We start from the raw sequence: 72,089 nt of genomic DNA on the forward strand, positions 1-72,089 counted from the left end.
GGCTGGACTGTGTGGAACTCCAGGTCGGCGATGGCAAAGTTGAGAGCCTCTGGGTAAGGATCAAGGGACGAACGAATAAAGGGGATGTCATTGTGGGAGTCTATTACAGACCGCCTGGCCAGGACGATAGCGCCGATAAATTATTCTTTACGGAACTAAGAGAGGCCTCGAGATTAACTCCCCTTGTCCTTATGGGGGACTTCAACTTGCCAGACGTTAACTGAGAGTGCCACACGGCTGACACGAGCAAGTCCAGGAGGTTCATGAAGCACCTAGATGATAATTTCTTGGTGCAGGTGCTAACGGAGCCAACTAGGAAAGGCGCCCTCCTAGACCTGTTGCTAGAAAACAGAGAGGGTCTGGTGGGAGATGTGGTGATTGGTGGCCGCCTCGGTCATAGTGACCATGAAGTGGTTGAGTTCAAAATTTACGGTGACAGAAGGAAAAGTGCCACCAAAACCTCATCCCTAGATATGGGGAAGGCGGACTTCAGGCTGCTCGGGGAACTAGTCAGCAAGGTCCCCTGGAAAGCTGCTCTCGAAGGCCTTGATGTCCACCAGTGCTGGTCATTCTTTAAGCGATGACTCCTAGAAGCACAAGAACAGGCAATTCCTAAATATCGCAAGTCAGGCAGGCGCGGCAGGAGGCCGGCGTGGCTGACCAGGAACATTCTTAGGGAGATTAGGCGGAAACAGAGAGTGTTTCGCTACTGGAAGGAGGGCCAGGTGACATGGAAAGAATACAGGGATGCTGTTTGTGTTTGTAGGAAGAAAATTCATGTGGCTAAAGCACACCTAGAGTTGAAGCTAGCTGTGTCTGTGAGAGAAAATAAAAAGGGTTTTTTTAGATATGTGAATGGAAAAGGAGAACTAAAGAATACATAGGGCCGCTCCTTGATAGGGAGGGTCTCCTCACAGACAATGACATAGGCAAAGCAGAGACGCTTAACGCCTTCTTTGCCTCTGTCTTCAATGCCAATGATGGGCTTCGGGACCCAGGGTGCCCTGAGCTGGAGGACCAGGACGGTGGGGATGACAAACTCCCAACCGACCCTGAACGTGTGCGGGATTTGCTACTCCACCTGGATCCCTACAAGTCCATGGGTCCGGATGGGATTCATCCCCGGGTGCTGAAGGAGCTGGCGGACGTCATCGCGGAACCTCTCTCAATTATTTTTCAACGATCCTGGGAGTCTGGAGAGGTCCCGGTAGACTGGAAGCTGGCAAATGTTGTGCCAATTTTCAAGAAGGGTCAGAAAGAAGACCCTAGCAATTACAGGCCTGTCAGTCTCACGTCAGTGCCTGGTAAAATCATGGAGAAGATGGTTCTCGAACGTATTGAGGCGCACCTGGGGGACAAAGCAGTCATTCGTCCCAGCCAGCATGGGTTTGTGAAGGGTAGGTCCTGCCTAACTAACCTGATTTCCTTTTATGATAAGATCACTTGTATGGTGGACCAAGGGAAACCAGCTGATGTGATTTTTTTGGACTTCAGCAAGGCTTTTGACACGGTTTCCCATAGGATCCTACTGGACAAAATGTCCACCATACAGCTAAATAAAAACATCATACGATGGGTGAGCAATTGGCTAACGGGCAGGGCCCAAAGGGTTATGGTAAATGGGGCTGCGTCAGGCTGGTGGGCGGTCACCAGTGGGGTCCCTCAAGGCTCCATTTTAGGGCCGGTACTTTTCAATATTTTTATAAATGATCTGGATGTAGGAATAGAAGGTATTTTGAGCAAGTTTGCTGATGACACCAAACTTGGAGGAGTTGTGGACTCGAATGAGGGTGGAAAGGCCTTGCAGAGGGATCTGGATAGTTGGAGAGCTGGGCGATCACCAACCGCATGAAGTTCAATAAGAGCAAGTGCCGGGTCCTGCACTTGGGACGGGGAAACCCTGGCTGCACGTACAGACTGGGCGATGAGACGCTGGAGAGCAGCCTAGAAGAGAGGGATCTGGGGGTCGTGGTAGACAGCAAGTTGAATATGAGCCAGCAGTGTGCCCTGGCAGCCAGGAGGGCCAACCGTGTCCTGGGGTGCATCAAGCACGGCATCGCTAGTAGATCGAGGGAGGTGATTGTCCCGCTCTACTCTGTGCTGGTGCGGCCTCACCTCGAGTACTGTGTGCAGTTCTGGGCACCACAGTATAAAAAGGACATGAAACTGTTGGAGAGTGTCCAGAGGAGGGCTACGAAGATGGTGAAAGGCCTGGAGGGGAAGACGTACGAGGAACGGCTGAGGGCACTGGGCCTGTTCAGCCTGGAGAAGAGGAGGCTGAGGGGAGACCTCATCGCAGTCTACAACTTCCTCGTAAGGGGGTGTCGAGAGGCAGGAGACCTTTTCTCCATTAACACCAGCGACAGGACCCGCGGGAACGGGGTTAAGCTGAGGCAGGGGAAGTTTAGGCTTGACATCAGGAGGGGGTTCTTCACAGAGAGAGTGGTTGCACACTGGAACAGGCTCCCCAGGGAAGTGGTCACTGCACCGAGCCTGACTGAATTTAAGAAGAGATTGGACTGTGCACTTAGTCACATGGTCTGAACTTTTGGGTAGACCTGTGCAGTGTCAAGAGTTGGACTTGATGATCCTTAAGGGTCCCTTCCAACTCAGGATATTCTATGATTCTATGATTCTATGATAGTCTCATAATGCAGAAAGTGTACATAGGAACATGAAGCCATGCACACATTTGCTCTCCAATTGCATATACATGGCCTTGTGCCATGCATATGTTTGGGATAGATTTAATTTTCTTTGTTGAGGCTCACATAATTTTGTGTCTTGGATTTTTCATGAAAATACCGGTGATACACTAATGTTTTTACTTTTTGAAGAGCAGTGCTTCCAAAGAGCCAAGGACTTTTCTACATCTCTCTACTCCTATCACTCTACAAAAGTAAAGTGATAAAGTGTCCATATACACTGTGGTTGGTCTTGCCTGTATTACCCTCCTTATCCATGGACATATGGGATTCCTGGACTTTCATCCTTTTTTTTGTTTTCCTGCCATGACACAGTCAAATATTCTTCTTTTCTCATTGCAAAATAGAATGTGTCTTGGATCTGATTCAGGATTAGTGTCCCATAAGCTGGAGGGATACCTGGTAAGAGGTTTTCCACATGTGATGGCTGTCTATAGATGTGGGTGGCCCTTTCTGCAGCTTCAGGTGGTGTCCCTGGTTCACAGGATGCTCACACAACCAGAACTTCTTCATTCACCAGTGAACATAACTACATGTATTTTCCATTCCCTTACTTTTTCCCCTTTCCACAATTCTGCTCCTATGAGGCAGATTCCATCAAGGAAGTAGTATGCTCTAGGCACTGGAGTCAGACATGCTTAGAAAGACCTCTCATAAACCTACCCTTTCAAGAAAACAATTCTAATTTGCAGATCTCTCCCGTGACCTTTTATTTCATGAGGTCATAGAATCAGAGAATACTCTGAGTTGGAAGGGACCTACAAGGATCATCAAATCCAACTCCTTCTCTCTTGATCCTATCTACATTATCTGTAAACTGTCCTTCCTGGATCTGGATAAGCTCCTACAGAAAAGAAATGCCAGCGGCTCCAGGAATCTACAGAATAAGAGCATATCACCTTAAGCATAATATATGTGTCTTGCATTTGTTAAACAAAGCTCTCAAAGTTACGTTTCTTACAAAAATCTAGAAAAGACACTTATCTCACAAGCAGACCTTGACACACAATGTCCTTCTTGCCTTTCACCGCAACATGCAATAACAATTTAGTGGGATTCCAGTGAGGATAGTTTCCACAATGTCTCAGACTGGGAACTGAGGAGAGGAGTGCCTTCAAGAGAGAGACTCTCTAGAGAGACTGCAGGAACAAATTTTGGAGCATTAGGGGCTTTGTTTATAGAAGTCCCTTTATCTTAACCAGAAAATACTATTCTTCTGTTATGTATTTTCAGTCAGGCTGAATGAATCTTAATCAGAAAATCTTCCCAGGTGTCTCTCAGACAGTTTATATCACCACTGATTCTCCTTCTGGAGTTTGCATTGTTCTGGGTCTTAGTCTGGAACAGCTTACCATGGTTTTGGCTGGGGTAGAGTTAATTGTAGAGGTTCATATGATTCCACATTTTGGATTTTTTGATGAAAATGGTGTTGATAAGATACTGATGTTTTAGTTGTTGCAGAGAAGTGCTCACACGGAGCCAAGGACTGTTCTGCTCCTCATGCTGCTCTGCCTGCAAGGAGGCTGGGGGTGCACCAGGAGATGGGAGGGGGCACAGCCAGGACAGCTGGCCTAGGCTGGCCGAAGGGGTGTTCCATACCCTGTGACATCATGCTGAAAAATAAAAGCTGGGGTACAGAAGGAGGAAGGAAGGGACATTTGTGACAGCATTTGTCTTCCCTAGAAAGCATTACACATATTGAGCCCTGCTTTCCTGGAAGTGGCTGAACACCTGTCTGCCAATGGGAAGTAGTGAATGAAATCCTTGTTTTGCTTTGCTTGCACATGTGCAGCTTTTGCTTTACCTAGTAAACTATCTTTTTCTCAGTGAATGATTTGATGTACTGTTATCTTTCTGATTCTCTCCCCCATCCCATCTGGGGAGAGCCAGTGAGCAGCTGTGTGGTACTTGGCTGCCTGCTGGGCTTAAACCACACCTTCTGCTGCTTGATAGCAGTATGTTGATATACAGTAAAATGCTACGTTGAACTTGTAAAGTAAATAAATCAAATTAATCATAATTATTTCATACATATCTTTTATTCATAATAATCAAAATAACTGTAAGCTGTACTGGGGTCTGTTCAAACCTGTAGATTTCAATACATATTCAAGTTTTACAAATTCAACATAAATGTGCATCTTTCCTCTATTGTTCAAGATGGAAAACCAAACTAAACCATAACAACAACAACAACACAGATGCAGCTATTAGAGTTTAAAACTACTCAGGAAAACTTTTCCAGATAAAGGAGTCCATGTCTTTCATAGATGGATGCAACTGGCCATCTGGTAAACAGAATAAATGTTCTGTGAAGTTCATTTTTGATCAGTGTGTAGGGAAAATGTATATAGAACTGTTTAACATTCTGCAATAAAGAGAAATTAAGGATATAGTGATTTACTGCACTGTACTTCAAAAAAGTAGGAAGCACTAATGTACTTTTGAGGGTATAACATGCATAATTGCTTTCAGTATAGAAAAACAGAATAGGGATGTTAACAATGAAAATGGCTCTACGTGCACAGATGTCAGTGAGGTCTACAATTGTTATTATAGCTTAAAAAGCTAGAAAATAACACTTATTTCCAGTTTAATTATTTTAAACAGTTATATTCTTTGCTTGTGGTTATTTTCATACTAATACTTTCACATTACTTTTAAGCAACAGGAAAATGTTGTTTGCATGTTTTTGTTTAGAGTACTAAAAGACAAATAGCAAGTTGTAACTTACCTAAATAACCTTTTTATGTTTCCTTTTTCACATGGTCCAAATTTCATAACAATTGCCAAAGTAGTTGTTTGGCAAACAGAACCTTTCAAAAATAAATTGTGTAACTGTTTTGTTTTTTTTTTTTTTTAACTGCCACTTAAAAATTTATCTACAGGATTTCAAGATAAACAGTGTATTTCAAATCATTTATACTTTTATAATTACCTCTAGTGGATAGAAAGCATAATCAATACTTAGGTAAAAAATAACAATATATATTTTCTTTCAATACTTGTTGCAGGTTGTGGAAGAGCAACACTGCATTTGGCTTCAGAAGTTGTTGCTGTTAAGTCATTTTTAATGACCACTAGCAACAGTTGTACTACAGTTTTCTTCAGGAAGTTTTACAGAGACACATTAATGTTTCTGTCCCAAAGGATGCAATATCTCAATATTTTTCTTATTTGAAATCATTTCTGTAAATTTTAGCTTCCATTCGCCTCTCTATATACAAAGGTACTCTTGCTCCTTCTCATGATTTAAAGCCAAAAACCAAAACATTTGTTTTCTTTTCCACCAAGCATTTTACATGTAGATTTCTATGCTTGAAATCAGATTCATTAACTGTTGAGTTTTTACCTTTACTTCAGCTGAGAACAGTATCTGACTTTACATTGTCTCATACCAAATTATCATATAGATGTTGGAGAATAAATTTGTGATTTCATCAAGATTTAATTTAAAATATATTTTGACTTCCTTTTGCATACAAAACATCAAAATGATCTGCTACAAAGAGGTCATGCTTATTCTGTCTCATTTGTCTGTGACTTCAGAAGCTAGGTCATTTTTGTACTATGCCTGTATAAGAATACTTAGCAGTGTCATTAAAAGTAGCATATATTCATTTTGTGACTTCCTAAATTACATATGGAAAAGAGTAATCACAATAGCACACCTGAATGCAATTACTGTATGCCCTGATCATGCCTAGTTATGTATAAATGATGAGATAGATATGTGGATAATTGCCTATTGAAAATATTAGTAAGGAAAAAGAAGCAAGTTTTTGTATGCAAGGAGACTATCTGGGTTTTGTCAAATTACCTAGAGGTAAAATTAATTAAATAAATAAAATAGTAGTTATAATAACAACAACCAGAATTGCTAAGAATATCAATAAATTACTGTGCTGTAAAGGTACGTAATAGACTAATGACAAATGTATGTAATATATTTCTCAAATATTTTCTGTATGAAAAAGAGACTGCAGAGTCAAACTCAAAACTTAGTTATTTCAGCTGAAATTAATGTGGTGGTTATAATGGGTGGTTATATAATGACTATTTGCAGTCTTTAGGCAACAACTATATTAGTAGATGTAGATCATATAGAGCTATGATTAGGCAAACCCTAGATAAATACTTTTCTTTTTTTTTTTCCACTTAATTATTCAAACAGATACCGTACTACTCTACTGGCAAGTTATAAAAATCTAGAAAGAATAACAACTGTTTAAAGAAAAAAATACAGGTATAATATAATACAGGCTTAAATTTTTAATGCTACAATTCTTAAACTCAACTCTTGCTACCTGTCTCATGCATTGTCATTCTTCACAATATATTTTATAGTAAGTATTAGAAAATATAAGTAATGATGCAAATATTGAAGTGATAATCTCAGATTTTAGTGAAATAACACTTTGTACTTTTTCCATCCCAGTCACGTTCTGTACAGGAGATGTACAGTCACACATTGTGATTTACAAGAAAAAATACTAGACAAACCCATTTCTTGCCCCAAAGAGGCAGCAATATCTGGCTGTGAGTAGGTCCATTATACTGAACTAGTATTCTGTGGCTGTCCTATTATTGCTTTTGAGATATGCAGAACAATCATTGTAGAAAGAAGAAAAGGTAGCCCCTACAGATTATTCAGTTTTATGTCAGAGGAATTAAAAGAAGCACAAGTGAAGAGCTGAAAAATACTAACTGAAGGACGTTTTCAAGTGCAGAAATCAGCATGAAAGAAGGCTAGAAGCTGAGGATGTGACAACAAAATACAAGCTTTACTAAAATGAAATTAAGGATTGAAGAAAGTTGGCCATAAACAGAAGGTGAAAGAAAAGATTCAAGAAGAGCACAAAATAATGGGGGGTGAACTTGAGCAATACCAAGTTTCTGAAGCTGATTTTCCAAATGACGTCATTAGATGTTTTATTACAAAGCCTGACAAGAGAACGATAGAGCTTTAGTTGTACTGACTGCAACCTTGACAATTTTATGCATGGTTCATAACATCTGCTTCAATAAAGAGCAGCTGGCTAATAACTAGCCAAAATATCAGCTGAATTAGAAAGCTGTGAATCACTGAACTCTACCAATTACATGCTCAAAAGATTCCATGAAAATCAAAGCTCCATGTACACAAGTAAAGAGTAGTAAGCTTTTGTAGTGTGTCTTACAGAAATTAAATATTACTAATACATTCTGCAATGTATGACATTTTTGTCTTTTAGAAAAAGCTTGCAATGGTGGGCAATGTATATGATTACTTCTTCAGGAAACTCTTGGAATATATTTATTGCCTCTGTTTGTTAGACTGGTAATACAATTTGTAATTTGTTGTAAAGGTGCCCAGTGCTTCAGATGGATGTCTATTAGTAATTCATGAAATGAACTAAATTCACACTTAGATGTGATTTTTGTTGCAATCATTTAGGGATTAAGCTTTTGAAGTAGGTTTTAGAAACCACTTTTGAAATATTAAGCAACAACATTTCCAATTGATTTTGTTTCCAGTATACAGATCCCCAAAAGATCTAACAAGAGATTTCTGAACTTGCATAATCCGATCACTGCTAAACATCGTAGTTCATAGGACCTTTTGGATTTCAGCAGAGACGGAGTTGGATTTTTACAGCTTTAATTGGTGACTAAATGTTTGACATAAGTATACACATGAGATACAGAAACTCCACTTAGACATTACCAATGAAGACAAGGCAGTGTTTTAAAATATAAATACCTAGCCCCAGGACTGTGGTTCAGAACATACAGTTTAGATACCTAACACTTCTTATATGACATATGGAAAGGATAACTGATGAAGAGTGATTAACGACTATGAAGAGTGACTCAAAAATATTACATACTGAGCACACATCTAAAGTAATCTATCTTCAGAAGGTTTCAATGCTTCCAAGCCACAATAGCTGTAGGAGGAGCTGCTGAAACAACATTTCGCAATTATCCCGAATACTTAACTAGGAAGTTCAACACTGAACTCCAGCTTTAGCCTTAACATGCTTAAGGACACATTCCTTGCTTCTGAGATGAGTGCTCTACTCATTTGACTGCAAATTGTTTGGAGAACATAAAGTTCCGTTAAAGAACATGATTCTTACTGATCCAAATAAAACAAATAGAATGAGTCTGATTTTAGTTAAGCCATTAGAGAACTAAACTCTGGGAAGGGCATACAGAGTTCCACACAAACACTGTATTAGAAATGAAGCACCTTGATCTAAGGAGGGAACTATAAGAGGGAAATAAACTCAAATTATATTTGAGCCAAGAGGCTCTTAAGCAACAGATGGGTACTGGCACCTCAATTTATCTATTTATGTTTTGAGCTAAACAGAATAAATCGGTGATAATCTGTTTTTAAAATGCTCAGAGCCTAAATCAACTAGGCCTCTTCAAGGACTTATAAAAATGTTAATTTCTCTCTGAATTTCTCTCTGAGTCATGATCATGCTTATACAGCTACTGATACACAGAGTAAAAAATACAGGAAATTATAATTTCATTTGCAATCACAAGCACACATTATTTTGCAACACCTCATGTGTAAAGACTAAGGTCTTCTCTCTCACCCAGGAATTAGAGTGGAGCTGCCATGAGTAGCCAACATGGGAACTTCTAATATACAGAGCAAAGCCTACCCAAAAGCACCATTCAGAATAAATGAGACCTGGATCCAGTCTGTCCAGCCGTACTCAATCCTGGAAGAACAAAGCAGCACAAGTAATTGTTATTGTGCAGATATGTCCAAAAGATCTGGACTACCTCTGCTCCACAATTATTATTTGCACTCAGGAAGGAAACTGTGAAGCCCAGAAGAACTCTTAAAAATTTTACTTCTTTGTAACATGTTTGGAACAGGAGGCAACAAGGGCAGAGAAACCTAGGTAACAACTGCTAAGTGGTTTTAAATATGGAAAAGGTCAATGAGATTGGCCTAGGGTTGCTTTGGATTATTAAGGCAAATTAAGTTTTATAATGACAATGTAAGTTTAAAAACAATAAAACAGTATTCTCAGTAGGTACACATCCACAAACATCCAACAGCTTTCAGAAATGTACTTGTATTTTAGAAGATCTTCGACTAGAAATCACTATCTTCCCACTATACCCATAAATGTTAGATTTTATGTCACTGAGTGGTATGGTTTGTTCTCTCAGCTATTCCACAGTAAATATAACATAACAATCAGGCCATACTTGCATGGCTTCTCTCATAACATTCTGAGAGATACTACTACTAAAATGTGATTTGTTTCTGGCAAAATGAAAATTTATTTTACACAGTACCTCTTAAGAATGAGAATAAACACATTAACATTAGCATGACAGGTAAGGATGGGTAATACTCTGTGAATACAGAATAATCTGTATATAGCATTTGTACATATACATGTAGAACAGTGTTGTGTTTTTTTTTTTTTTTTCTTAATAATTTTATGCATGAATTTTTTGTCTAGCAAATTTAATTCTCTCTCTCCTCTCCCCTCCTTCCCCATCTTCCCCACCCTCTCTTCCATTCTCCCCTCCCTCCCCCACCTCCCCACCTCAGAATAGCATTGCACTGTTACTGAGAGTATTTCAGATTTTATTAAAATTAAAATCCAACCATTTGAAAAATATAATATTTAACAGATTAAAAAATATCTTAAGGTGGATAGAGAAGTTTCATTTAGGGCCACTTACTACCACTAGCAATTTAACAGAACTAATTCCTGAAAGGTGAGAATGACCTTTCTTGATTGAACAACATCCCACGGTTATTCTTCTGCAACTAGGATGAAGAATGTTTTATGTGAGACAGCTGTTGAACATCATAGAATAGTAAATTACTTTAACAAATCCATTTGCCAGAGAGTTTTTTTAGTATATTTTTTATTTTTCACAATAATAATAATAATAATAATAATAATAATAATAATAATAAATTATATAAATTGTCTGTATGTGGAAATTCTCCTTCTAACAACCTTTGAAAATGAAGTTTCTGCCACAGACTATCTGTTAGTAATACGAACACCCCATGTCACTAAAACTTCATGCCTAAACAGTTCAAGGAAGGATAAGGGTTGTTTAAATTCTGTCCATGTTCACTTCTTGGCTGTTTTGTTAATGAAGTTAACAATTTGTGAACTGTGGTAAATCTGGATGGAAAGTACATTAGTACTGAAAGACAATTTTGCAAATCTAAGGAGTGGGTTTTTAACTGCTGTTGGTGGGCCAAACTGCAATGCTACTGCTGAGACAAAACATCCTTTAAAAATTAACATACTTTTGAATAATTTGTTCTCTGTGATAAAGACCACCAAATCCATCCTTAAAGAAACGACTGGAAGTGGTATAAGTTGTAAACATATAAAGAAGAAAAAAGGATTTGAGCACAACCAGCGTGCCCAATAACATGCTTAAAATTCCGTCCTTTCTTTTTACATCTGCATCTAGTTTTATCTGCATCTCTACTATTCACCTGTTTCAAACTTGAGTCCTACTGCTAATGAACCTTGTAAAAACTCTCTAATATATTATCTAACTTTTCTGCACAAGCCCAGAACCGTTGTATTTAAACAGTGCTGCCTAAACAAGGCACAGGAAGTAGGAACAATAACCTCTACAAACTCTGGGACCCTTCAGAAAGCATTCCCAGATTGGCTCTGATTTACTTCAATAGGATCAAGGTATCTTCTATAATAAAGCTTTCACCATATTTTAAAATTTCTTTATTAATTTTAATAAAATAAAATAAATTAAATTTTTAGTGGTTAGTGGTCATTTGTAGTTACGTGGTTATAATTAGTGGTTACACCACTAATCCCAAATACAGCAGCTGAGAAGTTACAGAATCCTCTCAGAAATGTGTAGATGAGGACAAAATTTGGAAGATTTAAAATCTATTTCGGATAGTAAAATTCCATATGGAATTTATTTAAATAGAGTCCTTTTTTTTTTTTTTTTTTTTTTTTATTTTTGTTGAGACCTACAAAATAAGTAATTTTTCTAATAGTTTTCTGTCTAATAATTTGTAAGTTTCCTCAACATTGTATGATCCTAATTCAAACACTTGTATTAAAGTGGTAGGTTTTTTTAGAAGCAGTAGGCAACAAGAGTTTCCACTGACTTCAGTGGCAACTCATGATTTCAGGAAGTAAGATTACTTTTATCACAGTAGTGGAATTTTAGTATTAACAGCTAAAGAGTTTGATTGAAATGTTTAAAGTCAACCTATGAATTCAGGGAAAAAAATCATGGATAAATAAATAAATAAAAAAAAGTAAATCTTGAAAGCTTTCCCAGCGTGGTGTGAAATGTCTTCCTTGTGGAAATGTGAAGTAGCAGACAAGGGATTGGCACATGCCTCTTATGGGGGGAACATGAAAGACAAAATAACTTGAAGCTATTCTGCAAGAGCTGTTTCAGCCATATGCCTAACAGTTGATTCTTTTGGCAAGAAGTGAATAAATGGGATGACATAGAAATGAGAATGTCTCATGAATCCATTTTATCCTGCTTTCCTCAAGAAATTATGTGAACATATTATCTCTGTGTATTTCTGCATATTCAAACAAATTTCAAATCATTAACCAAGTTCAATTGCATATTTAATGGTAAATTATTGTGTTCCTAAGATTCATGACAATATGTAGCCTAACAAAGGACAGTGACCATATCACTATTTCCATTTAGGTAAACTATGCCTCATGTAAGGTAGAGTATAAGTATCCTCTCACTGGAATAATTTAAAACCAAAATCACACCTTTTTACACAAGGCAGAGACAGTTACTAAAAAAAGTGGATTCTTCTACTAATTTCAAATTAAATTACATATTTAATATCTATTATACATATAAATAAATATTTCAGTGAAAAAAAAAAAACCAACAATCAGTTAAATCCATTAGAGAGAAGACTTCAGTTAATAAAGCTCGTATTAGACATCACTCTACCCGACAATTATGCATGAGACTGTTTAGGGAAGAAGACCTTCTTAAAACTAACACATGCAGACACTAATAGCAGCACAGTCGAAACATGCTGATAGTGACTCTCGTACAGAAGGCCCTGTACTGACATGCCAGGATACACAGAAGTTGGAAAGAGCTGCCAAGGATACCAGAGCAGAAATGGTTGCATATACTGCCTGTAAATTAGTAATTATATGACTTAATGATATTAGGATCTCTCTCTATAAAGCTGGTGATAGAGGATTATCTGACCAACTAATATTATCTACCCTTTTTGGTTAGCTGAGTGTCTGTAAGCTCCTAAGGGCCAGCTGAACCATATAAGACCTTATGAAAGTAGCGGGCTTCAGGACCTAGGGAAATTCTCCAGTCCCAGCCCCGTAGAGGTGAGGCTGCCCTAGTGCTATGCCCCCAGTGTGCCCAGAAGCCAGGCATACAGACACACACACGCACTTATACACACACATGCCAACACAGTACTAACGCAGCCAACCATGCAGTTCAAGATGGACAGAATGAAGCGGTGCCTTCACTGACACACACAGAATACAAATTACTCACATAAATATTGAACATCAGAGATGTCCTGATCCTCTTCTTCCCTTGTGGCTGATGAGGACTGACTTCACTACAGTTAAAAAACAGATACATACTAAGGGATGCTTTGTAACAGGTTTCAGACACTTATCTATCCCAATTTCCCAGACCTCCAAGCCCCTTGGTCTCATGGTTTCTCACTCTGGTTGCTGGCACTCAAAACCTCTTACCATACTCTCTTGTTATTCTTGCTTCACTTTTGCCTGTGCTTACACCCAAACTCAGAATAGAAAGTGCACCCACAAAGGAGACACTTACATAAAGGATTGCAGTGTAGGATAGATAGCAGCGGTCAAGTATAAGTCTCACCCACACACAAGCATATTGACAAGTGCTCTGTTTACACACCACCTAGTCTCTTTTACCAGATTCTCCATTTTCCAACATTTGTTCCTAATTCACCCTGATTTCACCTCTTACTACATTTGGTGTTTACCCCTAAATATGTCTTGCACATTCCCACAGTCCTTGGCTTTCTTCCCTGCCAGGTCTGAGTTTAATTTGCTTTACTTGATCTAGTCAGAGCCACCATAGGGATACCTGATATATTCATAGTATCGAGGTCAAAACTGACCTAACAATCTGCTGTGTGTATAACTCATAATCAAGAAAAATAGTACAAAAATTGGATTTCTGTTGTGGATTCTACAACAGCCACAAGTGGATGTCTACAAAAAGCTGAGCAGCTGACATAAGAATGTTATACTTTATTTCCCTTCAGATAACAGCATTAAAAGGCAGCTAATAATGCATGTAACTTTTTCCTAACTTCAGTTTCTATTTAAGCAACAGCTGCATTTCTTTCAAGGATAATATCTGATTGCTTTCTTGCCCATTTACAATTTGAGCAATTGCAAGCAGGTAAGATGGCCTGATCAGAAGAACTTTGAATTAAAATATCCAGACTATGACAAAACTTATGCAAACAATCTAGAGCATTCAATTGCTAACATATATTCTTAGGCACAATTGTCCAAAAGAAACAGGGTCAGCATTTCAGTTATAAATTTATATTTTAAAGAACATTTTTCCACAGATTTTAAAGCACTGCCTATCACATCATAAAATACATCCATCATAAAAAGCATAATATATTTATGATGCTCACCAATTTTGAAATAAGTTTTTTAAAAAACATTTATCTATTATTTTCTATTATTTTAACTAGAGCACAAAGATATCTACAAAAACTGAGGACTGAAATAAGTTCTTAAAGAAGTAAAATATGCGTAGTTTATCATTTGATAAAGAAAAACATACACAGTATATCCTAGAAGTTTAATATAAACACTGGGACAATGTCTACCTTCTTATGACTGTATCAACTGACCAATCAATGATGCCAAAGAACTAGGGCAATATCCTCCCAGGCTGGAGGAGGATTGCTTTCTAAAGCCATGTAAACTCATTGCAAACTGCATGCAAAGCTATGCTTCCCAATGGTTATAAACACGGTGCTATGCAGGATAGGACAGACTGAGAAAACAATTTTGTACAGCTGTCCACACTTGTGGGCTCTTAAGATGGAGGAACAATGCCTCCAGAGAGCCCAGTCCCTAGTGGCTGAGGCTTCCACTGCTGCTTTAAGTCTATGTACTGAAATATAGCCAAATTTTTCCAGCACACTGCCGTAATACCAAATTGCCAATGTGTACTTAACCTTTCCCTAAAACCTTGCAGAGCAGTATATATTACAGCTTTGTAGTCATCCCTATCATTCAGAAACAGGAGTAAATCTACTAAAAAGACATGCTTAATTTTCTCACTATATAAACCCAATGTAATGTATTTTTAAACATATTTTAATCAATAAAACATATCCACCGTATAAATGAGGTATGCTCTGTAGCAAAGCTGTAGTTAGAAAATCCAGCAGTATCTCTCCTCTCCTTATCTCAAGAATTAATGTATTCAAATGATAACACTGTAAATAATGAATATGTTATTCCAGGATGAGACTAATGAGAAAGTAGAGGTTGTTTCCCATTCTTCTGACAACCTAAAGAAAAAATTTATAAATCACTTAATATATTTTATTCTTTAATTCAATTGCTTTATCTGAAAGGCTACTGTGGTGGTTTTACTGTGCCTGTGCTGGGCAGCTAAACACCACAACCGCTCTCTCACTCCTCCTCCTTAGATGAGGAGGGGGAGAAGTAAAGCAAAGGACAACTCCTGGGTTGAGATAAGGATAATTTAATTAAAGGGAAATAATTATAATAATTAAAGAAAGATTATTATGAACTAAACAATTTAACTAAAGGGAAATAGAAAGGGGAGGGGGAAAGGGAAAATTAAAAAAAAAAGGAGGAAAACAAAGAAATAAAACAAATGAAGGCTATGTGGAAGTGCAGAGGAAAGAAATTACTCTCTACTTCCCACAAATGAGCGATGATTGACCACGTCCTTGAAGCAGGGCCTCAATGCACGTAGCCAGTGTTCGGGAGGAGGACTGACATTTTCACAAGAAGAGCCCACCCCTGCCCTCTTCCTCCTGTTTCCACCTTTTATTGCTGAGTGTGACATCACATGGTATGGAATATCCCTTTGGTTGGTTTAGTCAGCTGCCCTGGTGATGTTTCTCTTCTCACTTTTTGCCCACCCCCTAGGAGGGTTAGAGAGAGGCCTGATGCTGTACCAGCACTGCTCAGAAGTAGACAACACTGGTGTGATAACACTGCTGTTCCAGAAACAAGTGCAGAGCACAGCACTGTATGGGCTGCTGCAGGGAAAGTTAACATCCCAGCCAGACCCAGTACAGCTACTTAGCTTAGTGTTTATCAATATAATGTAGATTTTGAAAATGAAGCTTTACGAGGAGTATGGATTCCCAAAGAACACCCAGAAAGCTAGACCAGGATGAGAACCCAGCTCTCCCATGTCTCAGTGTCATAGCCGACTCTATCATTAGTTTGCTGCCATCAAACTAATGTGCTGCATTAGCTACATAACAAAGAAAACACACACACACACAAAATCTGAGAGCGTTGTTCGAACAATTCTTTAATTCTGGCAGGCTTGGTGCTGTGACCAGTTGCCCGGGGATCCTGTTCCAGTGCTCAACCACCCTCTCAGTGAAGAACCTTTTCCTGATAACCATTCTGAACCTCCCCTGTTGCATCTTCAAGCCATTCCCCTGGATCCTATCACTGGTCACCAGAGAAAAGAGCTCAGTACCTGCCTCTCTGTTCCCACTTGTGAAGAAAACTCCCACACTTCCCGCAACCTGTAGCATTGCATGGGGCTATTGTGCCCCAAGTGCAGGACCCAGTACTTAGCCTTGTTAAGGTTCATATGATTGGCTTCAGCCCATCAATCCAACCTATCCAGATTCCTCTGCAGAGCCCTCCTGCCCTTGAGCAAATTTGTACTCCCACACAAGTTAGCATTGTCTGCAAACTTACTGAGGGTGCACTCGATCTCCTCATCCTGATCACTGATTAAGTTGTTAAAGAGAACTGTCCCCAGTACTGAGCCTTGGGGGACACAACTTGTGACTGACCACCAATTAGATTTAATTCCATTCACCACAACTCTTTTGGCCCCACCACTCAATTTTTAACCCAGCAAAGTGCACACCCATCCAGGGCTTGAGCAGGCAGCTTTTCCAGGAGAATGTTGTGGAAAACAGTGTCAAAAGCCTTACTGAAGTCTGGGTAGACCACGTCCACAGCCTTTCCCTTATCTACTGAGTGTGTCACCTTGCTGTAGAAGATCAGGTTAGTCAAGCAGGACCTGGCATGGCATTCACAAACCCATGCTGACCGGGCCTGATCACTTGGTTGTCCTGTAACTGCTTTGTGATGTCACTCAAGACAATCTGCTCCGTGAGCTTCCCTGGCACTGAGGTCAGACTGACAGGCCTCTTCCAGCTCTTCTTATAGATGGGCGTCACATTTGCTAGCCACCAGTCTACTGGGACCTCTCCTGATAGCCAGGGCTGCTGGTAAATGATGGAAAACATCTTGCCAAGCAATTCTGCCAGCTCCTCCAGTACCCTCAGGTGGATCCTATCTGTCCCCAAAGACTTGCATGGTTCTAAGTGGTTTAGCAGGTCGCTAATCATTTCCTCTTGATTATGAGGGCTTCATTCTGCTCCCTGTCCCTATCTATCATCTCAGGGGACTTAGTACCCAGAGAACTGGTCTTGCTGCTAAAGAATTAGGCAAAGAAGTCATTAAGTACTTCAGCCTTTTCCTCATCTCTTGTCGCTTTGTTTCCCTCAACATCCAAAAAAGGATGGAGATTCTCCTTAGTCCTCCTTTTCTTATTTAAGTATTTATAAAACCAGAGAAAAATATTATTCCTGTCTTAGAGGTAAAGAACAATGACAAGCAGAAACAGAGTACATCATCCAAGTTGTATACAAAACAGATTAATCTCATTATTATAGTTACCAGAAGTTATTGAATTTAGAGTTGTAATCTAATCAGAATGAAAATCTTTTATAATGTCATCTAATCCTGTTCAAAACAACATGAGATGTTTAAATATTTTCTGTTAAGGTAGTAAATCTGTTATTAGTCAGTGATTCATTGTCCTTTTGATCAGTCTTAACAGCAAGTTATACACTATATGTTTGTATCATGTATTTTTCCAAAGTTGAAAGCTCACACAATATGAAAAATATATTTTGCTTTAATAAGACAGTAATACATTTTATTTCTTATATGTAAAATAGTATACATTGAAAGATACATTTCTCAAGAAAAACACCAAAAAGCCATCAATAAGAGTGACTTACTAAGTAGCCCAATAAATGTGGGATATTTCCTGATGAAGAAAAGTTTCTTTTATGTATATTTGTATTAAACTAAGGTGTTTCTATCTCTCCAAGTCTTGAAAAAATACAGTAAGTAACCATAAATATTCACTTTCCAAAAGCCTGATGCTCTGACAAGGTCTTAGGCATGACATACAATAAAACTCAACAAAGGCAATGCAATTTATTTGTTAAACTCTGAGCTTGTTCTAAAATAACCAGTCTGTAGCTTTTTTTTTTTTTCTATTAAAAAAACAACCAACCAAACCAACCAACCAACCAAACACATTTGTACTCTTCTGATATTGCACTGTTTTGTGTTTTTTTTTTCACCAATGACAGAGGACAAAGTTTTATTAAAATGGATTACTATAAATAACTGTGGTAGTGCAGCTGAACTCCACCACATCTGCTCTCTCACTCCCTCTCCTCAAAGAAAAAAGGGGAGAAAATATGATGGAAAAGGCTCAATGGTTGAGATAAGGATAAGGGGATCACACTACAGTTACCATCATGGGCAAAACAAATTCATCATTATCCTAAAAGGAAAATAAAAACACCTTCCCCTCCACATCCACCCTATTCCATATCCTTCCCCCAAGCAGCTCAGGGGAACTGGGAATGGGGGCTGCTGTCAGTCCCTGACACTTCGTCTCTGCTGCTCCTTCACGGTCACTCTCTGTCCCTGCTCCACGTGGGGTCCCTCCCACGGGATGCCGTCCTTCCTGAACTGAGCCTGCAGGGGCTGCCCACAGGCAGCAGCTCTTCAAGAACTGCTCCCACATGGCTCTGTACCATGGGATCCATCCCCCAGGAGCAAACTGCTCCAGCATGGGTCCCCCACAGGTGGGCAGCAGCTCCCCCCAAGCCTCCTGCTCCTGCGTGGGCTCCTCTCCACGGGCTGCAGCTCTGGCCCAGGGCCTGCTCCTGCGGGGGCTCTCCATGGGCTGCAGCCTCCTCCAGGCCACATCCACCTGCTCCACCGGGGGCTCCTCCATGGGATGCAGTGTAGAGATCTGCTCCGTGTGGAACCCATGGGCTGCAGGGGGACAGCCTGCTCCACCAGGCCTCAGGGGAACTTCTGCTCCAGCACCTGGAGCACCTTCTGCCCTTCTTTTGCACTCACCTTGGGGTCTGCAGGGCTGGTTCCTCATCTGCTCTCCCAGCGGCCCACCCAACATCGCTCCCTGGCTCGGGTCTGGCCAGCAGCAGGTCCTTTGGAGCCAGCTGGCTCTGATCCAACAGGGGGCAGCTGCTGGGCTCTGCTCACAGAGGCCACCCCTGCAGACCCCTGCTACCAAGCCCTTGCCACGTAAACCCAGTACAATAACCTTACCAAATTTATTCCTCCTTAAAGTTTTTTTCATAATTACATTTTATCGTTAATCACAGTACTTTACTGTGTTATTCACCTGTTTCAGGTTCTCAGTTAATTATAATAATAATAACAAAGTATCGATGTTTGAATGAAATCAGCTTTACATCCTTAGATGAAGTATTATTTTCCAAGTAAACTTCCATCAGGCTTAGCTGATCAGAAGGTATTGCCTTTTGCCTGATTTTGAAACTATTTCAACATCAGCTTGAAAATTTCAAAAATAACTTTTTACAATGGTGGATCTGATTTGGCTTAATAGAGGCAGTGTGGAAAAATTTCTGCCTTTGAGATAAAGAACTGACTATAATGCCAGTATGAAATTAAAGCCATGCATATCTGTTATAGCAATGATCCATAATCCCTTAGTTCCCTTATTAACATCTAAAAACACCTAAATACTGGGCCAGAGGATTTCCGCTGCAGGAGAATAAAATCAGAATTTGTTTTTGAGGAGCAATGGAGACTTATCAGATTTGACATTTTCTTAGTGAAGTAAATAAGTATTTCTTAGAACTCGCAATCAGTCTGAAATTCAAATTAACTATTGATATTAACCGGATTAAAACTGCAGATGAAACAGTAACAACATCTTTGATAGTTTCACTGAGAAAATAGAATAAAGTATAATATTTATAAATAAACCACTAAGAGTATATCATGTCTAAAGGAAACAGTCTTTCCACCCTATAAATAAATTCTGATCTACAGAGCCATATACTAAATAATGAATTATTTAGCCTTACTCTGACTTGACAGAATCTATTCACTCTGATGTTGTTTTCACACCTATCTCCTCCTATCATACCATCTTTCCAATATTTCTATGATAAGAACTGTTTTCCACCAGAAATGTTTTTTCTTAAATATATGGAAATATGTTCTTTTTTTTTGGCATTTGAGCCCAGAACAGTCACATACAACCAGTAACTGTCAGTGCTCAGTTCTGTATTCTTTCCAGTAATCATATGTCCTAGTCTCTGAAATGCTTGTCAACTGTGCTGTTAAATTGGGTCATGTAATGTTAACAACACCAAAGCTGGGCTTTGTATCTCCCCAAAATAATTCCTAAGAAGTTCTTATTATGTTTCTGTATAATTGTAGCTCAAAAATATACACAAAATTCTGTCATCTCTTCCTCTGGGATGGCTTCAGGGCTTTGTAGTTATCTCTAGATCTTGAAGGTACTGTAATTTAAATGAAGGAAAGATGCAACAGATTTCCTACAAAATGAATATAAAATCCCTTTCCCCTCCTTCACTGTTTCAGAGGAACTTATGAATTCAGAATTTAAAAGGACTATTGTTAACATATTAAAATAATCTGACTCACGGGAAAGATGAAGATATATATTTCAGAAGTTCTATTCCATATATAATTTAATAGACTCTCCTGCTATATTTTTCATAACTTTAGTCAGTTTGCTTAAATATTATATAACTGATGTCAAAATATTAAATAAATACTTCAACTACAGTTGCATTACTGTCTGACAAAACACAAGATTTTGCTTAAATGTTTCAATTTTTTCCAGTTAAACATATCTCAAAACATCCTTCCCAGTACATGTTTTATAATATAGAAGTAAATATATATCTTTCCTTGACAGACAGAAGGACATTTAGAAAAATCACCCCACCCCACAAGGTATAGTAATACAAAATTTAAAGGGTGTGCTTGTGTTAAAAGCATTAGTACTAAAAATAGATTTAGACAGATGTTCACACTTAGGAAGTTAATTCACAAATGGCCTGGTCTAATTCTCATTCAAATCAATACCAGTCTTTATTAGGCTTTGAGACTAGTCTGTTTAATCTCTCCAGATCTCAGTTATACCCCTATAAACAAAGGCTATCTCCTTAAATCACAGCAGTGATGTGAGGATGAATGTTTAATCATTTATGAAGAGTCAGAAAGTGCTCAGAGGTAGGTCATGAATGTAATCAGACAGCTCCTTGCTGCATCTATTACTGAAAAACCTGCGTGGGGTCCAGCTTCCCTAAGTTCTGTGCCCCAGATGGAAAAAAAGGAGTCTCACACATGACCCTGAAAGACTCCTATCACTTTTCTTTGACAAGACAGGAAACTTACATGCACTAGGGGGACTGTTTCAAACCAGCAACTAAAGGAAATTAAATATATTAGGTGACTAGGATCTCACTCCTTATGTCTATCCAGCATTCCCAATTATCTGTGTATACTAGGGAGTTGAGCAAGACTCACAAATATGCCAAAAACATGCTCCACCGTTGGCCAAAGCTAATCCAATAATTGACATTGTGTAGTCACTCACACCTCTGTGGTGCATATTTAAGAAAGGAAAAGAAAATTGCAATAAAAGCTGTGAGAGCGGAGTGGGAGAAACAACTATGCAGACACGAAGTCAGTGAAGGAGGAGGGGGATGAGGTCCTCCGGGCTCCAGACCAAAAGGTCCCCTGTATCCTGTGGATGATATCATGAAGATGCAATCTGTCCCCCTGTAGCCCATGGTGTACTACAGCAGAAGAGATATCCATCCTGCAGCCCGTGAAAGAGCCCACACTGGGATGAGTAGATATGACCTGAAGAAAACTAAATCCTGTGTAGAGGAGTCATTGGTGGAGCAGGGGTTCTGGCAGGAGGTACAGCCTGTGGGGACCTATGCTAGTGTAATCCATTCCTGAAGAACTGCACAGTATGGCCACAGAATCACAGAATTATTTAGGTTGGAAAAGACATCAAATATCATCAAATCCAATCATTAACACTGTCAGTCTACTACTAAACCACATCCCTAAGCACCACACCTACACACCTTTAAAATACCCCCAGGGATGATTACCCAACTGCTTCCCTGGACAGCCTGTTACAATGCTTCAGAACCCTTTCAGAGAAGAAATTTTTCCTAATATCTGACCTAAAGCTCCCCTGGCACAATCTGAGGCCATTTTCTCTTGTCCCCTTGCTTGTTGCTTGGGAGAAGACTGACCCCCACCTCACTGCAACCTCCTTTGAGATAGTTGTAGAGAACAATAAGATCTCTGCTGAGATTTCATTTCTCTAAGCTAAGTAACCCTAGTTTTCTTAGATGTTCATAAGACTTGTTCTCTAGACCCTTCTCCAGCTTTGTTACCCCGTGATATGAACCCATATTTGAGCAGTTCTTGAAGAACTGAAATCTGTGGTAAGCTAACTTTGGATCAATTACTGAAGGATGGGAAGGAGTGCATCACACGAGAGGGACTCAGTGCTTGAGCAGAGGAAAAGAATAAGGATGAAGGAGTGGCAAGAAGCACTGTAAACTGACTACAATCCCCATTCCCCTGTACTGCTTGGGTAGAGGAGGAAGGGGAAGGTTGGAGGAAGGTGTTTTACATTTACTTTAATTATTACTTCTCTGTGCTGTTATTAATTGATAATAAGTTAAACACAACTTCCCCAAGACAAACTTGTTTTGCCTGTGATGGTGATCTGTGAACAATCTCCCTGTTATCTCAACCTGTGAACTTTTCTTCATCATATTTTCTCCCCGTCCTGTAGAGGAGGGGGAGTGAGAGAGCAGCTGTGTGGTGCTCGCATCATGTGTGGCAGCTCTCTGCTGCCCATCATCCTTAAACCAGAACAAGTGGTTCCTGTCCTCTGACTGTGCCTGTCCTTTAACTGTGCCTGGGTATAATCTGGGTGAGTATTAGCAGGCATAGACCAAATTGTGCAAACAGGTACATGGAATTCTGGATCAAGAGACAGTGCTTAAGGACACGCCTTGTTCCTAGGCAGTTTATACAGGTGTAGTTGCACCCAGACTTGCTCATGAAGGAACAGATTAAGAAATTCTGACCTCAGACTGAATACTGTTAGAACTGCCAAGCCATGGGACTAAGGATATGTGCTTGTTTTCACAAAACTTTATTTTTTTCTAGGCTATTAATGTGTTCAAGATATGTTGCAGATTGAGTAAAATTAAGGGAGAACTAAGATCTTTTATTAACAGTTAACACCACTCTTACTCTATACAAGGCTTCAAATTTGTCTTCACATTGAGTCATAGAAAACAAACCCCACTTTCTCATACAGGGTTGTGAAAGTAGGTTTTGAAAAAATTAGTACCATCACTAAATGTTTAGCTATAGAATCTGTTAAATATAACAAACTACTGTTAAAAAAAAAAAAAAAGACAATTTAAATTATATTCAGATTAACAGCTAACAGAGTTGTTCAATGTAGAATATTTCTACATATCATGATGTAGAATTTCAATATAAAACAAATTAAATTCATGCTTTCTTTGCACTTTCATATGAGATGCAATTCAATACTAAGTTCAAGACTGTTTTCATGAAATCTGTGTATTCCACAGTGATTATGATCCGGTTAACATCTAGAATAGCTATGTATCTGTAGAACTCCATCTTCATACGTGTATATCTGATTTATTTCATTATCAACTTCCCCATCTATAAAACTGATTCTTTTTCAGGTACACTTTGAGCTTACTAGCCACCTTGTGAGATCTAAAAATACCACAACTGCTTCCCCCCAAATGCTAGACCTCAATAAAGAGCATCTTGTAGCTTTTTTATTCAAGTAAGAACAGGACAAGTGGACTGCCAGTGTACTTATAAATACCTAATTAAGCTGGCTGAACACAGATGCTAAGATTACAGAAATTATTCATCACATAAATCTGTGATTGCAACTGTCGTAAGTACTAGATTTTACTCCCAGAGAAGAGCTACAAGTAGGAAGTACACTTGCAAGAATAAGAGGAAAATAAAATAATAAACTGTTCAGAAAAAAAAAAAAAAAAAAAGCTGTCTGTTCAGAAAAGCTGTCTGCCTGTATCAGAAATAGTGTGTCCAGCAGGACTAGGGAACTGATTTTTCCTTTGTATGCTGCACAGTTTGGGGCCCCTCACTACAAGACAGATACTGAGTTGTTTGAGCATGTTCAGAAAAGAGCAATGAAGCCAGTAAAGGGACTAGAAAACAAGACATAGGAGGAGCAGCTGAGGGAATCAGAGTTGTTTATTCTGGAGAAAAGGAGGGTCAGGAGAGACCTCATCATGCTCAATAAATACCTGAAGAAGCTGCAGAGAGAAGAGCATTGATCTCTTTTCTCAGGTGACAGAGTGTGAGGAAACAGTCTCAAGTTGTGACAAGGGAGGTTTATATTGGACATTAGGAAGAATTTCTTCATGCAGAGGGTGTCAAGCATTGTAATGGGATCTCCAGGGAAGTGGTGGAGCACCCATTCCTAGAGGTATTGAAGAGATGTGTGGGTATGCCACTAAGGGGCATGGTTTAGTGCTGGGACACTGCAGGTCAGGTTGACGGTTGAACTTCATGCAGCAAAAGCTGGATGCACAGGCAAAGCAGAGTGAGGAATTCATTCACTGCTTCCATTGACAAGCAGATATTTAGCCATTTCCAGGAAAGCAGGGCTCCATCACAGGTAACCACTACTTGGGAAGACAAACACCATAACTCTGAACATCCTCTCTTCTCCTTATTTGCTTCAGTCTTTAGGTCTTCAGAACTTCATATCATAAGGTCATATGGTATAGAATATTGCTTTGGTCCATTTGGGCCAGCCATCCTGGTTATGTCCTACACCCAGCCTCTGTGCTAGTAGTGCAGCATGAGAAACAAAGTCCTTGACTCTGTAAGCACTGCTCAGCAACATCTGTATGTTATCAACACTACTTTCAGTATCAATCCAAAAGAAAAAAAAAAAAAACACTATCCAGATACTATTAAGAAAATTAACTCCATCCCAGCAAAAACCATGACAATATGCAATCATGTCTTCTATCTAATAAAGGTTTTCTTTTAACATTTACGTGGGCATAAGTGAGAAACTTATGGTTCTCAAATAATAAAGCTTGATATTATGTACCTTTTTGCAATCTAAACTGCCTAAAAGTTTGCTAGAAATATTACTTACTTGCCTTATTGCTCTCTATATAGACTATTATATGTATAATAGTCTAGTATATGTTTATTGACATATTTTAATATATTGACTTATTTCCTGGGTTCTTGAGCACCTGTAGCCAATATTGATATCTGAAAAATCAGGCCTGTTCCCATCATGAAGAAAAAGTTATTTCCTCTATGAATACTCAGCATTTTATTAATACTATATTGTTCCTTTTAAATCAGCAACATAAGTATCATTAGGGTTTTTTAGAGAATGAGTCAGATCTTGATGATTACAAATTTAATTTAACTGTGAAATGAAGGTATCTGTGTGTGCCAGAAAATGTCCTCTATTAGTCTATAGGCAATAACCTCAAATAGTATAAATCTGCTTACATCTGTTGATTTACACCACTAAAGATCCTACTCTTTTATTAAACCCTGATATTCTGCATAGTGCTATTTGTATTTTCCTTTTACAGAACTCAGAATTATGGCCTTTGGGTTTCACAGATTAGTAAATTGCAGGAATAGAGGTACCACAGGAATTTCCATTCTTTTTCAAATATCCTTGAAGTTATTATAAATGACCAGGCCTTTCTCAGGCAGAAAGGTAAAGGCAAAAAATTCAATAACACATCTTCAGCCCAAACCAAACTCATAAATCTACTTCTGAAGGCCCTAGGGGTTACAGAATTCTTATATTGAGAGCTACAAATCTTATCCATGAAGGAAGCCATTCCTAAGAAAACATTACATAGACTTCTATGTTATTCACAGGCACTACATTTGAAGATTAAACAGGAAACATTTCTTACAGCACAAAAATGCATCTTGCACTGGGACTTGCACCAAAATACTCATGTCAGTAATTCTTTTAACTTCCAGTAAAAGGTATGACATGTCTTATGTTATATTCTGGATTTTTTTTTTTTTTTTTTTTGCCTTTTACAAGAAGAGCTATTTATAATACTTTTTATTGGAAGGCAAGTGCCTCAGTTTTAATAAAACTTTCTATAGGATATTATCTTAGGTCCAGGATAGGATTTGGTGAGAAAAATAACCAATAACATCATCCTGTGATTGTGGGAAGACAGGCTGAAGCCTTTCTTCTGACTGTTCTCACAAATTTTTAATATGAATTTCTACAGGAATTTTCCATTCAATTTGTTTAGCTTTGTTATGAAATTCCATAATAAGAAAAGTTCATTTTGGGCTAATTACAAGTGTGTGAAGAATTCATGTAATTACCATAAGCACAAATAACCAGGAGTGCTAAATATGATGTCTTTTGGGAATACTATGTCATGTCAAATATTAAATAATTGCATGTCTTTCATATCATAGATTTCCACTGTTGGTTATGGGAATTCTGGGTTTATTTAAACTTTCTACTCTACAGGACAAAACAAAAGTAATGCCTGGATTCCTTTCATTATTTCTATTATAAACTTCTTTAATAAAAACTTCTAACTCTAAAGCAGCACTGAAACCATTTTAGAAGGTATGTTATCAAATCATTGATTTGATGTAATCTTAATTACTATTTTTCTTGTTCCTGTTCAATAACTTGAAAGTTCAGCCTGCTAGGTCTGGTCTCCTAAATCTTCTCTTGTAGAGCCTTTCTTTCTTTTGTCTAAGAAAAGGGGCAGATGAATGGATTAAATTATATCAGCCAACTTCCAACACATTGTACTTCTTGGTAATTTTGGTACATATCATTAGTCCAAAGCATGCTGTGGAGTTTGTGTTTAGAAACTGTTTTATGTCTTTCCCATGAACTGCTCTTCAGAGCTTTTATCTGATAAAATCAGGTAGCAGTTTAAACCCATGTTTCCATGGATCATTTTATCTCTGATAAACCCCTGGTAAATTACAATTAATAAGTAACCTTGTACTAAACTCCAGTTTAAATCTTATTTCTTAAATTGTAATGGAATTTGAACTCAATTATCATCTAGACTAAACAAATAAAACATTGCTTTTAGTTCAATCTAATCTTAATTTGCAAACTCATGAATTTACATATGATCTTCTATAGTCTTTGCTTAGGGTTGGAAATGATCTGCTTTTATTTTCACATAACTGTACTTTTGGTAACATTTTGTCCTTAGACTGACAATCACTTGAATCATGAGATGAAGAAGAAAGTTTATGGCATATGAGTACACTGTCATTGTACTGCTTCCTGCTTGTTGCACAGTTTCTATAATATAGATGGATCTCCCTGGCATTGTTAGTAGCTCTCTTTATTGATAAAGAAATTCTAGGGCATGTGGTAAGGTCAAATTACCCTCACTTTACCACTTTTGGGTTGTTTCTTTTTGTACATACATGCACTAACTGGTCCCTTAATGGATCATTTAAACTCTGAACCAGCAATGCTCTGTTAATTTCCTTAATTCAGGCACTTCAAAAAAAATGTATAAAAGTAGAAACAGTCTGAAGTCACCAGCAGTTTAGAGACTAGGTGATTTTGTGCTGTTTCCATGATCTATGAAAATGCTTTCTCCACTGGTTTAATAGAAAGTCTTAAACTGTTTATGTAACAGCTTTAAAAGGTTAACTGCTGTTACCCTCACTAAAATCACAAAGCTTTTCTCATAATTTACTATATTACTTAGTCATATTGTTTTAAGTCTGAGATACAGGTGGGTCAGTTCTCTACTGAGCTATCAAACAATTCTATTTCCCCCAAGCCACACATTAACCTTTTCTTTTTTAAACAAGCAATTTACTCACAGTCCCAGTAGCAAAATGATGCTTTTTACTTGCCTTTATTCTGCTAGGCTTTAATCACTTTATTTTACAATATTTTGTAGGAGTCCATTTTATTACTAGTGTTATGTCTTTTGCCAACAGTTCAACAACTGAATTATGAAGAACAGTAATAATTGTTTTTGTTGAGTAAATTACACATGCAACTTTTAACTAAAAATACATGCAGCTCATCTAACAGTTTTAGATATAAGAAGTTATGAAGTAATCATAGTAAGAGAACTTGCAAATCATTTGAAGACATATTACCAACTTCTTTTACACCCAGCATATAAAGAACTTTTCATTTGCATAATTTTTGAACAGTCCATGAGCACAGTTCAGTTTTCTTGATTCTAAATGCCAAAGCAGGAGTTTTTGTAACATACATTTGGAAACATTTCCCTTTCCCATTTGATACAGCTATCTGTTTCATGGCACACTGTAATGCTGCCACTATGTGCAGCAAACAAAACCAAACTAAACATACAGCCACACCCCAAAACAAACAAAAACAAATTATCCACCTCATCTTAGTTACAGGAAGATCCAGCAAGTGTATTGATATGTATTGTTTGTATCCATATGTGTATTAGCTCTCTACTCACTATTAACAACAAAAACAAAACTGAATGTTTGAAATATTAGGAAAGGAACAGGGTAAAAAAATAAAACATCCTTATGTCACAGTAATAAATCCAGGGTGTACTCATCTCTTAATGTGAGTAGTTTCAAACATCCAATCTCAAAAACAGAAGATACAAAACAGAGGCTTTTAAATGTAAATGCCAAAAAATAAAATTATTCAATCTTGGAAAGAAACAACAAGCAGATGACAACACCTGTCAAATCAAGAGGAGCATGGAAAATGTGAGCCAAGGATTTCTGCTGTTTCTTCCACTCAAACAACTCAGGGGCTCAGCTGAATATTAGAATTTAGTTTCTTTAGTTTTAAGATGATTTTGGTTTGAAATTCCATATTTATTTTCTTATCCATTTGGGCTGCTGAACTGCTAATGTATATTCTATAAATAATGTAGACAAAGTATTTTTTTCAGTCTTCTATGTGGGAGATTTTGCAACCAGGTTGTTACTGCTCCACGATATTTAAGCTTTGTATTGCTAAACAACAAAAAAACCACTAAGCTTCATAATAAATTCTACTTGTAAAAAAATGAAGATTAGAAGCTGTAAAGGAAGTTAAAAAGAAGTGGAGAATAATAAGAAGTAAGAAAGCTACTGGAACAATTTAACTTGCAAACAACATTTTATAGGAAAAAGGTAAAGAGGGTTGGGATTGATGTATTTTTTTTTTTTATTTTCAGGATCTCAGATCATCTATTTAAGGTCACAACAATTTATTCACCTTGGGTTTTATCAAAATGCTTGTCCAATAATCACAGCAAATACAGATGAATTCTGTAAGATTTTACCTTGTGTCATTGTCAATCAGTGAACACATTAATTTAAAGTTTCAAAGAAGGATAGACATTAGAATTGTAAGTCATATGTCAAGAGAAAAGAGTGGTAATAACATTTCTTTCCATTATAATTCGACAAACTTGTGATGTGAAATTCTATTTTTTAAGCATTATGTCCAAGGATATTTTACATTACCCTTAGTATTAAAATGAATTTAAAACTAAATGAAACTTTAGCTTAACAAATTACTAAGTTGTTGTTGACATATCTAATCATGCTTCAGTCATCAAGACAGGAAAAGACAGAAAATATCTTCGTCCCAAGTTGTAACACTTTTTTTTTTTTTAGTGGAGCATGGTCTTTGAAGTGCTGTGAACACAACCTTCAGCCTATATCTGTGCTTAGGTTTCCTCCAAGGTCATAGAAAAGTTACTCCAGGATATGGCAGTTTTACTCAGTATTGATTCTAATGATCAGTGTGATTTTTTTTGGCTCATGTCAATACTTAAAGAACAACCAACCAACCAACAGATCAAATACACTCTAGACAAAGTTACATGAAAAGCTCTGAACTATTGCACTAGATCAGGTGGGGTTGGAGTTGATCATTGTAGAAGCTCATATGGTGGTATGTTTTAGATTCAAAATCAAAATAGTCTTAGTAAAACACTGATGTTTTAGCTATTACTCAAAAGTACTTGCAAAATATCAAGGACTTTTTGTTTCTCACTGCATTCCCCCATGAAAAGACCAGAAGGTGCACAAGAAGCTGAAAGGGGATGCAGCCAGAATAACTGACGCCAGATGGCCTAAGGGATATTCCATACAATATGACACAGTGCTTAGCAATAAAAGCTCAGGGAAAGAAGCTAAAAAGGGGGCTATTCAGAGTTAATGCATGTCCTCCAAAGCAACCATTATATATGACAAATTTCATATTTCCTAGAAATGACTAAACATCTTTCTGTATATGGGAAGTAGAGAATGTTTTTCTTTCGTCCTTCCTCCCTTTCTACAACTTTTGCTTCACCTTTTAAGTTCTCTTTATCTTAACCCAGGAGTTTTAATATTTTTACTCTTCCCATCCTCTCTCCCATTCCAGTCATCAAGTGGCTGCATGGGGTTTAGCTGCCTACTAGGGTTAACTCAAAACAAGTATACAGAGAAAAAAAAATATCTAAGATGTTATATTAAGGAGTCTGCCACACACAGAATCCGGTCTCTTCAGTATGTCTCAAGAACAGCTACCTGGCAAAATGTTGCAATTGAATTTAATCACTTTTGAAACTCTAGATGTCAGGTCCTATGTCCTACACTAGCAATCTAGTTTGAAATATCCTATTAATGCCATGAGGCAAAATAGGAAAAAAGGTCCACTGGCACTGCAAAAATCAGTCTATAAAGATGACCAAATGAAGGATAGGCTATGCTGGAAATAGCTTGGCATATATCTACAGAAAGAGACTTATGTACACAGTAGTGGGCCACCAAGGAAGATATAGTTATAACAAAATAGTGATGTCAAGCAGAATATAGGCTATACAGACTATAACCATAGGCCTTAATTTTAAAGACCTGTATGTTAGTTTGAGTGATCTACTGTGATGTCAGCATGTACTGCCTAACTATATACTGCTCTCCTACAGAGATGTGTAAGAGTGTAATGCCCTCAGAAAGTCTCTGTGCACCACCTAGGAATTTCAGCAATGTACAGATACGAGACTGATAGCTTTGTCCACTTAGAGTATTTATTATAAAGATGTGAGGAACAGAGAGGCTGGCCATCCCCACCATAGATGGAAAATACACCAAAGATACTGTGATCCACATGCAAGTCTCATCCAATGTTGCAACAGCCAAGGATCCCAGCATCAGGAGAGATGTAAGATTGCAATCACCTTTTACATAAATGCTATTCTTTACACAATACAACAGATAACCAGCCTTGAGTATCAGGTACTTTTTTTTTTTTTAACTGAGGTAAAATAATTGGCACCTCATCTTTGAGAAACATGTACACAAGCAAAATTGCAGTTAGCTGAAACTTGGCACCATTTCAGAGGGTCAGAAGAGCCCAGCCTGGGAAAATGAGGTGGTTGCCCTAGCCATGCTCAGGGTGAAGCTCTGGGCAGAGGTTTGGCCCTGGTATGGGTTCTGTTCATATGCAATGCTGCACATCTGTGTAGCAGTGTTTTCCCCAGTCTCTATCCTTGGAGGGTGAGGGGTTGTGGCCACATGTTAGTACAAGCCATCAATCAAGTCAGTCCATGGCAACATTGCACTGCACCTATCCATCAGTCTCAGGTGTTCTCCTGTCACTCGTTGTTACTGGGCCCCTACCAAAGCACACTGCATTCCGTTCTTATTTGAATTGTCTTGTCTGCCACAGATAATGATGTTCAGTCACTTAGCTCTAGTCAAGGCCAGGTTGTAATATTCTTGCTACAGTCACCTGGAAGCCACCATCTATTATTCCTTAAGCCTTTTTTGCATAGCATACTACAAAAATATTAACTTGCATTCATCATAGTCAAATCATCATTTTAACAAATGAGCATGCATTTGTCAGTAAGAGCAAGTCAAAGAGAGATCTTTTGGTAACTGTCAGTGAGGTTTGATTGCAAGACCAATTGAATCAAATTGTGGTTAATGAGTACCTCCAGTTTAAGTGGCTTTTAATGCCTGGTTTATACTTCTAGAAAAATACTTGGATGAGTAAAGGAAATATTAACGTTAGAAACAAAGAAAACTGATCAGATGGGGAAGAGATTTTCTTCTACTAGCACAGATACTTTGAAATACCTTTTGAAGAACTCATAATAGAGAACATATTGACAATTTCAGTGTTTCTACGTAAGATTACTTGCATGCTATTTCTGATGCCCATAAATGAAAATGCAAATTAAATAGTTTAACTATTTTCAATAACTTAAAAAATATTTGCAAAACTGATCACCCCCCCCAAAAAAAAAAGAGTTCTGAATATCACTGTCAAATATTTTTGTCTACAGGCTGAAAAACTCTACAGCTGAAAGTCTGTCAGCTAAACAAACAAGTAAGCACTATTATCACTGTGACCAGTGACAGGACAAGAGGCAGGCACAAACTGAAGCACAGGAGGTTCTGGCTGAATATGAGAGGGCATTTCTTTACTGTGAGGGTGACAGAGCACTGGAACAAGTTGCCCGAAGAGGTTGTGGAGTCTCCTTCCCTGAGAGCTATTCAAAACCCACCTGGATGCCATCCTGCACAACGTTCTCTAGGTGATCCTGCTTGGCATGGAGGTTGGGCTAGATGATCTTCAGAGGTCCCTTCCAACCTCATACATCTTGTGAATCTGTAATTATGAAGTTGTCAGTTTTATTTGTATATTAAAGTGTATTTGTACATACATTTCAATGACTATACATGTTTATTCTCATTGGTCATGAGAGCTTCAGGATTATCACAAAACATTTTTGATATGACACCATGATTCCATTACAGCCACGTTTCATTGCTAGTGTTCAACCATACATACTGATTTTTTTATGCCTGTATTTATGTAGTTATTCTTCATTAAAATGAAAATATTTTAGAGCTCCTAGTTTTTGGACAAATTTCTATGGAGAAAAAAATATGTGATCATATAGTCTCTATTGTCTTTTAAATCTCTTTTCTAGATACTTTAAATCTTTGGCTAGTTTCTGCTTAACTTAGCAGAACAAGATATATACACTACATAAGCTCAGATAAGAAGGGTATGAAAAGTCTTCACAGAGCTCTCCTAGAGACAGTTGTTTCATCTTCAGCAGCTGAAGAGAGCTCTTTAGACTTATGAACTAGACACATGGCAACAGTTGTCTTGCCTCTAAACTTGCTTTTCCTACTTTGTAAGTCTAATAAACTAAAGAGATTTGTAAGTATTAAGGTAAGAAACGGAAAGGGTGATGATGGTACTGCGGGTACTGAAGTGGAAAAAATTGGAAGAGCAATTAGCTGAAATTATGGTTAAACCACTAGCTATATAAAATACCAGGATTCACTTTGCTCTAGTGTTCACAAAACTATTTTTAGGTTAGCTGTAGATACATGAAACAGAAAAATGCCTTATAGGACTTAGCCTAAATTCAGAATTGAACAAATTCAAATAAATATTTTATTTAAAAGAAATATTTGTAAGCCTTGTTTCAATGTGCTTTACATCACGTTGTCTGAGAAAAGAATCAGGCAGAAGTACCTGCTACTGGTTTGCAAATACCTTAGTCTCTATATGAATTAACTGGTATTAAATCACAGGAGAATGATGATATGAACACTACAGCAATTTTAAGTATTTGAACAAATATATAATGAGCAATTAAATATGGGTATGTTCAAACCAAGTACATCCCACAATTCAATGCAAGACAAGGAAGTACTGATAACTTAAAAAAGAAAATTTGTGCAAATTGTGTTTTCCATTGCTTCTATAATTATGGCTAATCCTCATTTGCACTTTTATCTTGATAAAAAATAACTTCCTTTTTATTATTAAATAAACCTTTTACAACAGAGTATGCTTATGGCAGAAGTTGCCCCAATCTTCAAGCATCAATGATTCCTTACATTTTAATAGGGGGAGAGGTTCTGCATTCTCAGCATATGTAACTTTATAGATGATTTCAATCATATATATTGTAGTAGCATTTTCAGAAATTTAGATATTTGAATTGTATCTAAGTCTCAAAATAGCTTAAGTGAGGAGAACGCAACACATCCTTTTCATTATTTCCAGGTGAAAGGAAAGGTGACCCTGCTCAGTCTCTTGGTAACACTACACCTATGTAGTCAAGCCCCTTGCAGTGCCTACTGAAGCTCTTTGTAAATCCTCTAGAGAGTTAAACAAATGGCTTGATATAGTCAGAGATTAAAACATAACCCAAAACCAGAAGTGTACCCCACCACACTGCAAAAACAAGTTAGCTGGCAACCTCTGCTAAACATTATGGGAATTCCAAGCACTTAATATCTAGAAGGCTACAAGGTCTAAAGACTCTACAGCCAACAAAACAACAGGAAAAAAAGCTCCAGAAATATAAGAAACTGCCTGTAGCCATTGAGGAAACTATACCTTATGTGTTTACTTTTACTGTTTTCAGATACTCACTGGCACAGGGAACTTGGATAATACATTTCCCATTGCTTTAACAGCAAGGTGGTAAGTTTGACAATATTTAACATATAAATGAAGGCATGAGGTTACATTCACAGTAAGCCCCATAATTCTGCAAAACTCATAAGAGACCTAGAACCACAAAGCAAACACATAAAATAACATCATTTTCCTATCCACAAGCACACTGTAAAAATTACTCACCTGAAGAAGAGCTGCATGCAGTAAAGGTACCTACTACTATACAGTTTGCTTTACTCTGAAAGACCCTACTAGTTATTACCTCAAAAAGGCATGCTTATCTCTCTCAACTTAGAAACATCTTAGCCCATATACTCTGACCCATCTAAAGAACACTGCAAGGGGCTGAAGGAAAAACAAAACACTCACCTCCAAAGTACCACTCAGGTAAAAAGAGCTCTCTGGTGGGACACCGACACCTGCAGCTTATATACCATTAGGCCCACCTGGCACACAACCAAACACCTGGGAAAGGGGCAGGGCAAAACAAAGCAAAAAAAAAAAAAAAAAAAAAAAAAATCAGCAGGATGAGCAGCAGCTTTGTTGTTTTTGTTTATCTGGCTTTGTTTAACAGTGTGCAAAGCACAGCACAGAGAACTGCACTGTTTTTAGAAGCAATGATTCCCATGTCTTTTGCTTCAGCTTCAAATATTGAAAGGGCAACATGACCAAGTAAGTAACTGAAACTATTTCAACTGGAATTAGCTCAAACTTTTATTCACACTTTCTTTACACTCATGGTAGATGAAGACATCTCTATGTCAATTCTCTTAGATTTATAGCTGCTGTTAGCAATGTTAACCATAATCTCCTTTTGAATCTGAACAGTCTTGTAAAAGGATTGCTTAAGACTGGCTGCCCATGTTTTTCTTTTGGTGGCCTTTAAGTTCATTGTTTATCCTTTTCAGAGAATGTTCCTGCAGATAAGGACCAGTCAAGGTTATGGCTGGTCTTAATAAAATTAAGTCCTATGAAAACTGGAAAAAACTTACCGAGAAAGTTTAATACTAGCAAGCTAATGTAAGTGGTAAAAATTGTTTTAAATACATTCACTTCCAGTGGGATTTGTGGAATAAAGGGAAAGATACAGGGATAAGAAAATGAAACTTCCCTTAACATGGAGAATGTTGCTTTTCCCAGCTATGTAAAATGGCATCAGCATAAGCTTCTCACTTCCGCTTGGCCTCTTTGATTTTTAATCAGGTTGTTTTAACTTTTACTGTCTTATACAACGTGTGAAACTGAGCATGTGGTTGCTATTAAGGAGATTTATATAGATCTAAAGATATATATTTGTGCTTTCTTTTTGACTATGTCAGAGTAAATTAATCAAAATATAGGTTTATCCTTTTGAAACAGCAATTTGATACTTAGAGGTTCTATCATTTGTTGCATATTCTAAAGATGAAAGCTACTTCAAATCATGTAATATTGATATCAAATACTGGATTATACAAGCTGTTCTCCAAGTCACACCAGATACCAAAAGGTTTTTAGGCAAAGTTCACAGTGATGTTTACAACCTATTGAAAGGTCTAATCTTCAGAGTTCTAGGTGTTTATCTTTTTTTCTCTTCTTGCATTAAAAATAAGTAATGAAAATAGAACTTACATGATCAGTTCTGTGTGTTGCTGAAGTAAATGCTAGCAGTCAGAAACTTGCAAGAACACCTGATGTGCTTCTGCAACAGCCTAGTAGCCAAACTCTGCTGTTGTGCAATCTATGTATGTAGTTCTTTCAAATTATACTAAATAATATTTGCTGTCTACCACTGGCAGCCATGGCCAGAAACCTGTCATCTGAGTTCAGGGAGAAAACAAGGAAACATTGTTATTTGAAGGACTAAAATGAGGCAATAGATAGGACCATGCTGGTCCAACTATTTTAATTAAAGGTCATGACGTTTCTTCCCGGTATATAATTCAGCAATATAATAAAGCAACCTCATATATTGTCTTGCTGTCATGATAGTCAAATATCCTGACAATATGGACGTAAACCTGGGCAAAGATGACCTGAAGGGACTGTCATTATCTGTCTGAATCCAGGCAGAGAAAACCTCAGAGAAACTCTTGATTTATAATGAATATTAATTATTCATGAGTAGTAGCTGATATGCAGTATACATGTAATCTAGCAGGAGTGAACAGTTTAACTATATAGTCAATTGAAGCAGGTTTAATTTAGTTGAAAGGCCCCCTTTTTATTTGCTCTTTCTTACAATTTTCTCTGCTGACATTCAGCTGAAAAAAAACAATTCCTCAGAGATATAAATGTAAAGTGAATTAATTCATGAGTGTTTGTTCCTTTTTGTATTGGTATGTATTGCTTCTTTTATGTTATCTTCTAAAAGGGCTGGGTTGCAAGTTCTTTATACATGAAAAGTCTGAAAGCACAAAAATAGTGGTTTGAGCAATGAACATAAGCACATTTCTTTTATGCTTGCTAGGAATAAAGTTACTAATACAACTGTATTCATAGTTTTCATTCCAGGGAATCTTTTCAGAATTTCAGGGAGATGCTGAACAAAAATGTGTTTAGATGAGGAATAGAAGCTGCCCTAAAGTTCAAGGCAAACTTTATATAGTTATTCTGTCATCGCTCCTGCTCCTTTGAAGCTTATCCTAGTGCACTTCGCTGTTACCACTTCCAAACTGTTATCCCAGAAACTTTTATTTATAAGTTAGTATGTTGAAGTATCTCAACCTATTTTGAACAAACTGAAACATTCTGTGTGTTCATATCTCTTTAATAGATATGAAGAGAAGGCTAAGCAGGGGAGAAAACAGATCTGATCCTCAAAAGGCATTGTTCAAAGGAATCTGCTTTCTGAAAAGAAATTGTCCATTCCAAGTTATACAATTCTATAACAAAAAAGAATGCTGTCCAAGAATCACTAGTTGATTAACCACTTTTGATCATTTATTTGCAGCTACATAATACAGAAGTGCAAGGGCTCAGAGATCATTCAGAACACATAGTTATACAATAAACATTTTAATGGCAATATCATTTTCTATAAGATAGCTGTAACAGGTCACTGTAATTTATTATAAAATTTTTTTTTTGCTAGTGACTAAATTTCTAAAAAAAAAATAAATAAAAGTCTCTCCTAAAGAACAAGTCTGTTAGAAATGTCTAAAAATTGAGGAACTGTGGTAGTTAAGCTGTTACTCTATGTAACTGTTAGATAGCACTTTGAGCATGTGAACACTGTTAAATTAATTGTTAAAAGCAAGAAAACAAGAATGTAATTTCACAATGTGTTTAGAAATTTATTTTCATCTCCTTTTGGCATAAAGTGTGTTTGTTTTTATCAGGGATTTGGAAAAGAGATACAGATCCACCCAAAATTTGGAAGAAGTTCTCATCTTCTTGTTTAGTTATAGTTCCTCCCTCACCGCTGTCCATGAGCTGTAAGTGTTTGTGCTGATTGCATAGTAACTGTGGTGGTTTTACCGTGCTGGGCAGCTAAACCCCACAACCGCTCTCTCACTCCCCCTCCTTTAGATGAGGAGGGGGAGAAGTAAAGCAAAGAACAACTCCCGAGTTGAGATAAGGATAATTTAATTAAAGGGAAATAATTATAATAATTAAATAAAGACTACCATGAACTAAACAATTTAACTAAGGGGAAATAAAAAGGGAAAGGGGAAAAGGAAGGGGAAAAGGGAAAATAAAAAGAAGGGAGGAAAACAAACAAACAAAACAAATGAAAGCTATATGGAAGTGCAGAGGAAAGAAATTACTCTCTACTTCCCACAAATGAGCAATGATTGACCATGTCCTTGAAGCAAGGCCTCAATGCACGCAGCCAGTGTTCGAGAGGAGAACCGACGTCTTCTCAACGAGAGCCCACCCTTCCCCTCTTCTTCCTGTTTCCACCTTTTATTGCTGAGTGTGACACAACATGGTATGGAATATCCCTTTGATTGGTTTAGGTCAGCTGCCCTAATGATGTTTCTCTCCTCACTTTTTGCCCATCCCCTAGGAAGGTTAGAGAAAGGCCCAATGCTGTGCCACTGCTGCTCAGCAGTAGACACAACACTGGTGTGATAACACTGCTGTTCCAGCTACAAGTACAGAGTACGGCACTGTATGGGCTGCTGCCAGGAAAGTTAACATTCCAGCCAGACCCAGTACAGTAACATGTACCCGGAAGCATTTCATGTCACTGGAAATTTGGCCCCTAGTGTCTCAAACAGTTCATGATAGAATCAAAGATAGAAACCACTACTCATTGTAGCTTTGTACTTAAACTACAAGATCACATCCTTTCCCCATTTCCTTTAGAATTCCTTCCTGTTTCAACATCTTCCCAATCAGCTAATTGAATCTTACTCTCTACTTTGTAGGAGTACGGTGATTAAACAGAGTAATAGATTTAATGAGGGATTTCTGAGATAGTTCAAAAAGATAATTCAGTATAAGGGGGAAGCCTTGAGCTAATGTTGTGAGATTAAACACTGGCAGAGATGCATTGTTCCTGTAGCACTGATTTTCCTAGGAAGTTCTTTGTAAGAAACAAGCATAAACACAGATTTTGGTGGAAGAAGCATATATTATAAAATCATAGAATGGCCTGGATTGCAAGGGACCTCAAAGATCATCTAGTTCCAACTCCCCTGCCATAGGCAAGGATGCCACCCACTAGATCAGGTTTCTTGGGGATTCACCTAACCTGGTCTTGAACACCTCCAGGGATGGGGCACCTCTCTGGGCTACCTGTTCCAGTGCCTCACTACCCTCTGAGTGAAGAATTTCCTTCTAACCTCTGATCTAAACCTCCCCTCTTTTAGATTCAAACCATTCCCCCTCATCCTATCAATACCCCATTGAGCAAAGAGTTGCTTCCCATCTTTTTTATAAGACCCCTTCAAGTACTGAAAGGTTGCAATAAGGTCATCCTGGAGCCTTCTCTTCTGTAGGCTGAACAGCCCCAACTCTCAGCCTATTGTCGTAGAGGTGCTCCAGCCCCTTGATTGCCTTTGTGTTTCTCTTTGTGGTTGTCCTCAGCTCCATATCCTTCTTGTGCTGGGGGCTCCAGACCTGGATGCAGTACTCCAAGTGGGGCCTCACAAGAGCAGAGTAGAAGGGGACAATCACCTCCCTTGACCTGCTGACCACTCCTCTTTTAATGCAGCCCAGTATGTAGTTGGTCTTCTGGGCTGCAAGCCCAATATATTTCTGTTTGCCTTCTGTTACTGCACTAATTTTACCTTCTCTCCTGGATGTTAGAATTTGCAACACTTAATATTTGTCACTGCTTAAAAGCTATTTAATTCTCTGACAAGCAAGATGATGTAATCCTGTTGAGTGCCTTGACAAACAAATTCATGTTCATGTTTAGAGGGGTAAAATAGGGAACACCACAGCCTGTAAGAAACAAAATATAGACCAAGCAACAATTTACAACCACCCACTCCAAAAAGCCAGAAAGAGCTTGGTGATATTTTTAAAACTGAAGTTCAAGTTAATAATACAAAGCGCCATTATTTTACTGAAAGCTTGCCATTGTATTAATATTTCAGATTATTACTTATTCATATTCTTTTTTCAATTATCAGTAAAAAGTATTTTAAAAAACCTAGATCAGCAAACATAAAAACACTCAATATGTGACTTACCCACCACCAGACATCTAAAAAAGTAAGGTGTCTAAGTCTGAACTAGTCACACATAGTCATCTGCACACAAAAGCAAATGATGGTCTCCCTGCCCCACACTTTTTGGTGCTTACGATAAAATGGGATATAGTGCTCAAAGTAGAGCAACATGCAGAGGTTTAAAGAAAGTATTAAAGAAAGTTTTCAGCTTTGACATTCTTCCTAAAATCAGGACAAATTGAAAAAAATACAGCTTACACACAGAACACATGATACACAGAAACAGCAAGAGGATAAGGAATATCATATTTAGTTTAAATTGAGGGAAAGTTGCAGTATTCTACTATTAGATGTGTAGTAGGTGATCTAGTGACTACTCTCTAAGTTCCCTTAAATATTATTGTACAAATTCTCAATAGTGAAAAACTGTCAGAATTCTCCTAAGCTAGAAATTTAACATCCACTCTCCCCACTTCGATGTGCAAATCCCATTGGTGTAAACAGTGCTCAGTGAGATTTTTATTTTACTTTAATGTTTTTTTTAGCATTCGCTTTCATAGCAAATATCTCAGAAATCTTCCCAGGGCTGAACATCACATCTTAAAGATGAGACTCTGCCTCCTATTATCACTTAAGTGAAACGAGCTTTGTGAATTTATAGACTAAGACTGAGAGAAATCAAAAATAACAACAACAAAAAACCCTCCACCACCACCACCAAAACCCATGCATAACACTAAAACCTAGCAATCTGACAACCCTAAAGTCTTGAAAGCCTTATAGGAACTTTCACATCCTATCTAAGTTGTCATTGACTATAAGAAAAGGATAAGTCACTACTGGAAATTTCCATTATCTTCCCTCTTTATAAGCAACATCAATATATATATGCAGGCATACATCTGCGTTGTTGCAACTTTATATGAAATAGACCTGAAGCTGTTAACCTTTCCCCTCTTAACAGACAATATACAAATAGATTTCTATAATTCTGCAGTATGTTTTGAAGTGGACCAGTCCTAGACATTCCCAGAAAATCAATTTCCGTAAATAGTAACAGTGTATCTTTAGTTCTGGGCAATGAAATATTTTTGAGATGAGTGTCACAAAAGGTTGCCTAACCACCAGTAGGCAGAAAATAAAATGTGCAGTTAGCCAACTCAGTTACACCATGAGAAAGAATATCATACAAATATGCTTCAAAACTGGAAAGAGAGAACAATGAAATGGGAGAGCAAATTCTGAGGAGGAGCACATGCTATAAATCTACATCCAAAAGGTCCTGTGGGCACAGGAAACTAATTTAATTGTATCTTGTGGCATAAATATTCTGCCAGTCTCTGTGAGATCTTAGACTTGGTATTGGAATATATATATATATCCAGCTACAAAAACGGCATGAGATAAGACCTAGGAAACTACACACTTCGTCTGTAGTCCTCAGTCCCTGGTATGCTTATGGAGAAGATTGTCCTGAGGGATACTGAAAGGCACTTTCTCTCCTTCAGAGGAGGGAGGGCAACAAAGCTCTTAAAAGGCCTGGAAGGCATGTCCTGTGAGGAGAGGCTGAGGACACTTGGTTTGTCTAGTGTGGAGTAGAGAAGGCTGAGGGGTGACCTCATTGCTCTCTACAGCTTCCTGAGGGAAGGAAGAAGAGAGAGAGGCACCAGTCTCCGTAGTAACCAATGGTGGTACACACTGCAACGGCACAAAGCTGTGCCAGGGGAAGATTAGTCTGGATGTTAGGAAAACATTCTTTATGGCAAGGGTGGTCGAACACTGTAAAAGGCTTCCTTGAGAGGTGGTTGATATCCCATGCCTATAAGTGTTCAAGAGATGTTTGGACAATGCCCTTAGTAATATGCTTTAACTTTGGGATAGCTCTGAAGAAGTCATGCAGTTGGACTAGATGATCTTTGAAAGTCTCTTCCAACTGAAATAATCCTCCCCTCCCTTTCCCTTCCCTTCCCTTCCCTTCCCTTCCCTTCCCTTCCCTTCCCTTCCCTTCCCTTCCCTTCCCTTCCCTTCCCTTCCCTTCCCTTCCCTTCCCTCTCATTTCTCTTCTCTTATTTGAAGAGTATGTTTTCATTAGTTTTTGTTCTCTCTGTCTCCCAAGTACTGTATCATTTCAGTGATTAAAATAACTGAGAAATTGTTTGTGTATTCCTCTTTAATATCAGGTAGCCTACTGCTTTTTGTAAATACAGTATCTATTTTTACTTTTAAGTACAGGTGCCAAAGAAAGTTTTGTGTGGCTTGACTTCTACCTTCTGTATGGCTGTTATTCAGGGGATGTCCTTCTAAGACTTTCTAAGAAATAAAGTCACTTTTAGATAGATTTAACTGAAATTTATCAAGCTGTTTTGTCTTAAATGAATTAGATGTTTACTAAATGAGAATAAATTAAATTATTTGCATCAATTTCAATACCTATGTTCCACTAACTGACTGGTCTGAATTAGTAATGGTTCACAAAAGGGAAATTCGTTATTAGTGATAAGAGGATCACTTTTCAATAATCCTGTAAATTATTCAGAGGAATAATACTCTGAGCATTTTAATATGTATTATGGATTTGCAAAAGCATTTATCTCAACACTGTTTTTCAAATGAGTGGAAAATATCCTAAGCAACAAGCAGAAAAACATTATTAGATACACATATAAATATATATATAAACAAATACAAAGCTGGATCCATAATCTTTCAACTTTATACAAGATTAGCTCTGCATTTACAAAAAATTAAAATTATTCTCACTGTTTGATGGAAATAAAGACATAATTTTCCACATTTAGGAATCACTTCATTATATGAATAGTAAAAGCAGAGACCTTTATATCAAAAAACTTGCTATAATTACGCTACTAATAGGGCTTATTTTTCCCCAGTAAATCACAGAATGGCTGAGGTTGGAAGGGACCTCTGAAGATCATCTAGTCCAACCTCCATGCCAAGCAGGATCACCTAGAGAACGTTGTGCATGATGGCGAGTTTTGAATATCTCCAGAGAAGGAGACTTCACAACCTCTCTGGGCAACCTGTTCCAGTGCTCTGTCACCCTCACAGTAAAGAAATACCCCCTCATATTCAGCCAGAATTTCCTGTGCTTCAGTTTGTACCCATTGCCTCTTTTCCTGTCACTAGGCACAACTGAAAAGAGACCAGATCCATCTTCTCAACACCTTCCCTCAGATATTTATACACATTGATGAGACCTCCCCTCAGTGTTCTTGTTTCCAGGCTAAACAGTCCAAGTTCTCTCAGCCTGTCCTCATATGACAGGTGCTTCAGTCCTTCAATAATCTTCGTATCCCTCCTCTGGATTTGCTCCAGTACTTCTATGTCCTTCTTGTACTGGGGAGCCCAGAACTGGACACAATACTCCAGGTATGGCCTCACCAGAGCTGAGAAGAGGGGGAGGATCACTTTCCTTGACCTGCTATCAACATTCTTTCAAATGCATTCCAGGATCCCATTGGCTTTCTTGGCCATGAGGACATTACTGACTTGTGGTCAGCCTGCTGTCCACCAGGACTCCCAGGTCTCTCTCTGCAGAGCTGCTCTCTAGCACATCAGCCCCCAGTCTGTACTGATGTTTGGGGTTATTCCTCCCTAGGTGCAGGACCCTGCACTTGCCCTTGTTGAACTTCATGAGGTTCCTCTCAGTTCTACCCTCCAGTCTGTCAAGGTCCCTCTGAATGGCAGCACAGCCCCTTGGGGTATCAGCCACTCTTCCCAGCTTTGTGTTGCAGCAAACTTGCTGAGAGAGCATTGCGTTCCATCATCTGGGTTGTTGATGAATAAATTGAAGAACAATGGACCCATTACTGTCCCCTGGGAGACACCGCTAGCTTCCAGCCTCCAACTAAATTCCACACCACTAAGCACAACCCTCTGAGCTCTGCCATCCAGACAGTTTCCAATCCACCTCACCATCCACTCATCTAGGCTGCGCTTCTTGAAGTGAGGTTTGAATACCAATGCAGTTTGAAACAGGTTTGAAACCAAAAATAGTACGGTAGCTATGAAATATAGTAAAACTTTAATGTTCCTATCAGGTGAAAAATATTTTTTGGTGAATACCATGAGTAAATATGGACTTATGTTTATAGAACACAGCAAAATATTGCATTTTCATTCCGTAAAAATGCATGTTAGGTATAAAAATATGCAGAGGTAATCATGTTTCACAGTAAATTGGGAGCTTTAAGTGAGTTTGAATATATGTTTAAAATGAAAATCTAAATTCTACTCAAAGATAAATGAGTATAAATATACTGTTTGTTTTTGGTTTTTAATCAGTGTTAAAAGAGCAATTCTCCTATACTCTATCAAAACAAAAAATAAACGTAAAAATCAAGTTTTATGATAATATCATGATATATACTAGAGTAACTAAAAGCAGAACATGCCCTCTTTGTACTTAAACTAGGACTAAATAGAATGAAAATTCTTAGGGAGATATCTAGATAGCTTAAAACAAAATATATGGTCTCTTCTATCATGACCAGAGGCACAGCACAACTAGATCAAATTAACATAGATAGGCATGTATATATATCTGCATTTGAACAAAATTAATTCTGTATTCCTTTTTTTTTTATTATTTGCTAAATGACTAAAATGACTAAACAACCCACGCTACAATTAAAGTAACATTTACACTCCCACATACCAATAGTTATATTTTGTATTAATTAATAAGGCTGTCACTGGCATGCAGGACAGACAAGGGAAAGCAAGAGATTAAGTAGTTTATATCAATACTTCTGAGCAAAGGGAGCAGAACCCAAATAACCTGAATAATAACCTAAGTCAATACCTAAACATGCGAACATTCCTTTTAAGCCTATATTCCTGTAAAATGAGAGTTTTATATATGTCTATATGATACCTTCCTGTCTATCTCTGTAAGTTTTTAACCTGTTGGTTCATTCAACAAAATATATGATAACAGTATTAAAGACAGTCCCTCTCCTTCAAGGAAATAGAGGCCTTGCAGAGACATTTTTATCAAATTAGAGGGCTTGGGAAATTATCAGTTGTATTAAATTTGACAACAGCAAGTGCCAGATTCTGCACCTGGGATGGGACAACCCTGGATAGACTGCAGAATGAGAGGCTCAAGAGCAGCCCTGCAGAAATATTTTTTTGGTCAACAGCAAGTTGAACATGAGTCAACATTGTGCTGTGTCAGCCAAAAGGAACAACTATGCCCTTGGGTGCATTAGGCACAACATTGCTAGCCAGGTGAGGGAAGTGACTGTCCCACTCTGCTCTGGTGTGCTCTCACTGCGTGTAGTACTGCGTGTAGTTTTGGGTGCCACAATATAGGAAGGACATAAAACTATTATGTAGCCAACTACAAAGGTGGGCTACAAAAATGGAGAAAGGTCTAGAGGGCAAGACACATGAGGTGTGGCTGAGGTTGCATAGTTGGTTTGGCTTAAAGAAAAGGAGACTGAAGGGTGACCTCATTGTGGTCTACAGCTTTCTCACCAGAGGGAGTAGAGAAGGAGGTGCAGATCTCCTCTCTCTTGTGTTATGTCATCGCAAGGATCCTTGCATGAAAGACTCCTGTCACCAGTGACAGTCTCCTGTTTGAGAGATCTAATCCTTATGTGAGTGTTTACCTGGTGCAAAAATATCAGTAAATTAAGTTTTGTTTTGTTCTTAAATAACATTCTCTTCATAAGTGTCTGTGTGTCTGTGCAGTATGATTCTAACTCTCCAGACAAAATCTCTTTTTGCTAGATCAAATGACATTTTAAAATATTAAGCAAAAACATTATATGAATTATAGAAGAATAATTAGAAGAATAATTATATGAAGGTCTAAAATGATTTAAGATTTTTTTTCCACAAATCATATGTATAATTATTTTAGTTTGATACACTGTGGTGGGTTAAAGATGGCTAAGGGCAAAACTCCCACCCAGGTGCTCTTTCACACCCCCTCATCAACAGGACAGGGAGAGAAAATAAGATGGAAGAAGCTCATAGGTTGAAATGAAGATAGGGAAGGAGATCAATTATCATCATGAGTAAGTTTATTAATTGAATTTATTACCCATTAAAAATACAGTAGGATGGTAAGAAATAATGGCAAAAGAAATTAAAACAATACCCTTCACCCTACTTATTCTTCCAAGGCTCAATTTCACTTCTTTCATCCTGATTCCTCTACATTCCTCTGTTAGTTTTACCTTGCCAGAACTCCACCACAACTGTTCTCTCACTCCCCCTCCTCAGAAGAGGAGGGGAAGAAGAAAAGAAAAAAAAAATTCACATGTTCAAATAAGGATAATTTAATTAAAGGAAAAATAATTATTAAGGTAAAATTATTATTATTAAGAGAAAATTAAATAATTTAACTAAAGAGAAAAGGAAGGGGGGAGAAAATAATACAAAAACAACAACAAAAAACAAAAACAAAAAACAAAAAACAAAGGCCATGTGGAAGCACAAAGAGAGAGGAAATAAATTATTCTCTACTTCCTACCAACGAGCGATGCTTGGCCATGTCCTTGGAGCAGGGCCTCAATGCACGTAGCTGTTGTTTGGGAGGACAGACATTTTCACAATGAGAGCCCATCCCTTCCCTCTCCTTCCTTTTTCCACCTTTTATTGCTGAGCGTGACATCATATGGTGTGGAATATCACTTTGGTTGGTTTAGGTCAGCTGCCCTGGAGGTGTCCCCAGCCTACCTCTTGCCCACCCCCAGCCTGCTGGCTCTCTGTGGGTGTTGGAGGGAGGCCTGATGTGGTGCCAGTATTGCTCAGCAGCAGACACAACACTGGTGTGATACCAATGCTGTTCTAGCTACAAGTGCAGAGCACATCACTGTATGGGCTGCTGCAGGGAAAGTTAACTCCATCTCAGACCCAGTACAATTCCCCCACCAAGCAGTGCAAGAAAGATGGGGAATGGGGGATGTGGTCACTCCAGTGGTTTCTTTCTGCTGTATCCTCCTCCTTACACTTTTACCCTGTTCTCTATCGGCTGCAGGAGAATCCCAGCTCCAGTGCCTGGAACATTTCCTCCCCCGCTTCTTTTATCTGTGTTCACAGGATTGACACTCCCCCCTGCCAAGTTGTGCAGCATTTTGACCTTTCCTATATCTGAGGTTCCACCACTTTGGCTGCTGGGCCCAGCCATGCCCTGAGGTGGGGCCATTGAAGCTGGCTGTATCTGGCATGGGGCAGCCCCAGTCTCTTCTCACAGAGGTTGCCCCTGCAGCCCCCACCTGCCAACACTTTGTCACCTGCATTCAGTATGCTAAAAATCATTGGAATTTCTTTATTGTCAAATGTAGTACAATTTTGAAATAGTACATAAAAGTTTCCAAATGTGGCATCTACATTTTATTTACATCCTCCTCAGCTCACCTTGCCTTCAGAAGTCCTTTCAGTTAATAGACAATGTAGACCAAAAAAAAAAGATACCTCATGGATACCATTGAGCTTTGGCCCATACCCCATCACCTCAGCCCTCTGAAGTGTTGCCTAATGTCTACTTCAATTCTTCCTCATTAGATAATAATAATAATAATAATAATAATAATTATTATTATTATTATTATTATTATTAATAATAATAATAATAATAAAATGTTACATTTCAGAGAGAGAACAAGAACAAGCATCGCGAATTACCTAAAGAGATTATTTTCCCCAGAAATTTTGTCTGTTTGCTTTGGTCCTCCACTTTCCACTTGGGGCGGGAGCAAAGAGCAAAGTAAGAAGTTGAAACTCGGTTTAGTGGGAGAAGATGGCGCAATAATGTTATGAAAATGTTTGGATTCCTCTGAGGCTCTATGTGAGGACTCTGTAAGCCAGCTGTTCTGCAAAAGTGGAAACTGAAAATGATAAAGGCAGCATACTTTTGCTAGCATTTAATTTATAAGGATCACTTTAATTGGAAATTTAACAGAAAAGTTCATAATAATTTGATGCTGCCAAATAATATGTTGATTGCAATTCAAGCTAATGTAACTTCAGAAAATTAAAGGATAGCTTTAGAGCATTCTTTTGATTCTTCATGTATTGATGTTCAGTTAGGTTACTGATCATCACAAACATTCACTACAGTTTTATTAAATAGCTTATTTATTTATTTATACTGATGAATGAATTAGCTACAATCCAAATGATAATTCAAACAGCTCTAACCATTTAAAAGGATATAAATTGTTTTATTAATTCACAAAGACAGGATATTGAAAATAAGGTTCAATTCTTCCACACATAGTGGAGTACTGTGGTGTTATGGTGCCTAATAATATTATATTTTATGTTGTGTGGTATTTTAATGCTATAATCTCAATTTTTATATGTAATTATATCTCTTTATCTTTATGTATATATATATACATATATTAATTTCTGTAAGAGATTCTGTAAGAAATGTTGCCACCTCCCTGCAGGATACACTGGAACAGGAAGCAGCTTTTCCAGAGTTGATTGTTGTGTGCATTTTTTTATAGTTGTTTTTCAAGAAGCTCTCTATGTTTTGTGACAAAATGAATTTACTTGATCTTAAGTTCTTGTCAGATCTGTTTTATCAGAACATCACCTTCTCTCTAGCTTTGGGAAACACAGGAAGAAGCTTCCTATGTTTCTTACTTCATCCTGTTGAAGTAAATACATGTAAATAGCTGTACTGTGCATTTCTTTTACAAAATAACACATTGCAAAGAAACAAATAGGATTTATGAAAATATCTCAGTTGTTTAAAAGTATTTTGATATACTCACTGCTTATTTTATATCATATCAAATATAAATGTTAAAAAGACTGGAAAACAAATATATTTTCCTTCAACTTTGGAGACTGAATCTAATAAAATTTTAACTAATGAAAATACTTTGGATCAGATTCTGATAAAAAACAACCCCATTAATAACTACAAGTGCAATGAGAATTAGGATCTAGTTTTCCCTATTTTCTTCAAATTGCCCTGCTTGACTGAGTGTTTAGCTAAAATTCAGTTTTCACTAGGAAGAAAGAATAAGTAATAACAGCTGAGTATATGAGGCAGTTCTGTTTATTGACAAAGAATTGATCTCTGTTCTCCAGTACTCTCACCTTCCTTTTTTTGGTAGTTTCCTGTTCCCTTCAAGCCTCCAGCTTGAAGGAGTCAACTGGTCAAGTGGCAGCTATGGATGATTCAGACACAAACATTTGTTATAGATTGTGGTGGATTGACCTTGGCCAGGAGGCAAACACTCAACTGCCTTTCACTCACCATCCTCTCCTTGTGGAAGAAAAATAGAAGGAAGGTGAAAAGACTCATGGACCAAGAAAATGATAATTTCATAACAAAAGCAAAATCTGTTTTCACAAACAAAACAAAAAGAGAAATTAATTCATTACCTCCCATCTGCAGTCTAGCCACTTCCTGGGAAGTGGGCCCTCATCACACACAGCAGTTGCTTGGGAAGACAAACAACATAACCATGTATGTTCCCACTTCCTCCTTCATTCCCTAAGTTTTTATTTGAGTTTGATGTTATATGTCATATTGAATATTCCTTTGGTCAGTTTGGGTACACTGTCTTGGCTATGGCCACTTTCCTCCTCTTACTGACCCCAGCCTACTGATTTTGGGGGCTGGACGAGACAAAGAGAAGATCTTGGAACAGTGCTAGCTCTGTTCATCAATAGCCAAAACAGTGATGTATTTATTATCAATACTGTTACTATTTTAGTAAAAAATGTAAAACATACCACAGTGCAGGCTAATATGAAGAAAGTTAGCTCATCCCAGCCAGACCCAGTACACAGGAATGCAATAAGCAATATATATTGAAAAAATACTGATAAATTGCTTGATAAGAAGTATATTGGCAGCTGGCTGCTGTCTTGTGGCATAGATAAGAGGTTGAGTTATAACTGATTTTTCCTGTCTATGGACACAGATTCAGATCTTCACCTTGTGAAGCTCCTGGTTTTCATAATATTCTTAGAAATCTTTGAGCCCTTGTCTGAAATTACTGAATTGGCATAAAATTTGATTTGATAGGAGATGCTAAGATGAAAGTCAAACATATCTCTCAACAGAGAAGTCTGGCTTTTGGGAGTTCCAGGCAGCTCTCCTTTCTCTTCTAAAATTTTCAGTTATACCACACAATGTGTTAAAATTGACCACAAAAAAAAAAAACAAAAAAAAAAAAAAAAAAACAAAGCAAACAACTATATGATTAAGCTTATTGATGGTACAAAAAGAAAAATAAGAGCAGTACACAAGACAAAAGAAAGTGCTGCAGATATTCCAAGTTCTCTGCTTTTCTTCTTATGCTAGAACACCAAGGCACAACCCCATAATCTCTGATATCATGCTATCGAAACTAATATACAAGTTCTCTCTGCTCTTCTGAAACAAAGAACAAGGTAGAAGTTTGAGCACTTAGGAATCCAAACCAATAGGCATGGAGAGGACCTCCTGGGTTTTTAATCCTGTCTTGTGAAATTTCAAATGCAAAATAAAGAAGCTTTTTGTAAAGTATCTGAAGCTTTTCTAAGTATCTGAACGTTGTCTGTATGGATAAATTAGATCATAGAATCATAGAATGGCTTGGGTTGGAAGGGACCTCAAAGATTTCCAACCCCCCTTCCATGGGCCACCCACTAGATCAGGTTGCCCAGGACCTTGTCCAACCTGTTTTTGAACACCTCCAGAGATGGGGCATCTACAATTTTTCTGGGCAGAACTCATATAAATATATCATACAAAACACCATATTAAGTCTCTGTGTCTGTCTATTGACTACAGAAGGGTCAAGATTAAGTTGCTCAGAACTTTGCATTTAACTTTATGATACTTAAAATTGGGTAAAATAAATATACCTTAAGAGATGAGTATGGAAGAGCCCATAAAACAATTACATAACAGCAAAATCCTCAGAAACTCTCAATATCTTAAATAAAGTTAAAATATAAAGACCATGAAACCCCATAAGTCTCTACTGACATACAGGAAGATGAAAGATCAAGGTTGATCTAGGTCCATTAAAGAATTTATGAAATTAAATTCTTTGTGGTTTTATGTAAAGATCTTACACACATACACCACAAATGAATGATGGAATTCCTCCTAGTTTTTGATTAGTCTTGAAAAAAATTACATTCTGACCTCTGGATGGATAATCAATTTAATCCAGAGTTTGAACAGGCAACCCATCTGGGTGGTTAACTATGTATAATGCAATAAAATACACAACTTGCCAAAAAAAAACCCTAATACTATAGATTTCAATATCTTTTCCAACTGTACAGAGGCACTAAAACACAGTTTCACAAAATATTCTTGTCACCAGTTACCCAGTAAAGGGTAAGGTAGTTTGGCAGGACCTAAAGCCCCTTGTGTTCCAGCTTGTCCTCAGATATCAGAGAGGCTGGGGGCATTTGGACTTAGATTCTGAGTGATGCCCAATTCAGCACTAGAAGTCCAGTCTCATTCACTATATTATCACAGATGCACAAATAGCACAATATTGCAGTTCTGTAAGTCCAGTCACATTAATCATGATCATGAATGCACAAATAGCACAATATACTTTCAATCTAGCAAATGACTGGTGAAGCTTATTGAAGCAACAAGATTACAGATTCTTTTGGATTGCTAGTGATAAATACACTGTCTGAAAAGCATGTTCAAATACCAAGAATATGACAAACACAACCAACTACGCATGCGCAAACTTATGAAACAATTCTATAGCAAATGTTAGGTTTCTCGGGGAAGCACTCAGTATAACCGAGAGCTCGAATCTTACTCAATAGGCATCCCTATGAGGGGGAAAAAGTTCAGCCAGTCGACTGGATTTCAAGGCAGGATTTTTCCTGCCTTGATATATCCCCTCTCAATGTAGTTATAAAAAGTCATTATATTGCCTCTTAACCTTCTGTGGCTAGGCTAAACAAGCAGTGCTCTCCTTAATCTCATTTTGTAAAATAAATATTCTGTTCCTTTATTCATATCCTTTCTCTGAAACTGGTCCAATTTAAACTAATTATTCCTGAGAGAAGTGATTAAGGATGTAAACAATATTCCAGATGAGGTCTTGCTGGTGTCCTGCATAGTGGTATTTACATTCTCCTCTCTCTTAGAAGAGAGGTTCACTCAATGTCTTCTACAATAGCGTAAGCTTTGCTTCATAACTACATTACCTGACACTTCATATTCACCCCCAACAAATATACCCACTTTTTTTTTTCCCATTTCATCATATCAGATTGAAAATGTCCCTTTTATAGCAATTTTTTATTATTAATATGCCAATGAATATTGCAGTATTAAATCTCGTGTAATTTGTGTGATTTTTGTTCTTAAGATGATCAAATCTTCTTGATGTGGTCTCAACATATTGTTGCTTATATATTTCCCAAGCATACATAGTTTTTACCGCTATATCATTGTGGTAGTTTTATCTTGCTGGGCAGCTGAACTCCACCTCAACTGGTCTCTCACTTCCATTCCTTAGAATAAGAGGGGGAGAAGAAAGTGTGCTGGAAAGAAAAAAACTCCTGTGTTGAGATAAGGACAATTTAATTAAATGGAAAAGAAAGAGGAGGGAATAAGGTTGCGTGGAAACACAGAGAGAGAGAGAGAGAAAATGAATTGCTCTCTGCTTCCCATCAGTGAGTGATGCTCAGCCACATCCTGGGAAGCAGGGCCTCAATAACTTTATCAGTTGTTTGGGAGGATAGACGTCTTCATAACCAGACCCCTCCCTCTTTTTTCCCTTGTCCACCTTTTATTGCTGAGTGCAATATGACACCCTATGGTATGGAATATCCCTTTAGTTGGTTTAGGTCAGTTGCTCTCGTGATGTCCCCTCCCCACCTCTTGCCCACCCCTAGCTGCTGGCTTTTGGGGTTGGGGGAGGGGAGGGAGTGGAGGAGGTGTTGTTGAAGAGAGTCTTGATGCTGTGCCATTATTACTCAGCAATAGGCAAAACACTGGTGTTACACCAGTGTTGTTCTATCTACAAGCTGCAGCAGGGAAAGTTAGCTCCATCGCAGCCAGATCCAGGACAGTCATAAGCAAATGGTCACTCCCAAGGCTTTGTCTGAGACATCTTTTCTCCAGCCCGTTTAGTATAGCCAGGGTTAATCTCCCTTCTAAGAATTTTCTTTCACACCTTGTGTTAATCACTGTCATCATGTTCAATACTATTTTCCCTTTGAGGAATCTTATCAGATATTTAGCTTAAATCTGAATAGATTAGCTTTATTTTATTAGCCTCTCTAGGAAGTTAGTTATCTAAAAAGATATTAAGTTAGTCTGACAAAATCCATGAGATAAAACCCTTTTGTAATGCAAGTTCCATTTACATCTATGCAACTAATTAGCCCTTGTTCAAAATCTGCTATAGTGCTTTGCATTGAATTATAATCAAACTAACTACTTGGATCATGTTCTTTCTCCACTGCTTTTTATCTTGCTACTACATTTGTACCTCTCCAAATTTAGTACTACAAGATTTAGGGATTATTTTTAAATGGTTTCTATGAGATTTGCAACACTATGCACTAATTCATTCAGTAGGCTTAGATAGATTTTATCAAGACCTTTAATACTTTCACACTTAGACATCAGTTTTGCTTCTAACTTCTGTATTGCAATTTGTATCATGATCCTGTCATTTGCAGTAGATAATGTATATTACGCTCACACTGACCCTTCAATTAAACAAAGCAAAACACTGAGGATCAGATAAATTAGTAAATTTGGCCATTTCTAGATCATCCTTGCTGCTTTCTTATCCTGAGTATACAGCAGTCTCCTTCTTTTCTAGTTTCCCCTCTTTACATAAAGAATGTGTAAATCTTAATGTTAAAAAAGATCTTTATCTTTTAGTTACCTGTGCTGGTACTGCTCTTTAACCTCTGAAACATTGCATTTTTTTTTCTTCTGCATTTTTTACTTTTTCCTTGTTCTTTTTGTCTCTGTTCCTATTAAATCCTTTTTCACATGATTATTTATATTGAAAAGCTCTTTCATACAAATATTTAGTTTGCTCTTTTTTGTGTTTTGCTCTAGTTGTGTTGGCACATTTTACTAAAGGGTTCCTCCAGGTCTTTCTCTGAATTCAAATCTTTAATTTTATCAAACCAATCAACCTAATAAATTTGTTTACCAGCATCCTAAAGTTTATCTTTCTAAAATCCCAAGGATTATTTCTAGACTTATTTCTGTCTATCTTGCTATTAACATAAGCTGAATCTGTTTATTGTTGCTGAATCATATTTAACTTACTGCGGGGATACTGTTCTTATGAACAGCTTCATGATGGTATGGTTGTTCAGTTATAGTTTAATATTACCTTGTTAACTGAGTTCCTCACTTTCTTAGTTGTGTCATTTGTACAAGTGTACAAATAGTTCCTGTCTCTCTATCACAGCCAAAATGAATAGATGGAACTCTTGATTTTTTATTTAATTATTATTGTTTTTTAATTTCATTTGTAGTATTGGACCATTGGATCTTCTATGCCACTTAATTTTTAGCTTGCTCTAAATTGTTCATAATGGCTCTAAGTTTTCTCTAGGATCTCAGAGGATAATCCACTCCAAGAGATTTTCCCAAGGGGACTGTATCTCATTTGACTTCTACACTGTGCAAGGCTTTAACGCTTAGCTCTCTCTCAAACAATGCATGTATTTTCCATCCTCAGACCACTATGCGCCATACATGTTAACTCATACTTTCAGTTCAGTTGCATACTAGGAAAACAGCATTCCCATGGGGAACTGGCTTTCCCAATGGAAGCTTGCCTTAAATAACCAAGACAGTTTAGGGCTAATACAGATGAACTTTTGCACTAATTTCTTTAAATTTTTGCTTTAAATAAAATTGTTAAAACAAAAATGCTAATCTATTTTTGGTAAAAAAAAAAAAAAAAAAGTGGTGTCAGAATAGTCTTTCATTTTCTCACAACCTAGATAAAATCCCCCATATGATATTTAAAGTATAAATAAAAGGAACATTTTTATCTTACCACTTGGTAGACTAAAAAGGTATTACAACTAAAAGTCACTGAAGGCCTCAAGCAAGAAATTCTTGAAAACAAAAAAAAATATTTAGGTTTTCTTCAGCAGTTGCAACCACTTATGTTATGTGGGAACCACAGGGTCATGGAATCATATGATAATTCAAGTTGGAAGGGACCTTGGAAGGTCTTTGATCCAGACTTAAAAGCAAGGGATCAGACCAGGTTGCTCAGGATTTTAACAAGGACAGACTTGGAAATTTCCAAGGACGCACCATATCTCGGGGTAAAATGCTCCACTGCTGGACTGCTGTCTTGGCGAACAAGTTATTCCTTAAACCTAATTCCAACGTTTTTTTGTTTGTTTTTTGCTTTTGTGCATGTGTGTGGTCACTGACCTTTATCCTCACACCATGCACCTCTGTGAGGAGCTTAGCTTTGCCTCCTAAATAGCCTGACCATAGGCTATAGCCTGCTCAAAACATTTAGTATATGGCAGAAAAATTTGAAAAGACTTATATGGCTTCATGAAATTTCATTCCAAAGTTTTGTATAACAACTTCAGTGAATTTGTAGAGTCTTGATGTGGTTATTTCACAATGATAGCTAGACTCCACCATGCTGCTCTCTTATTTGTCCTCCTCAGAAGAAGATGTGGAGAAGATAAGAAATAAGTCTCATGGGTTGAAATAAAGAGCAGTTTGATTAACTGAAAAGAAAAAAACAAGCAAAGGCCATGTGGAAGCAAAAGGAGAAAAAAATTATTCTCTGCTTCCCATCAGCAAGAGATGTTGAGCCATGTTTTGGGATGCAGGGCCCCAATGCACGTAGTGGTTGCCTGGTGTACTGGGTCTGGCTGGAATGTTAACTTTCCCTGCAGCAGCCCATATAGTGCTGTGCTCTGCACTTGTAGCTGGAACAGCAGTGTTATCACACCAGTATTGTGTCTACTGCTGAGCGGTGCTGGTACAGCATCAGGCCTCTCTCTAACCCTCCTAGGGGGTGGGCAAAAAGTGAGAAGAGAAACATCACCAGGGCAGCTGACTAAACCAACCAAAGGGATATTCCATACCATGTGATGTCACACTCAGCAATAAAAGGTGGAAACAGGAGGAAGAGAGAAGGGGTGGTCTCTCATTGTGAAAACATCAGTCCTCCTCCCGAACACTGGCTACGTGTGTTGAGGCCCTGCTTCAAGGACGTGGTCAATCATCGCTCATTTGTGGGAAGTAGAGAGTAATTTCTTTCCTCTGCACTTCCACATAGCCTTCATTTGTTTTATTTCTTTGTTTTCCTCCTTTTTTTTTTTTTTATTTTCCCTTTCCCCCTCCCCTTTTTATTTCCCTTTAGTTAAATTGTTTAGTTCATAATAATCTTTCTTTAATTATTATAATTATTTCCCTTTAATTAAATTATCCTTATCTCAACCCAGGAGTTGTCCTTTGCTTTACTTCTCCTCCTCATCTAAGGAGGAGGAGTGAGAGAGCGGTTGTGGTGTTTAGCTGCCCAGCATGGTAAAACCACCACACCTGGAAAAGACAGACACTTGAATAATGAGATTCCGTCACTTCTTCTTCCCCTTTTCTAACTTTTTTTGCTGTGTGACATCATATGGCATGGAATATCATTTTTGTCAGTTTAAGTCAGCTGCCATGGTGATGTCACCTCCCCACCTCTTTCTCAACCCCAGCCTACGTACTTTTGGGGAGTGGAGGGAGGGTATTTGGAAAGACAGCCTTGATGGTGTCTATTGCCAGCACTGTTCAGCAATAAAAAAAAACGTCAGCGTGATACCAGTGATGTTCTAGCTACAAGTGCAGAGCACAGCACTGCATGGGGTGTTGTGCAGAAAGTTAACTCCATCCCAGCCAGACCCAGTACACTTCAACAAATATCTGTTCACAGTTAAATCATTTTTTTATTATCTCAAATTCTGCATTAAATTTAAACAAAATCCCTAACGTCAGAAGTTGCCTACTCATTTTTTTCCTATCAGTGTAATGGTTTAGGCTGGTAGGTAGGTAAGCACCGTACAGCCATGTGTTCACTTATTCATGTGGGTTGGGGGAGAGTATTAAAAAAAATAAAAGTAAAACCAGTGGGTTGAGATAACAATGGTAATTTGACAGAAAAGAAGGGGAAATTAATAATAGTAATATACAAAATAAATAATGTATAATAAAATTGCTTACCACCCGCTGAGCGATGACCAGCCAATCCCTGAGAATTGACCACACCTTTGCACAACTCTCCCCAGTTTTTATTATTCCAAATGATGTCATAATGTATAGAATATCCCTTTGTCAGTTGGGGTCAGCTGTCCAGGTTCTGTTCCCTCCCTGCTTCTCGTGCACCCCCAGACTCCTTACTGGAAAGGCAGTATGAGAAGCTGAAAAGTCCTCGCTTCTGTGTAAGCACTGCTCTGCAACAACTAAAACAACAGTGTGTAATCAGCAATTTTATTTTATTTTTTATTTTTTTCTAAATCTAAACCACAACATCATACCAGACAATATAAAGAAAAGTAGCACTATCTCAGCCCAAACAAGGATAACCAGTTAGGATGGGAGCAAGTGCAGTGGCACCTTATTACATGAGTCCTGGAAACCAGGTTTGCATGTCCTTGAAAAGTCACTGCTTAATACCAAGGAATTCAGAATAGTTTTATGTTTTAGGTAGTAACTTATTGGCGTGCTTGGTTTCCTTTATAATTTTCTCCAACACCTAGAACAAGAATTCATTAAAGTATTTTAAATGCTCAGTATTCAGTAAGGCTTTCATTTGGCAATACCTCTTATTTCATTTTCCTTTAGCTGTTATGAGATTTTCTAAATAAAACTTCTTGTTTGACAGTCTTTTAGATGATAATAAAGATGGTAATAACTTGCCTTTCTGTGAAAATGAGAAAATGTTACAGTAGAAAATATTAGACTATAGGTCTTGAAAGGTCATCTAGTTCCTGCCCTGAGGCAGAATCAGCTCTTCCCAATGGTAAGCTGAGAAGGTCAAAAGCTGTTTTTATTGCTGTCCTGGTTGAATTCAGATCTTCTTATGCTCAAGATGAAATAATACAAATTACACAGAAGTCTGCAGAAAAGAACAGCATGCACAACAGGCAGTTTGAGCTGCTCCTCTAAGACCCTCCAAACTCACAGAAACATCTGACTGTATAAGAGACTGCTTTTTAGCTGCTCTTTCCCTGTGGCTCACAGCAGCTCTGTGATAAAGATAGTCTTGCTTCACTAAACTGGTTTTCTTTATCAAAGGTAAAAAAAAAAAAAAAAAAAAAAAAGACAGAAACAGAAAGGTAGAAAACAATAAAGTAGAGAAACAAAGCACATAAAAATGTTTGTAACAACATGAAGACAATTTTTATGCTCTAAATTATGTCCAAGATCTTGTCAAAGCCAGTGAAGACAGCAATATATGTATGAATAGTGTGCCTTTGCTTTTATTCAGGGTGTTTGTGAGACCAAGGATGCTGAAGATCAAATAACTGAGATGACTGAGTGAGTGGAGAGTGAAAGGACTGAGGTGAGCTACCAGCTTTCCCCATAAAGACACTTTTTAAAGACTTCATAAAGGAGCAAGAGATGAAAAAGCTCTGCATCTTGGTATTTTATTGAAAGTGCATTCTGGGGAAATTTTTAACATATCACTTTTAGGTACACTGATTTTTGCTCCCCTATTTTTCAGATTTATGATAATATTTCAGCTTAGCCATTTTTTTATCAGATTTTTTTTTCTACTATTATTATTTTCTATTTCTGTTTTGACTATTACAATTTCTTGTAAAAAGCAAAGTTATACTTTTATTACTGTGATCTTTGTACTTTTCATTTTAAAGTTACTTTTATGAACATCAACAAGAATATTCAGAACTGTGGTGAAAAAAATAGACTTTATTATTGTTAACTAAAACAGATTATATAAAGGCTTAGCTTGAGTTATAAAACTCAAAGTATCAATGACAAATTAAAGTAAGAGCAAATGGAGAAATGCTATATGTATTCAGTAAATTGTGCGAAGCAGTATATAAAAACCGTCACATGCTTAAAGCTTCATTTAAGGTTTCCTTTTTGAAAATGATGTCTTACTGCAAAATTTTCATGTGAGAGAAACAGCAATCTTTACTTATCCTCATGTGTATGTAGAAAATCACTAACAATCAGTGACAATGTAGACAATCACATACTTAAAGATATAAACATCATTGATACATTGCAAGACAAATCATAATCCCTTTCATTACCTCGTTTTTTTAAATGTGTCAATAACTGCTATTAAATAAACCTTAATGCAATCTTAAAGTTAGGAGACAGCAGTAGATGTGGTCTCTCATAAATATGTCCAAGGTGTCCTTAATCATATTACTGTGTGTCTTCTCTAGATGTTGATCCCCGTCACCTGATCTACTTAAAAAGGTATAATACAGTCATCACACATGCCACTATTAGTATTTTAGTCTCAAACTGTTCTAGGACATTTTAAACTCACCACTGACTACAGTGACAGAGCCCAGCTCTAGAGGGAAGAACTGACAGTGGCGTTTAGTTTCTGCTGCTACCAGAATGTTTAGAGTATAAAGTTTAAAGTAATAACATCCAATTAGAAAGCAAGAGGAAAATCATGCAGAATTAATTCCTGATATTGAAAAATCATTTTACTATTTTCAGATAGAACAGAATATTTTATTACTAGAATTACTGACTTTGCAATACCTACTGAATAGCAACTCATTATTAACAAGGTTAATATTAAATCTCAGATACATAAAATGAGGATTAAAAGATAAAAACATGGTTGGTAGGGTTGTTGTCATGATTTTTGTGGTATCATAAGTGTGTTGTTTCTACACTTTTCCATTTCCTCCTAAAGCATGAAGTATATAATCAAAGAAAACCCAGTGTATGCAATGGTGTGATCTAAAGAGCTACAGAAAACTGTTCATGGAAGAGATGTCTTTGATTAGGACAGCCCCCCAAATAATTTATTATTCTTTTTACACATTTTACATATTACGTAATTCCTTTCTCAAGTTTTAGATTTGAGAATTTCCCCTTCCAGATTACCACAAGGATAATGAGAGACAAACACCAAGTAGGTTTCCTCCTCTTATCTATCAGTCCGATATATATATATGGACTATATATAGTCCGATGCAAGAATTTATCCCAGTGTGTGGTGACATGATCTGAGAGGCAATCAATGTTCAAAATTTGCTTCAAAACAAACAAACCAGCCAAAGAAAAACACAAGTCACTAATCTTTCACATAGTCAAGGAAAATGCTGAAAAGATTCACTAATAGTAATTTTAAAATTAGCTGTCCCCCAAAAAACTTGAATGGAAAGATCTGTAAGAGATTTCTGGCCCACTAGTGTTAACAGAAGAAAGGAAGCTATTGAGTCAATACTCAAAATAATATAAAAACAAAACAAACAAAACAAAAGGCTCTGACCTACTAGCTAGAAGTTGACTAATTTGAATTAAATCCTTATGGAAATAAAGGGAAATTGATAAAGAATTAAATAATTAAAGGAAGAGTTTAATTTGAATGTTTTATAGATCTTGTCAAACATACTTGTTTTCATTGTATGACAAAATTAAAAATTGGTTACTGAAAAGATATAACGCACTTAAGCTTTCAGAATACAATCAATCTTATCTTTACATGTTATCATGATTAAGAATTATTTTAAGTATCAATGAAGAACATGTTCAAATAGTTTTCAAATTCGATAGTGTACAGTTCATGTAATGCCCTACCATTTCTGATAGCGTCTCACTAATATTGATGATTAAAGTTATTATTGATATTATCTTACTATTATTGATGACTAATATACCTGATAAAGTTCAGCTGTAGTATAAATTATTTGAAATAAATATGACATAAATATCTGATGATGCTTTCAGAAAATATAGGTATTATTGGAAAAATAAAAGGTAAAGGACAGCCAAAACGTATTAACTGCCCAGTGGTTCAGCCATAAATTGTGGGCACTGCTAAATGAGGTGGGTGCCTTGGTGACAGCAGATACAGAGAAGGCAGTTACTGAATGCCTTCTTTGCTTCTGTCTTCACTACTAAGACTAGCCCCCGTGTACTACCAAGCCTGGAAACGAGAGAGAAAACCTGGAGAAAGGAAGACTTTCCCCTGGTTGAAAAGTGTTGGGTCCGAGGTTATTTAGGAAAGCTAGACACCCACAAATCTATGGGCCCCAATGGAATGCATCCGAGGGTGCTGAGGTTTATTTTTTATTTTATATTTTTCACTGCTATGAATGCTTAAATGTCTTTATTTCTGCTTTCTAGGTGTGCAAGAGATCTCACTGTGAAATGCTAGCTCTCTGGCTATGTAAATGCCTATGTTTCTTCCTACTTTTATGTAATATAGAGCCTTAACTTGTTTAAAATGCTTTGGGCTAAGGTGCTTGCATCTGGAGTGTTCAGTAGCTCAGTTGTACCAGGCAGATGAGATGTTCTGTCTGTGCAAAGCAGACACAAGGGAAACATTTCAAAAAGGTTTGCTACATAAAGTCCTTCAAGCCTGCTTTCAAAAGCAGTTTGCACTTCTTCAGTGCTTGTTGTCACATCCCTACTGGAACACAAAATGCCTGTGGGAACTGTGTGAAAATATGGAGCTCTTTTTCCTTTACAAACATATCTATTCACATAAAATTAAGTCCATGGAGTGTTACTACGTACCGTAGTCAACAGTTTAACCACAATAGTCAAACAGACTCTGTATGCGTCCTTCTATTAGCCAAGGATTTATATTTGTTTTGGAATAAGACTTGATTAACGTTCACTTTCCCTAAGCATGCATTCAGAACAAGTTAGGATCTCAAGCATATCACCAAGAGAAGTTCAGGCAAAGACAGGGCACTGCAGTCAGCCTAAGATGCTGCAGAAGGTCAGCCACAGACAATGCCAAGCATGTTACAGCTCAGCCCACAATCTCTATTCCAGGGAAGGTTTTTCTTAAACCTGTTGGAGAGAATAGAACTACACCAAGGTTCAAAACAACAAATTATATATAGATAGATCATGGGGTATGGTACATAAATCCCTGCTTTCAAGCTTTCTTATATCATAATGAAGATATGGTACCACCAAGACCTTCCTAACCATCATCAAACATGCCCTGTCAAAGAAAAAAAAAAAAAAGTTGTAAGCTAAAATAAACAAAAATCCCTCTCTCTGTTGATTTTCTTGACCAAATACCAGCTATTCCTCTCACCTGAAATATGAGTTAACAAGTTAACTTGTGTTACAGGGGCAATTTGACCAACTACTCAGTACACAGGGGTTACATAATGCAGAACTTATGTGAAGAACCATGGAATGAAGTTGAATAAAGAGGAGGAAGGAGGAAAAAATAGAAAAAAAAAAAAAAAAAAAAAAAGAAGTGGAAAAGAATTATTAAGAGGACAATATATTCTTCTGAACTGTAGCTTCATTCCAATTTATCATTCAGAAATTCTTTTGGCATAAGGGTATACAACTCCTCCCTTACTACCTGGAAGAAATTATCACAGACCTTGTGGATATTCTGTTTATCTGGATAGCAGCGTAGGACATATCTAAGGCAAATTAACTTTATTTTTTATTAAATTACATGGAGGTAAAAAAGTAAATATTTTAATTGTCACATGCACTGAAGAAAGGGAGAACAAAATCAAAATTGCAATGTGATGAATAATATGCTTCCATTAACTATTTTTATAGGAAATTTAGAGATACATACATATATATATATATATATATCATGATATAGGGAATTGGAGATTTATATTTTTATAATGTTTTTTTTGGACAGAATTTCTCCATATTAAGCAGTGAATTCTACAATGCAAATTGAGAATTTTAAGACACTGTATCCCACACTGCCTTTCACTATAGTATGTAGTGCAACCTAAAATAAAAAGCTTGCTGATTTCAGAGAGAGAGGGAGAGAGAGAGAAAAGGCTCTAATCACCAGCAAATTACGGTTTCACACATAAAATAAATAATAAGAAAGAACCACAGACTTGGTGGTAGATGCAGTGGATGAAAATCCACTTTGTATGCCATACAGGGCATCCTGGATGGTCATAAATGTCTTTTTCTATCCAAAAATCTATGTGCAAAAATAAAGATAGCTCATTAACTGAATACACTGACATTTCCAGACAGAACAATATACATGTGACAATGGTTATTATATTAGGCCAGGACACAGATCACCTCTTCATTTACTCTGTAAAATAGGATTTTCAGAAATTTTTCCTTTTCCAAACATTACAGTGGTGAATGTGAGTGATATGAAAACAAGGTGAAAAGCTTTCAAAGGTTATGGATCTAAACATAAATAGATATTCTATTAAATAGACATGAATACATATTCCTTTATTTATTTATTTATTTTGAGGGAGGGGGGAAATTTTCAACTGCTTACATTGTACTTAAATAAAACTGTAAGTCTACATCTCTTCTCTTGCATTACAGATTATCTACTCTAATCCCCCTGCTCCCCCTAGATTTTTCATCTTTCACAAAGAGAAAAATATTTTATATTAAATTTTTCTGTTCCCTCTGTCAGGTGTGTCCTGACACCAGAATATCTTCATCAGATGCTCCTCAGACAAATCTGTTTCATGACCACATTCCTGGGGTCCAGAAGTGGAAAACCAGTTTGCCTGCAGCAGGAACCATCTCCCTGCATATCCCATTAAAACAATTAATCAAACTTGAATGATTTTTCCATGATAGAATGCAGGAATTTCTCCCATCATCTTTTGTGGTTCAGAAGGAAAGAAAAACACACAAGGTGTGACAGTCATACATTCTGAACACCTAATAAACACAAACCACAGCAGGACATAAACATCAAATCATTCCAAATCATCATCAAAACAGCTTACATTTGTGACTTGCATTTCATCCTCAAAGATGGATTCTTCTGCTATCAGACAGGTGCTATTAAACACTGCCACCACCAGAGCAACACACAGACTACATGGATAACTGTCCTAACTGAAACCAGGACACAGCCTCTGAGCCATACAGACATATCTCTGATGGAGTCCAGTGTGAAAAGGGGGAGGGAAATCTTTGAGATGTCCTCAGGAAAAGGACATAACATCAACACTGAAGGTTAGCCTTACCACTTAGATCTGATTTCTTGCACTAGTTCAATGCACTCAATCTCTGATGAGACAAGGTGCAACCACACTCACATCAGGGCAACCCCCAGGCTGCCCAGGAAGGGAATGTGGTGTTCTTATCAATGCAAAACAGGCTTTCCAGCTTTCTCCATTTTGTCTTTTGTATTATGGAGGAGTGCCTGATGCCTCTTAAATACTTTTTGAAAAAACACAACAGAATGTCTTATGTTTTGAGAAGATAAATTTTGATGAAGACAACCCAAATCACAAATATGATATCAAAAATATGGGCAGCATTCATCAATTATGAAAAAGTGCTATCTTCATTTTCTCATTTGGTGAAGATAGTTTGGACTTGGCAAAGTGTTACTTTGGTTAACTCTTTAACATGTTTGTTAACTGTTTAACATATTTGGTTAACCTGTTAACTTTTATTTTTGGCTTTCTGGTTTCCACAAATCAAATACTCTGTACTTGATGTGCTCTAAAGTAAAAGTACAACACAGTTGCTAAAAAGTTGGCATTACTGTTCATTTTGCTTACTGCTTTTCTTTCAAGATTTGAAACACATGCACCCATCTCCCTGACCTCAACTATAATATCTGTTTGTAGTTGCAGTGGGTGGTTGCAAAGCTGTAGGAGGACTTCCAGAAGAGAGCCCTCCCAACACTGGCAACACACTGATGGACTTTCAGGAGAATGTCTCCTTGAAAGAAAAAATGGCTCTCTACCAGGCTGCTGTGTCCAAGGCAGAGAGCACCAACTGCTTTTCCAATGTAAGATACCAATGTCTCTTTATCTTCTTAATTCTACCTTTACTTTGCACAGGGACAGATCATAACTGTCATTATTTCTACAAGCAAGCTATCAGATGGATCATAGAGTGGATCAAAATTTAAATCCAAAACTAGGAAATCTACTTAGCAAACATAGTTATCCATCAGTCTCTGTTTCTACCAGATGAGATTTGTCGTGCTATATGCCTTTTGTCTTTTGGGCAATCCCCATTATTTCATGGAAGTACTCTTCCCTTTAGTCCACCTTTGCCTGAACTTCATGTATGAAGACCATAAGCAGGAAAGAGATAAGCATCATGGTTATCCTATTCGCTCACGATGACAAAACAAGGCAGTTTCTTTATCACAACAACTATTCTCTATCACCAAATAATAAAATCACATTCAGGAGAGCAATGAATTTAGAACTCTTGCTGCTCAAACTGAAGAATTTGAAATTACCACATCATAAAACAGTTCAGGTATGGGTGCTCAGGTATCCTAGAAGCCACCTAGGGGAAGCAGCGACCAGCCACACTCACCTTCTGAGTCCAGGTGCAGGCAATTCCTGTTTACCGGCTTCTTTATTTCCTAATTGCCCTTGTGTACTCAGATCAGATTTCTGCAGTTCTTCGGGCCAAGAAGGTTCCAATGTCCTCTTCTTGATGCTGCCAACAATACTGCCATTAGCTCTCTCTCCCCAAAAGGAACGACTGTAGGAAGCCTGACCCAACAGAACCATATTAAGAATATATGAACTGCTTCGTTTATGCTCTAGAGCACTTTGCCCTTTCTCATTGAAATGCATGCTACATCTTACTGCAAATGGAAAACACCTGGCCTTATTTGATCACATGACTTCAGAGGAAATCAAGTCCTGCACTGTGTCTGGTGGCCTGGCTGTAGTGAGGAAACAGTTTGAGAATGGGCAGATGACCCCTTCAAGGACTACCTTTTCTTGCTCCAAGCACCAGCTCAAATCTTCAAAGGTAAAAATGATATTTTTAATACTAACACATTAGGTCTACCTTGCTGAAGAGCTCAAGGGAAAAATGCTATTATTTGCCTTATTTTGGGATTCACCATCCCTGGAAGTGTTCAAGGAAAGGCTGGACTTGGTGCTTAGGGATATGGTTTAGTGGGTGTCAATGGTGGTGCGGGGATGGTTGGACCAGATGATCTTGGAGGTCTTTTCCAACCTTAGTGATTCTATGATACTGTGATCCCCTACGATTCTCCTTAAACAGAGTAGACATGGGAAAATTTGCAACCCATTTTCTTTTCAGCTTCCTAGGGTGTTAACTCTATACCTTCTCATGTTGTGTGGCTCTCTCAGCTGTTACACAGACACAGCTTGCACAAGTACGTCGTGCTCTGACTTGCCCTCCTCGAACCTAGCCTAACTTTGTCCAAATTTCTTGGTACATGGGATCCTTGTGGCACTTGTAACCCATTAAATCATCACAATACACTGCCATAAAGGAACTGTTTGGGCCTACGCCTCTTAATGTAGAATTGTTTTGTGATGTCCCTTCACAGGCAGAAACAAAAATCCAGATTACTGTTAGCAGTACCAGGGAAGCTGAGTTTAGTAGAACAACCTCCAAAAAGGCCTAGTGGAAGCCTTTCAAACTCAAGAGGTAACTTTATCAATTAATAATTATGTCATTTGGCACGTATACTGAGATGCTGATCCTTATTTGCTTTGCCTCTTACTCCAGCACTACTTGGTACAACAAGATCTTGATATTCTGCCAATAGCCGCCCTCTTTTGGCAGTGCATAACGATGGTTTTAGGATGGTGTCCCATACAGTGTTGTTTGAATGTGGTAATGAATGAGGTTTTCCATTCATATTTCTCTGTGATGTTTCGAAGACAGCAGCAGAAATATGGAAAATTCTTACATGTTGCTCTAAATCCTGACGTAAATTGAAGGGCTCGTGCACAGGTTTCTCTTGGGGAGCAAGTAGTATTTAGTAGGGTCTGTAATTCAGCAAGTACTTCTACTATGTCACAAACACAATTAAAAATAGAACTCAAACACTTGTGCTTTTCCTTTCCTTCTCTGATGAAGGCAGCCTCTTCTTTCCTTGTTTTCAGTCCCCAAAAGTCTATGTTTTCTGTCATCAGTTTCTCAGATGCACAGAAACTGTCAACCTAAGGAAAAGTGAAGACAAAAGTCAAAAAGGTGAGGGTTATCTGGACCAGGCAATTCAACTGGCACAGATGAGAGAAGCACTACCCCAGCCCAAAAGCACAATGTCATCTGCTGCTTCCAAAACGAAAGCCATTAATTTGATCATTAAGAAACATGCACACTCTGTAAGATGGCCACATCATCAAGGAGCTGCTGGTCTGCCAGTCCCAAATGTCTTTGAAGGAGAAAATCTAAGGTGTCAAAGAGGTGAAATCTGTTCAGAGGAGATGTTCCCTAAGCCTATGGAGCCACAGATGAGGGAGCCACTCAGACAGCCCAAAAGCAAAATCAATTCTGTGGCTTCCATAATTAAGGCTATCAATGAAATCTGCAGAAATCAAAAACATTCTCAAAGACATCCAAAGCGGGAAAGAGCTACTTTTCTGGCGGAGAGTGTGCAAGGGTTCAAAACTATAAAATCCAACATAAAGAACAAAGACACCAGCTTCACAGTCTGTGTGCTATGCAGTAATGCACAACAAGTTTAAAATAAAGAGATGAAATTATTTAAAACTAAAAGACTTGTCTAAACTTTTTCTGTCTGTCTCTCTTATTAGGAGTCTCAGCAGTCTTCCGCCATCTTTCTTTGGCAAGGACATGTCTGAAAAGAAAAACTAAAAATCACAATTGGGGAAGAGCTCTGGATCTCCAAAGTACCAATCTGCAGGTCTTGTATGCAGGCTACCATTATGTCCGGATAACAACAATCTGCTGCCCAGGAAGATTAATCTTGGAATTCAGTAGGCACTGTAATACTATGCTCCTCAGAAAATCAGGACATTTGTGATCTGCTTTTCATCCATGGCTTCTTCTGCCATCAGACAGATGCTATTAAACTCTGCCACCACCAGAGCAACATGCAGACTACATGGATACATAGTTGAGACCAGGGGGAAAGGGGGCCACTGTAGAACAATTAATCCAATTGTAAGGTACATAGACCCTGGCTCAGGTTGCTTCCAGTCAGTAGAAAACTACCTGTTACTCCTCAACATCAGAAACTCTGTTTGCAGATGTTAGAACGAACCAAACATTCCAACCTCCTGGCTCCTGCCCCAACAAGAGTCCATCTCCAAGCTCTGGGGAAGTACTAGCTCCTAGAAAAACCGGGTGCACAGGACGGCAAGAGCGCGAGCACAAATGGTATGTGAGCATGCATGAGTGAAGGGTGCCCTTTGTTGAGGGCATAACTTCAAATTGTCTTATTGAGGACAGGCTCCCTTCTTATACCATTCACTCTACAGCACTACCTTTCCACTAACTGTTCATTGGTCAACAACTTTGCCCGGCAACAGCAAACAGCTAGCAACTTCCATGTCTTAACAGCTGGAGAACAAGCAGTCTGAGACAGCAAGGCGTCTCCTGAATCACTCTTCTTTGTTCCTTCTAAACTCTTTACATTCCTTGTGGCCTCGTTGTTAGGAGTTGATGTTATCACCAACCATGGGGCTTGTCGACCCCCATGGCCACACTCCCACAGTTGTTCACTGTGTTCCCATGGTCCTTCTCTGCAGAATTCCTCTCCAGCAGGTCAGCCCCTCACCTGTATAATGGTTATTCCTCCCCAGGTGCAAGACTATGCTTGCTCTTGTTGAACCTTAACCGGTTCCTCTATGCCCAACTCTCCAGCCTGTCAAGGTCTTGGTAAATAGCAGCACATACTTCCGGTGTGTCAGCTAGTCCTTCCAGCTTGGTATCATCAGCAAACTTGCTGAGGGTGGACTCTTCCTTCGTTCAGATCATTGATGAAGATACTGAACAAAACTGGATGCAGTACCAACCCCTGGGGAGCACTGCTAGTTACATGCCTCCAACTAGACTCTGCACCACTGGTCACAACTCTCTGAGCTCTGCCAGTCAGCCAGTTCTCAATCCATCTCACTGTCTCCACGTTTATCTGACACCTTCTAAGCTTCATTACAAGGATGTCGTGGGAGACAGTGTCAAAAGCCTTGCTGAAGTCAATACACAAGTTATACAGAATCTGCTATTCTCCCCTCATCTACCCAAACAGCGATGACATCATAGAAGGTTATGAGGTTGATTAAGCATGATTTTGCCTTGGTGAATCCATGTTGACTAGTCCTGATAACCTTCTTCTCTTCCAATTGCTTGGAGATGGCAACCAGAACAAGTTGTTTCATCATCTTTCCAGGGACAGAGATGAAGTGGACTGGCCTGTAGTTGCCTGAATTCTCCTTGTTGTTTGAATACAGATGTGTTTTATCAGCCATGCTGACATTAGTAAATAAAATGGACTGGATACTATTCCCTAGACCAGAAGCCAGCAGAGAGGGCATGGTTTGCTTCTGCAAATTATGAGTGAACTCTGCTCCTCTCCTGAGTGGGACAGCTACATTCCATGTACAATTTTGCTGCTACAGAGATAGCCAATCTCAGCTGAAACTCTTCTGAGACCATGGTAATAGTTTATAGTATACACAATTATGTGTAGGTGTTTGGGTCCAGGTCCTGACCTTGATCAAATTACAAAAGGAAGCTGGTATACATAAGTCATTGTGTCTAGTCATGCTAGCCAACAGGGAGATAGCTGTGGGGCTATTTTTTATTTTTAAGCTGTTTTCTAACAGATGAAAAAGGAAAATTTAGTTCTATTATTAGCTAGGAAAGTATTTGAGTTACATTACCTGAGTATCGAGTTAGTGAAATTCCTATTCCCTGCAGTTTATTTTGCACCTGTGATCTCTCTAGAGGACAAAGTTCAACATGTATCCTGAGATACCTCACCATAGTTGTATACAAACTAAAGGGAATTAATAAGCAGTGCAATGATGGTAGTGGAACAAAGAAATGAGTGTGTCTCGTAGTGAGGAAAAGGAAAGGAACGGAATGGAAAGGAACAACTATTAAGTCAAAATCAAAAGTCAAAAAGTTAAAAGTCAAAAGTCAAAAATGTTAATATACTGTCAAATTGCTGTGATGGGACTCTGGCCAGATCCAACATGAGAAGAAAATATTTTCCCTAATTTACTTTTCTTCAATCTTTTGGGATAAAGCCAGAAAGATTCTGATGTAGCAAAGACCCCCAGCAACATGATAAAAGAAGGTGTAATACAAACATGGAGTGGCACCAGAGGCCCTGAAGGTAAACACAAGCTGAAAATGATGTCACTGGTCACTATAGGAATGAAACCTTGAAAGCAGAGTTGAACCAAGCTTAGTGCACAACAAGGAGGAAAAAACAAACAAACAAAAATAAAAACACGTGCCAAGATATATAAATCATTCTGTATAGAGAGCATAGCAAGGAGGTATGAAGGCACGTAAAGATCTTACTTGAATGAGGCAAAATAAGATTAGAGAAGGAAGATTTCTTTCAATATTTCTATTCTAGGCTAAGGATTATGAGCTGATTGAAGTTGTTACTTAAATGTTAGTGGGTGCATCATCACCTTTGCAATGTTTATCTTCTAAACATGTGTACATGTTTATCTTCTGCGGAGAAATGTTCTGTTTTTATTTGCCTTTCACTGCATGTTGCTATTGCAGCTTAGCTATTACATGCAAAGTATTATTTTTTATTCTGTTACTGGGTTTAGTAAATTAGAGTTTTAAAAAGACGTGGGAATGTTAGGTGAGTGGTAGGTATGTGTATACCTACCTTATATATGCATTTTTACTAAAACCTTCCCAGATGACAAAGTGATAATCGATAATGCAGCACTGGACTAGATTAAAAAAAAAAAAAAAAAAAAAGTAAAAGAACAAAGCAAAAAAAGCAACTCTGAAGGCTTTCAATCTTCAAAGTCAGATTTTTTTTTTCAGAATAAAAAAGAATGTTTTAGAGCATGATGCATGTTTAAATATTGAAAAATATTTTTTTAAATACAATTGAAATTAAATATTTGCAAATCTGCTGTGGAGAGAATCTCCATGTTGACTGAGGCTGCCATCATAGGTCAGGCTCTCTGCAGCCCAACATTGTCCCTCTGCTCTCTCTGTTCTGCGCTGAAGGGCTTCCTGGCTGAATATATCACTTCAGTGAAAAACTGTGTATCCAGACCATTTGATCTGTGGTGCAGCTGCTGCAGAAATGTAAACAGATAGCAGCCAGCTCTAATACCCAACTACATCCTCTTCAAAAGTATATACAATTCATTGTCTCTTCGATAAGGTGTAGACACTTGAATTATAACAGTTATATCAATTTTCACAGCTGACAAAAGTAATTCTTCTCTGTGTTGGTTATAGAAATGCATATCTTCCTACTAAAAAAAGGCAAAGATGGTAGCCACATGGGAGGCCCTTTTTTTTGTCTAGAAAGGCAATTACAATGTAAATTATGAGTCATCTGATGTCAAGCTTACCTCTAAAAAGCTTGGAATCAACATTATTGCTGAGTCCACTGACTGGACAGTGAACGGCAAAAAACAGCCTATGTTCTAATTTGATTCACTGTCTGCACTGAAGGGTAGGCTGGCTGATTCAGGTTACACAGGTTTTGCAAGGTAGTTTTGGTGGTAATGGTCAGATCATTATAATAACCAGCAGTTTCAAACTGCATACGTTTTCTCTCTTTTTTTTTTTTTTCATATTTTCACTAGACAAATATGTTTCACTTATGAGGTGTTAGATTAGCTTGATTTTCAATACTTCACGTAATGCAGCTGTAGTGGGTTTACGTGGCAAGGTTTTGGTAGCAGGGGGCCATAGGGGTGGTTTCTGTGAGAAGGATCTAGAAGCTGC

At 37.8% G+C, this 72,089-nt stretch overlaps 3 long non-coding RNA genes across 3 annotated transcripts; 2 read left to right on the plus strand and 1 right to left on the minus strand.

The window, feature by feature from the left end:
• Positions 1 to 8,339: 8,339 nt before the first annotated feature.
• Positions 8,340 to 35,043, minus strand: LOC110352155 (uncharacterized). The gene is made up of 4 exons (XR_003496585.3): positions 34,836 to 35,043; positions 32,731 to 32,834; positions 13,248 to 13,314; positions 8,340 to 9,427 (listed from the first exon to the last, which is right to left on the minus strand). It is a non-coding gene; the product is annotated as an uncharacterized lncRNA (long non-coding RNA).
• A 22,535-nt stretch (positions 35,044 to 57,578) lies between these two features.
• On the plus strand, positions 57,579 to 63,961 carry LOC140002030 (uncharacterized). Its single transcript, XR_011807884.1, has 5 exons — positions 57,579 to 57,667; positions 58,717 to 58,791; positions 59,648 to 59,681; positions 61,575 to 61,617; positions 63,844 to 63,961. It is a non-coding gene; the product is annotated as an uncharacterized lncRNA (long non-coding RNA).
• A 1,803-nt stretch (positions 63,962 to 65,764) lies between these two features.
• On the plus strand, positions 65,765 to 69,116 carry LOC110352156 (uncharacterized). Its single transcript, XR_002400675.4, has 3 exons — positions 65,765 to 66,173; positions 66,724 to 66,824; positions 67,940 to 69,116. It is a non-coding gene; the product is annotated as an uncharacterized lncRNA (long non-coding RNA).
• The last annotated feature ends 2,973 nt before the right edge of the window (positions 69,117 to 72,089 follow it).

The sequence above is a fragment of the Anas platyrhynchos genome, chromosome 3 (assembly GCF_047663525.1).
Source record: "Anas platyrhynchos isolate ZD024472 breed Pekin duck chromosome 3, IASCAAS_PekinDuck_T2T, whole genome shotgun sequence".
Lineage (NCBI taxonomy): Eukaryota > Metazoa > Chordata > Aves > Anseriformes > Anatidae > Anas > Anas platyrhynchos.